Source organism: Callorhinus ursinus, unplaced genomic scaffold (assembly GCF_003265705.2).
Source record: "Callorhinus ursinus isolate GAN/ISIS: 27379988/994484 unplaced genomic scaffold, GSC_fseal_2.0 scaffold54, whole genome shotgun sequence".
Classification (NCBI taxonomy): domain Eukaryota; kingdom Metazoa; phylum Chordata; class Mammalia; order Carnivora; family Otariidae; genus Callorhinus; species Callorhinus ursinus.
This window is the reverse complement of record NW_027397116.1, coordinates 14,548,138-14,620,226: the sequence shown is the minus strand read 5'-3', so window position 1 is coordinate 14,620,226 and position 72,089 is coordinate 14,548,138. Positions and strand designations below refer to the sequence as shown.

At 33.9% G+C, this 72,089-nt stretch overlaps 1 protein-coding gene across 2 annotated transcripts; it reads right to left on the bottom strand.

The window, feature by feature from the left end:
* Nucleotides 1–22,959: 22,959 nt before the first annotated feature.
* RGS18 (regulator of G protein signaling 18) lies at nt 22,960–43,342 on the bottom strand. Of its 2 annotated transcripts, XM_025892231.2 has the most exons (5): nt 42,951–43,337; nt 42,161–42,262; nt 40,835–40,896; nt 26,302–26,468; nt 22,960–24,822 (listed from the first exon to the last, which is right to left on the bottom strand). In XM_025892231.2, exons 1-5 carry the CDS (start codon nt 43,067–43,069, stop codon nt 24,565–24,567), a joined length of 708 nt encoding a protein of 235 aa, XP_025748016.1. In that variant the 5' UTR covers nt 43,070–43,337; the 3' UTR covers nt 22,960–24,564. The 2 variants fall into 2 exon arrangements, with proteins under 2 accessions (XP_025748016.1, XP_073740216.1); XM_073884115.1 differs by lacking the exon at nt 42,161–42,262 and having other exon boundaries at nt 42,951–43,342.
* Nucleotides 43,343–72,089: the final 28,747 nt, after the last annotated feature.

The following is a 72,089-nucleotide window of genomic DNA, read 5'->3' as shown; positions in this document are numbered from 1 at the left end:
CAGCTTCTCCAGCACCCTCTTCTGTGCACACAGAAGCTGTCAGAGCCTAGCTCCCCACACTCCACTGGGTGACTTCACAGTGGAGTGCTGCTGGAGAGCCACCTCTCCATTAGTGACTTACCACCTGTCTGGTGGCTTTGCATGGAGCTCGTAGGTGTGACACCTCTGTCTGAATCCCTCAGCTTTCCTGATGGTAGATTTCTAGCCAGTCCCACCAGCACTACACCTTAACAGCATTACCATTCCATGTGCTAAACCTGCACCCTCTCCAGGGAGGCCTTGATCTCAGTATGGGGAAAGGGGTCTTTTACTATAACAGCTGTTCCTTATATCTGCTCTTTCTGCTTTTTTAGACTTCTCTTTGCTTATTCTCAGCCAATTCTTCATTGCTCCAATCCCCTGTTACAGTTAATTGCTATTTAGACTAAATGTTCTCTATTCAAATGATCATGTAGTTTCTGTATCTTAGAACTGGTTAATACACTGACTTTCTATCTGGGATCTTTTTTTTTTTTAAACAAAGTTTGTTTTTTTTCAGCAGTTTTAGGCTTACAGCAAAATTGAGCAGAAAGTACAGGGAGTTAGCGTATACTGCCCCCTCCTACATACACACCCTCCTCAACTAATGTCCCACACCAGTGTATTTGTTAAAATGGGTGAACCAACATTGACACATCATTATAACTTGAAGTCATTAATTTACATTAGGGTTGGCCCTTGTTGTTGTATGGTCTATGAGTTTTGACAAATATATAATGACTTGTATCCACCTTTACAGTATCATACAGAATAGTTTCACTGCCCTAAAATTTCCCAAACTCCTGGAAACCATTGATCTTTTTACTCTCTCCATAATTTTCAGAATGTCATACAGTTGAAATCATATAGTATACAGCTTTTTCAGATTGGCTTCTCTCATTTAACAATATGCATATGCATTTGAGGTTTCTCCATGCATTTTTGTGGTTTGGAAGTTCATACCTTTTTAGTACTGAATGAAATTCCATTGTTTCCATTGTCTGAAGGTACTACCATTATCCATTTACCTACTGTCTTATAAACATACGTGTTCAGGCTTATGTGTGGACATAAGTTTTCAATTCCTTTTGGTAAATACCAAGGAGTGCGATTGCTAGATAGTAGGTAAGAGTACGTTTAGCTTTGTGAGAAAATGTGAAACTCTGTCTTCCAAAGAGGATGTACCATTTTTCATTCCCACCGACAATGGTGTTTTTGTTTTGTTGTTGATGTTTTTAAGATTTTTTTCTTTGTTTTTGATTTTCAGCAGTTCTACTGTGGCATGATTAGGTCAATTTTGTAATAATCCTGGCTTGAGATACATAGGACTATTTTCATTAGCTTTGGAAAATTCTCAGTTGTTACCTCTTCAAATATTTTGTCTTGCCTATTTCCTCTGTCCTCTTTTCTTAGTAATTTAAAATAAGCATTAGAACATTTTACTCTATTCTTCAATTCCTTAATTGTTTTCTGAAATTTCTCTTTTTTTTGTCTCTTCAACTTTCAATCTGAATATTTTCTTCCGACTCATATTTCAGGTTAATAATTTTGTCTTTATCTGTGTTTAATCTGCTGTTAAATCTACCCATCAATGTTCACTTTTTTTCCATTCATTTTTTTCAGCCCTAGAATTTTGTTTGATATTTTTGTAATTCTCAGTTTTCTGCCCATATATATATATATATATATATATTTTTTTTTTTTTAATCTTTTGGAGCATGTTGAAGATAGTCACTAAATCATTGTATACAGTATCTCAATTTTTGGTGTTGTTGCTTGATCTATTTCTATGGTCTTTTTTCATATTTATTCATCCTTTTATTATCTTAACAATATCCTCTTATTTTGAATTGAGTTATGGAAAGTTTATGTCAAAACTTGTCAATATAATTTGAGAGTTAAGATGATGTTGTCTGCCCCTAGAGAAGATTTATTTTTGCTTCTGATCTGAAGCTAAAGGACTGGTCATCTCAGATGTTCTTAATTCAGTTTTTGGGATTGAGGCTTCTAGAAACTAGTGTTCACTTTATTCCTAGCTCAACCTTCACCCTTACCGTTGGGTGTAGGCCTTCAGGGTGCAAATTCTGTGAAACTGATTTTATCAAGCATACCCTCCTTTAGTGCCCTAGATTTCATTTCTGTCTGTACAGCTCCTTAAAAATGCCTCTTACTATTTGAACATCACACCAGGCTTGAAGTTCATATAGGAAAAGACCCTAAAATGTTGAATTTATCCTCTCTGGGATTTCTTCTTTTCATGGATCTTAGTCACATAATTTTTTACTGCCTTGTGAGGCTTTCCCATGACTTAAGGAAGATGCTTTCCATACTTCTATAATCTCTAAATGTTTTCAAGTTTTCTGAATTGCCTAGCCCACCATTATTGTACAGTAGACTTATTTTGCTTTCTAAGAATAATTTTTAAAAATTCTAGAGGTAAAAAAGCAAAAAGAAAAAATATTCAAAAAAGTAAAAATGAGATTGGCCTCAGAGTTCTCTTTCACAAGATTTAAGTCTAGCAGATTTTAACATCTCCATAGAAATTAAATATAAGATTAAATAAATGTAAATATGCTTATAAAATTTTAAAAGAATAAACTTTTTAAAACCTTAAAATATAATTTTTGAAAGGAGAAAATAAGAAATTAAATGATATCTACTTCTTGAATTATTTTTGCATAGAAAATAGATCACTTTCCGTATTACAGAAGGCTTGTATCATAGATAAGACACAAACAAAAAGTAGAAAGAATTGAAATGGGACTAATCCAAATAGTAATCAGGATAAAAACAAATTATTTTACTTTACACTTTACTATAAAACAAAGATTTTCAAGATTGGTTTGAATAGACCATTTTAGCACTGATGCTTACACGTACACATACATACCCAAACCAAATACCAAGAAATTTTAACAATTAAAAGATGGGCAAACTGTACATTAGGTTTGGTAAATTTGCACATTTGCAATTCAAATGTGAATACTAGGCATCACTTAAGGTATTAAAATTACCATAATTTAAGGCTCTAAAAGACTTTGAATAAAGAAAGTACATGATTTTAAGTTTATAGTAAGTATATTCAACAACAGAGATATAACCATGCTCACAATTTTACATTAAATAAAAAAGAATCCGCACTACTATTTTTTAGAAACATTATCATGCAATGTAAGGAAATGTAGTCTTCTGGAATTTGAGATGAGGGTGAATGAGTAAATATTGCTATTGTGACCCAATTACTTTTCTTAGCTATCTGATTCTTCTGCTGTTCTCTCCCAACTCAGTTTTCTCAGCTGTAAAATGTACATTTCTTTTAGGGTTCCTGGGGGATCAGGAATATATATACATAAATTATGTAGTTTAATTCCTGGTACATAATAGATACTCAAACGATCATGCTACTACTATTATTACTAGGATTGTAGTAGTACTTACTTAGCACTTAATTTTATGTTGCCTTTAAGCAAATCACTCTCATCTAATATTTACAATTATTCTTGTTTTTAAAACATAATTATGTTTATAATTTTATTTGTATGTCAATCATCAAATAGAAGAGACTCATTCTTAAAACTTTATATTTATTTAAACATTCTTTTCTAAGATATCATACTACATAGTGATTATCCTTATTTATCAGGACAGTAGAATCAATATTTTTAATATCAAATACATGGCTCAGAGATTAAGTATAATTTACAGATTTAAATTTAGACTTGGAAAACATTTTCCACAATTATTTTGTTATTTATGAAATTGGCCAAGATCTTAATATGACAGAATTTTATCATTATGCTTCAGTAAAATCCTATATTCGATATTTTACTTGAGTAAGTAAAAATAAACAAGGTGTTTATATTGTTTCAGATTGCTAAAACTTGCTAGATATATGTTAGGTTTATAGAAAAACAAATGGTATTAAAAATGCATACAGATATCAAATGTTGAATATTTAATTTACTGCCTTGTTTGTACATGTTGATGTCAACTTGTGATGTGATTTACAGTTGTAGACCCAACAAAAATAATAAAAAAAAAATTACATTTACAATGTGCTTTCAAAATGGAAGGAAAAGTTTTACAGATTCTATGACTTATTTATAAAGAATAATACAAAATCTTATTGAGAGATATAAAAGAAAATTTTAATACAACTATTCTTGTGAAGAGTAAAATTGTAAAGACATGATTTTTTTGTAAGCATTTATAGGTTTAATGCATCTCTAATCAATAGGCTCTGGAGCCATCTGGCTATTTTCCTATTTCACCTATATGTTTGGTTATTTAATGGGTGTTTGAAAGTATGTGTAATGTTGTAGCCTTCTATTATGCAGCATCACAAGACCTAATCTCTTTAATTTTTAATTTCTGTGATTTATATTAATATCTACCCAAATAGCCAAGCCAGCAACAAAAGTTTAATCTGTAACTGTTTTGTATTCCTCACTGTACCCTCGAAGGAATTACTGAGTCTTGTTGTATCTAATTCTAAATTGCTCTCCAACCCAGCCATTTCCTTATGTCTCTACTGCCAATATATTCGACCACTTCACTATTATTTTTCCTGGATTATTGCTATAGCATTTTAATGATCTCTTTGCCTCTTGTTTTATTTTTTTCTCAGCTATTTTTCTTAATGCCAGCCCTAATGACCTCTCTAAAATTTTTTTGATTATGTCATTCTTCTAGTTCATAAAACTTAATTGTTTTCTTTGAGTGTTAGAATAAAATCCAAACTTCTTAACATGCCTTATAAAGTCCAGAAATATCTGACCCTTGTTCACATATCTAGTATAACTACCTAGCATATACTCTAGTTTTAACTATATTGGATTTTTCTGTTTCTTGAAGGACTTATGTTTTTCCTTCATCCTGAGCTTTGCAATAATTTCAATAGCTGTATTGAGGTAATATTCACATATCATGCAATTCACCCACTTAAAATTTACAATTCAATGGCTTTTAGTGTATTCACAGAATTGTACAATCATCAACACAACCAATTTAAGCACGTTTGCATTACTTTCAAAAGCAACCCCACACCCATTAGCAATCATTCCTTATCTCTCCTGACTCCCCTCCTCTTCATACTCCCCCCTGCAACCCAAGCAACCACTAATTTATTTTCTGTCTATTTAGACTTGGGAATTGTGGACATGTCATATATAGAATCATATAACTATAATTTGTGTCCGTGTTCCTTCACTTAACATAATGGTTTCAAGGTTCATCTATATAGTAGCATGAATAATTTCATTCCTTTTTGTTGTCAAATAACATGCCATTGTATGGATATTACTACACTTTATTTGTTTCTCAGTTGATGGTTTTTGGGGTTGTTTCCACTTTTTTGCTGTTATAAATAGTGCTGCTATGAAAATTTGTGCATATGTTTTTGTGTGGGCATATGTTTTCAGTTTTATTGGGTGTATCATTTTCATAAAACTGTTGAGTCATATGGTAACTTTTATGTTTCACCTTTTAAGAAACTACCAGGCAATTTTCCAAAACTGCTGTGCCATTTTACATTTCCACCAGCAGTGTTTAAGGGTTCCAGTTACTCTACATCCTCACCAATACTCATTATTTTTTGTCTTTGCAATAGTTTTTTTTTTTTTATGCTAGCCTCCTTCCTTTCCCAGAGGACCATGATTCATCCTCCAATTCTTAGTGTAAATGTTATTTCCTCAAGAATTTGTTCCTGACACCCTCAAATGTTGGGTGTCTTCATATTGCTGACTGGCATGGCACATACATTTATCAAAATTTATTTTAATTAATAGCCTAATTGTTGTCATTCTAATCACATTCTAGCCTCTGTGAAACACTATGGCTTTTTTTTTTAATTGCTGGATCTGAACACTTGAAATAATATTTAACACCTAATAGATGCCCAAAAGATTTTCTAAATGAGTGACAATAAGAATCAGAGTCCAAAATCCTTCATCTTTTCTAAAACTCAACAACGACTGAATGCCTTTACCATCTGTCCCTAAATCTCTTTGCAGCTGCGCCATCCACAAAACTCCTCTCCTCCTGCTTCATATACCTTTATGATCCAGTCATAGCCGTTCTTAGAAAATGCTAAGCACTTTCAAATGTCTGGAGTTGGGCTGTCTTTTCCTCACACACCTGAAATGACCCTTTTTCATCTTCTACATCTATACCATTCTGCCCATTATCCAAGATGTATCTAAATACCACCTTGGTTTTGAAACAGTCTTGAAAGTTTCTTATACTTCCAGTATTCACGTAATAATGATGTTGATGTCTGTACTGTAATATCGACAGGCTGTTCAAGATAATGTAAAAACACACTTTTTACAACTATTATAGAGGATTTTTATGTTACTGTGCCAAAAGATTAGTTGTGATTACCATACTAAAGAGAGATTCTGACTGAAGATATTGTGAACTTAAGTAAAGAAGGCAGGCAACTTAACAGTAATCTACATCTGTCCAGTGATAACTTGCACCTTTATTTTTTGTTGTGGTTACAAAGCCTTATATCCATAATAACTAGCTAAAACTGTTTTCATCAGTTTTCCTTGACTCTCTTCTGTTATGCATCCTATTATCTTCTTGGTAGCAATTTATAATAGTTATGCACTTTCACCTTGGTTTTGAATTGTTGAAACTTTTATAGCAGAAATAGGATGTAATTGTTCTGAATGCACATAGTAAGCAGTAAGAACAAAGAATGATACAGTCCATAGATAAAAGAAAGCAGAAGCAAAGCATAAACTGTCACCTCCTAAATTCTGAGAGATGTGGTCCAATCTTTTTTATATGCGTGACCCAATACATTGAGCATGTTTAGCAACTCTTACTAATGACAACTTTGTGAGTGTACAGAGCCTATGTTTTATTCATTCTTTGTCATTCTTATCATATTTTATGGCTCAAATAACTTCCTATTAGATTAAAGATAAATCATTCTTCTTTGACTGAAAAAGCATTAAATCTTTATTTTTTTCAGCAATTTGTGCCTATTAGCAAATTTGAAATGAAAGAAAACTGTGTATCCTTTCCTTTGATATTATAAAAGGTAATTAGATTATTTGCTAGGAAATTACTTTTCAGAATTAACACTCTTTATGGTTATTATTTTTCCCTTTGGCAGGACTTCACCAATTTAATGGGCTTCCAATACTTTTGGCAACCACATAAAAATTCCACGGTGGGATGAATCAACATTGCCCAGGTAGAACTTTGGAAATTATGGGGACGGATATCTGAATTTCTGAAAATTGAAATTCTAAGAAAAACCTTCCTCTTAAATTATCTTCCTTATCCATATAGTGTTACAATTCTTCTGTAGTGTGAAAGGAAGTAGATTTCTATTAGTTTTCTAAACTGCAAGTAAGATGTCATGTGTATGAGGCAGTGACAGAATAATATTGATACGTTTTTAGTAAAGATGTATCAGGGCAGCTACCATGTCCTGGGCCATCTTCCTCTTCCCTGCTGCCACCTGTCCTGGGAAACTGAGCAAACAATATAAAATTTATCCTTATAAAAACCTCAAATGTATATAGATTTGTGTGTATATGTGTGTATCCATTAAAATAAATTGCCACTGTCTCTTCTACAACAAGCCTTCTTGACCTGACCACCTTTTGCCTGTTTCCCAGATATGTGAAGGCTCTTGAAGAAGCTGCAGTGTCAAAACTGTGAAAAAGAAAGGAATCTTTTTATGTTCCTAAAAACATGTACTATTCATGTTGGGATAGAGTAGCTAAGCTGAACCCAGAGCCCACACAACCTGTGCCCACCCCAGCTTTGAGATGTTGGTGGAAATGTCTGGATTGTCCCTGAGAAGCAGATGTTGCCGAAGTGTCCAGGCATTTCCATGAAAATAAATATACACTTGGCTTCAGTAGTACAAGCATTGTAAAGCTGATAGATACAAGGGTCTCCTCAGAGCTGGCATCAGTCCTAAAATTAGGATCCATTAATGTCTTCTGGGGATTAACTACTTGGCTTCCAGGTAGACATGACTATAAAAATATAGGTGGCTTCTTGTACACATTTTTCTCCTGTGCCCATTTCACTCTCTAACTCTTCAGAATAATTCAAGGTAAATTATGCTAACCTGTGAAAGATTTTGTGGGTTTGGATGAGAGTAAGAAGTAAATCTTAGTGTTATTTACCTTCTCACTTTGATACTTTTTTTGACTGCCAAGCAAAGGTGTGGGTGACATTTGAAGTATGGTTAACTGATTTGGAAGCAGTGGTTTTTTTCACATTATTCTAGAGGCTTTTATAAGTATGAGTGGGATTTGCACAGCAGGTGGTGAATGGCAACTGTTTGGGCAGAATACGAACAAGAATATCAGACACCTCCACATTATAAAAGTCTCAAAAACAAAATATGCTGGGTCTGATGTATGACAATGCATATAAAATTACCTATTATTTTTTCCCCTTTATAAAAAAAGTTCTGGTTAAATTTTTTTCTGTAGTTTTAATTTAGTACAATACTAAAAATATTTTATATAAAATTAATTTGATTTTAAAACCCTAAATAAGCCCTTTCATCAATGGTATAATTGTAGCTTTAAATGTTTCCATCTTGATACCTCTCATTTATCGTTTTGGTTAAGAAAGTAATAGGGAGGGACATTGTCATTGGATTTGAGTTGGAATCTGACTTTTTAAAAAGATTTTATTTATTTATTTGAGAGAGAGAGACTGAGAGCATGAGGGGTGGGGAGGGACAGAGGGAGAGGAAGAAGCAGGCTCTTTGCTGAGAAGAGAGCCTGTTGACCACTCAGGGCTCCATCCCAGGACCCTGGGATCATGACCTGAGTCAAAAGCAGATGCTTAACCAACTAAGCCACCCATACACCCCTGGAATCTGACTTCTAATCGCATTTCAAATGCCATCATCTTAAAGTAGTTAAAACAGGGCTGGATATTTAAAAGTTTTTAGTGTAAAGTTTTAGAAAAGTTTGTTTCTGTTTTTTGGCCCATTCATTCATTGATTCAAACTTTTTTCAATTACTACTATATATGAGACCGTGTGATGATACAAAGGTGAATAAACCATACTTAGAATCTTCAATGAGCTTTCCATATAGGAAGCATGAGAGGGATGTAACAGAAATAACCATAAATATGTGTAGAGGATAATTGTATCAGAATGTTGTATAAGGTTAGAAAGAATATGAAGCTTCCACCAGTAGACAGCAAAAAACAAAATCAAGAGACATTGAGTAGACCAGATGATAAAAAAAAAATCATTGATGGTAAACTAAAAAAGCTTTTTTGTACTAAGTGATATGAGCTTTGAACATTGTAGATATTAAACAAATATTAATTGGATAAATTTATTATCTCATTTAGTTCTACAAACAATTAAATGAAGTAGGAATGATTATTTTAATTTTATAGATGAGAAAACTTATCACTAAAAAGCCAGTAGCAACTTGGGCGTATCCATACAATAATTAAATTTCAGAACAGAGATTTAAAGTTGGCTTCATCATATTTCAGTTTCTATACTTCTAACGAGTGTACATTCCTGTGTACCCCAGGAAGGGAATGCAAATACCATAATATTTGTAGGCCCAAAGCTGTACCTGTCACTAAAGAACTAGAATGTAAAGCAGAGAAATCAATTGAGGCCAATGATGTACCAAAGTCATTTTCAGATCTACCACAAGAATGATTTAATGTGGGGTTGATAATTTACTGACCTGTGAGTGTATTCCACCTATTTATAGTTAAGCTCTGTAGTAAGTTGGATAGGCAATTAGAACAAAGTTGTTTTTTTAGATTAAGTTTTTATTTCAAATCCAGTATAGTTAACATACAGTGTTATACTAGTTTCAGGTGTATAAGATAGTGATCCAACAATTCTATATGTTATTCAGTGCTCATCATGATAAGTATACTTTAATCCCCTTCACCGATGTCACCCATCCCCCACCCACCTTCCTTCTGGTAACCACCTATTTGTTCTCTACAGTTAAGAGTCTGTTTCTTGGTTTCTCTCTCTCTCTCTCTCTCTCTCTTTTTTTCCCTTTGTTCGTGTGTTTTGTTTCTTAAATTCTACATGTGAATGAAATCATACGGTGTTTGTCTTTCTCTGACTATTTCACTTAGCGTTATACTCCGGAGCTCCATCCATGTTGTTACAAGTGGCAAGATTTCATTATTTTTTATGGCTCAATAATATTCCATTATACACACACACACACACACACACACACACACACACACACACCATATCTTTATCCATTCATCTATCAATGGACACTCAGGCTGCTTCCATAATTTGGGTATTGTAAATAATGCTAGAATAGCCAAAATTATTATCCCCAAACTCACAGTATCTTCATTAAGTGAGTTAATTGTAGAGAAATAAAAGTTTGAGTCATTCTGTAAAGAGTTCTCCTTACCTGGTCTGTTCAATCCATCCTTTTTTTTTTTTTTAAAGATTTTATTTATTTGACAGAGAGAGACACAGCAAGAGAGGGAACACAAGCAGGGGGAGTGAGAGAGGGAGAAGCAGGCCTCCCATGGAGCAGGGAGCCTGATGCGGGGCTCAATCCCATGACCCTGGGATCATGACCTGAGCTGAAGGCAGACGCTTAACGACTGAGCCACCCAGGTGCCCCTGTTCAATCTATCCTTAACTGATTCATTAGAATCCATCTACTAGGTATAAATCTATTAATTTATCCTGACTCAAAAGATAATATAAGAATAAATTGAGATGAATGGAATCTACATTTTAAGTGAAAACTGAGATACTGCCATTTAAATAGTTAAATACATATAAACACGTATATACCATATATAAAAATATTATACAAATTATATAAGAATTTCCATAAACAAATGTACAAGTATCTCAATATACACATTCCAAGATACCTCCCCCACATCTGGATGTGGTTCATTTTAACTCAGTTACCAATGACTCAGAGCAACATGTACATGATTCTGTAAGCATAGTTCAAGTATATTATAGGTTCAATAGAAGTATGCATATTTTGTGTTAAATAGGCTACTCATTGAACTGTGTGATTGGGAAAATCTATTTTTAGTTCTAAGAACTCAGCTTACTAATGAAATTCTGAAATACAAACCACCATACCCTATCCTGACACCCACACTTTCACCATATGTAAAAAAAAGAAAAAACAACAGTACTTCAGCAAATATTTTTTATTTCTAAATAAGCATATTCTCTGTTTTCATTTATGCAAGCGATATTTATTTTAGTGTCAGTATCAGCATGAGTCAGGTGCTGTGATAAGTTTTTCATATATATCATTTAATTGTCACCCATATTAAAATTATAAGATTGAAATTTCAGTGTCCCTAAGCCACCTGTGTACATGAAACACAATTCTGACCTACAGGGTTAGACAGAGGTCCCTTGAGAGGGTGTCCTTTCAGACAGGAGGGATGGTTGCACCCAGTGGAAGCCCCTTGCGTTCTTCCTTCACCTTTCTCTTCTCTTCTCTCTGTTGGACAAACAGACCTCAGGCCTACATTGCTGCAGCACACTGCAATCGCAAGGACCAAAGGCATTCCAAAAGCACAACAGAGCACTCAGATAAACGGAACCTAGCTCAGAGATGTCAGATTGAGACAACAGACAGACCTGGCCTGCTTATTACATGAGAAAAATGAGGCTGTTATTTTTTTTTAAAGCTGCTCTTAGTTTCTGACTAATAAAATTACACTGGTAGAAAGTGAAAAGCTAGGACAAAACATGGGGCTAGGCTCTCCAACACCAGTATGTTTTTTTATTTTGCCAAACTGTTGATATCCTTAAGGAACTCCTAGATTTCATGGAAAGACAGGCAAAGACAGGCAAATAAACAGTCAGAGTCATGAAGACCAGGATATTATTGTTATAATCATAGTATCACAAACACTTTCCCCCTCAAATATGATTCTTTTTGACAGCATCCTGGATTTTGGGGCACTAACCTTGGAATAATTCAGTTGCTTTCCTACGAGTTGCAAACCCTCCCCTCATCCTCTTGCAATGGATTTCCCAGTGGGTGAGACAAAATTTGGTCACAAGATAAAAAGGGGAAAATGATCAAAAAGCCTAGAAAAACCACAGTCTTTACATGAAAGATATTTACTTCCTAAATTCATGCCTGTTTTTTTGTTTGTTTTCAGAGGTCATAAAATTATTTTAAATGTAATTCTAATGTACATTAAAGCATTGTTCAGAAGTTCAAATATGTAGTACCGTGCAAGCTGCTTATAAAACAGTTTTTACTATGCATAAAGCTCCAAACCACAATTTCAATAGATGTTTCTAGAAAAGTCCACTGCTTTCAGGTTTAGATTCACTCCATAACAACAATAGTATGCTCTAATTGGCATTTTACTATTTTGCTGCAAGCTAAAGACAGATAGTGTGTATATATATGTTATGAAAAGCAAGTATTTTTTACCAATGTTCTTTTTCAAATAAAATCTTAGGTTTCATTGGACTTTTTGAAAAAAAGTGTTTGTCTATTCTTTTGTCATGCCCATTTTTTCCATCTCTAGTTGCAGCCTGACTCAAAGGTTTTGCTTCCTATGGTCATTAAGTATGTCAGCAGGCAACTGGACATTAGAATTCCAAATGTGACAATTTTCTCTTTTGGGGACCTACAGGAACTGGTGGTAAAACAATAATAAAATGATTAGGTTAGATAATATTCCAGTCTGACATTTATCTCAGGAATTCTAAATGTGAATATTAATATGAATATTAATTCTAAATGTGAGTTTTAAATATAAGGTTGTGTTTTAATTTACTATACTACTTGAAATTATAAAACCATAATCACTGAATCTGATGTCTGTTGAAACTAAAATTAAAATTATGCTGATAAAAATGTAATTTATTATTCACTTCTAGCACTAAAAATTACCTAACTTTTTAAAAGATGGAGGAAGATATTTGACCTAATGAAATCACTAAAAATTAAGTCTGTTCTTAAATAAATAGGACACTATGTATCCAAAATATTTGGATAATGGTGACTATAAATAAGATAACTAAAATGCCTTTTGTTATGCATTTACAAAGTGTGCTTCTTTCAAGAGGCTGAAAAGTGCTTCCTAAATATCTTTGTACTGCTTCACAGTAACTCTGTGAAAAATGAAACATCTCTTTAAAAATGTCATTGTAAAAAGAATTTTCTCTATGGGAATAAATGACCTAACATTGAATAAATAGCCCCTGAAAATCTATTGCTCTCTTTGTCTGCCTCAAAGTGTACAGTCAGATCAATGGTCCCGTTGAACTTTGCACTGGTCTGAAATCATTTGATGTATTTGATCAATTTTAGGTGTAACGTTTTAAAAAGGAGTAATTGATCACGTCTAATTTATCAGTTCATGTATCCCAAGCATTTCTTATATGTCTATGATATGTAATAGTTGTTCAATAAATACTTAATATCTGAATTAATATCAGATGATCACTATGTAATTGCCATAAAAGGTGTATACATAAAGGGTTTGGAAGTTTAAAGAAATGTATTCATGTTTTTATTATTTCATAACAAACTACCACAAATGTAACAGTGGGTCAGGATTCTGGTTAGGGCTCAACAAGGTTCTCTTCCCAGGGTCTCACCAGGCTGAAATCAAGGAATTGGCCAGGATTGTAAACTATGGGAGTGACTATCACATCATAGTTTGCAATATAATATAAACTACCAAGGGAGTGAGTGTTTACCACAGGCACAGGTTATACCCACATTCAAGTGTAAATGATTATACGAGGCCTATACGCCAGGGAGCAAGAATCTTGAGACCCTTGGGGGCCATCTTAGAATTCTGTCCACCATAATAAATAAGTATGCACACACACACACACACACACACACCCTGAGGCAAAATCAAAGAGATCCTTCATTTAAATATTGTTACCATTTTTTCACTGTTTTCCCCTTTTAGGAATAGAGAGAAGGAAGAAGGATTGGTGACTCTTTTCTACCTGTAGTTCAGCTATTTGAAATTGACTTGTTTCATGGAATAATAGCTAACATGTATTGAGTGCTTGTTATGTGCCAGACACTCACCTAAATTTTTAGATAGCTCATTTAACCTTCCAGAAACTCTGTAAGAGAGGTAACATTATTACCAATCTTTTTTTTTTTTTTTTGTAATAGAAAGGCACAAAGATATCATCAGTCAAAACACTGGTAAGTGGCAATAATAGGATACTACGATTAACACATATTTTATACTCAATAAATAGCTCTTAATTTCATTATTGTTTAGGAATTTTAGAAAAGAAAACTATAGAAAAACCAAAAGGACACAGATACACACATTCACTTAACTAGCACTGTTGCTGTTTTATATTAGGACTGCTCTAGGTTAGGACCTATCCCAAAGGAGAATAAAATCAAATCAGGGAAACCCCTGGGTGACTCAGTTGGTTAAGTGTCTGCCTTCAGCTCATGTCAAGATCCTGGGGTCCTGAGAGCAAGACATGCTCAGACATGCCCCCCCTGCTCAGTGGGGGGCCTGCTTCTCCCTCTTCCGCTGTTGCTCCCCCTGCTTGTGCTCTCTCTCTCTCTCACTGTCAAACAAACAAACAAAAAAATCTTTAAAAATTTCAAACTGAGAAAGAACTCCTAATTCAGAGTATCTTCTGTTTAGCAGTGATTGTTGCAGTCCTGCCTAACTTCTCAGTATATTGACCAAGGGAACCCAGGAAAAAAAAGACAAAAGCTTAAAATGATCATAAAAATGAAAACAGAAGCAAACCACCACAGGGTAAGATCTCCGTTCGTTTTAAGAAAAAAAAGATAGTGAATGAAAAACATTTAACCTAGGCTTCATTTAGTGTCGTAAACCTAACTCTGGCCCCATGGTAAAGAAGCTAACTAAAATCATGCAAGAAGAGGCTTTGTTTCTCTCCAAGCTTGATTTTGGCTGTTCACCAGAAATCTGGGTAATGTCCTCTCCAGTTCTCAAAGGCTGATTGTAGGTGGCAACAGTACTGCGTTTTCTCTTCATCTCCTATTACCACGTACCCTGCCCCCCAATATCGATTGTGCCTCCAATACACCTTTTTTCCCCCATCTGGGCAGAGACTACAGATTCGAACAAGCCACTAGGAATCAGACTCTATGTCAGGTTGGCTCTAGCAGGTGGAGGTGGCTATGGAAGGAGAGAGGAAGCTATGGGAGGCGAAGAGGCATTTTAAGAAGTTTAATAACCAAGACCTAAATGCTGTAGGAAGAAAGCTGGGGGCAAGACATGTCATGAAATGTGCTTTTTTAGGCATTATGCCAATTCTGAGCAGCAGAGAAATGGAATCATGTTTCTGAATTAATATTTTATAGGACCCTTTATATAATTTCAAGAAACTCTTTCACATGCTCAGTAAGGTTCATGAAAATCAGACTTCCTTATTTGTTATTATTATTCTGACTTAAAGGGAACCGGGTAGGAATCAGTTGAGTGACCCAAAGAGAGGCTGTAATTCTATGATATTTTTATTAAAATAGTTTTATTTCAAGATAAAAAAGAAACAAATCGACAGACATCTACCACACTACTGTGAGTAAGAATGCGATTTTAATCTTGTTCAAATCGATATACATGGAACATAGTCACTGAAGGCATGTGTCTTTGGTTTCCATGGTCAAAAAAATAAGTATGATGAGAGGGAAAGAAACAATCAGCATAAATATAAAATTGACACAGAATTACTTGATTAGTAGAATTGCATAGAGAATTATGTTAGTGATTGACAGACTTAGCATTGATAAACATATATGAGTCAATAAAAACAATTGCTAATGCTCAGACTTTGTCATTATCCTACAGGATTGTCTCTTCATGTCTCTTAGAATGAAAGTATGTTAGTTGACATCATCACAAAAACTTTGTTGTAATTGTGGAGCCATTTCCTATAATAATTGCTTTTTTAGCCCTGAGGTTGGTTTTTAAGCTTGAATTATGAATATTTCATATTATATTATTTTCATACTCCATGCACATACCTCATGGAAATTAACTTTCTCATAGCCTCACACTGACCTTTACCTCATTGAAGGAAATTAAATTGTAAAATGAATCTGCTTAGGAAAATCTTTTTCAAAAAAATGTCTCTTCTACATTGTTGGGGTTCAACAGAAGCCTTTAGCATTCCAATTCATCAATCCTATTATATAATGAAATGAAAATCTGGATAATTGATAGAAAATTAAAACATTTTGTTTTTCTCAGGGTGAAAATGAAATAACAATGTTTAAAATATTGGAATATGGTAGAAAAGAAAAACAGTAACTGTAACAATTAGCTCTTGATATTTTGGGATTTCAAGATGCTTTTCTAACCATATACTGGCCTATTTGACATTTTCCTCAGGCTGCTTGAAACTGGTGAAACACATATTGAAACAAAGATATGTCAATTCTGTAAATATCTGAAAATCCTCAATTTGTACTTCTAATAATATTTCATATATTAAGAAATAAAAAATACCTTAAATACCTAGAAACAAAATTTTGCATGTTACTACAAATAATAAACTATTTTCTATTTTAACTGAGAGTGCTTTCAGAACAGTTTTTTTTAAAGATTTTATTTATTTATTTGAGAGAGAGAGAGGGTGCATGAGTGGGGGGAGGGGCAGAGGGACAGGCAGACTCCCTGCAGTCAAGTGCAGAGCCCAAAGGGAGGTTGAGGGGGGGACCATCTCAGGACCCTGAGATCATGACCTGAGCTGAAACCAAGTCTGACGCTTAACTGACTGAGCCACTCAGGTGCCCCTTCAGAATAGTTTTTAATCTCTGATGATTTCTGAGTAAAAGAAAACTACAGGTTATGTATTTTCTATTCCTAAAATCTCAGCTGCCTCCTAAAATTTACGAATGTAACCTTATGATGCCTGGTGGCACTGATGTCCTGTATACTAAAGAAGGAGAAAAACTTTGGGCTTCCTGTGCACGGTTTATTTTAAATTCACATTGCATCTTATTTTTCAACACTCTGAAATCATATTACATGGACTTTACTTCCTTTATCTAAACATCCTGATTCAATTTTCATATTAAAGTGTTTTTTAATGCAACATCATGCATGGAATAAAAAATAGAAGCATTGGTGTTTATTTTCACACCCAGAAAGTTTTGTTTGTATGCCAGACTTAAAGGGAACATACCTATAAAGACAGAGTTTATAGATTTTAGAATAATCTCAATAAATTATTACTTAGTTTAGGAAGATGAAGTCTGAGAGATAAAATAACCAAGTCTATAAAATCAAGAGACCCAATTTCTTTTTCAGGAATTTTAATTTTAAAGAAGTAGAAGAAAGAGTAACAACATATAAAGTAATGAAATTGTCAAGGTTGTTGACTTCAGGGGGTAGAAAACAAAAAATATATAGATTCTATAATTGTTTAATAAATTCTATGACTCCGTTACATGTAACATATTAATAAATATACAAAATTCTTTCCCATTTGAGGAATTTTTTATAGAGATTAATTTTCTGTTTTTCCAGCCTCCCTTTTCCTACCTCCTGTTTCTGTCACAGCCGACATTTCCTTCTGTATGATCCATTGTTTTACCAGGATGTTAAATGCTCCTTTACTTATGTGGCAAAATTAGAGGTTTTAAAGAGGATCTATTCATCAAAAATTTTCAAATGTATAATTGTGATTTTACATTTGCTATCTGAACCCTTCTTTTTTTTTCTCATTGATGTCAAGTCTGGTCTGAATTATCACTTATCCTTTGAAGAGACTTGAGCAAACAACCCATTTTATATCCTTGCTAAAGACTTAGCCCTATAGCATGGAAGAGAAAAATTAACCTCTGTGGTCAAAACTTACAATTTAAATGGTCACTTTTTATATCATTAATTTTAACCACCATTACTCATTCTAGTATTTAAGTATATGTAGCATATATAAAGTATGAAAGAAGCAATGATGATTCAACCAAACGTTCAAAAGTTAAGGTAGCTTCTATTTAAAAATGAATTTAAGAGATTAACTCATTCAATATATGACACACATCCTTGGTATAAAACCCAAATACCAAACTACCTAAACTTAATATTTTATAATTGAGTAGTTACATAAATTAAATAAGCAATTTTAATATAAGGCATATTATTAAGTACTTCAGTGCTTCCAAGGGTCTGGAAGTTGGGAATTTTGCACATATATATGCATATACATATGATTAAAATTTAATACAGTTATGAATTATGACTGACAAATTCAGATACTATGTCAATAAATGCATAGGCATACCTTGTTTTATTGCATTTCACTTTATTATGCTTTGCCGATATTGTGTTTTTTTAGATATCAAAGGTTTGTGGCAACCTTGTGTTGAACAAGTTATCAGCGCCATTTTTCCAACAGTGTTTGCTCATTTTTTGTCTCTGTATCACATCTTGATAGTTCTTTCAATATTTTAAACTCTTTCATTATATTATTATATACGTTATGGTAATCTGTGATCAGTGATTATGATGATAAAAGCTCACATGATGGCTTATATTTTTTATCTATATTTTTAATTGAGGCATGTACATTGTTTTTTCAAAACATTATTGCACACTTAATAGACTACAATATAGTGTAAACATAATTTTATATGACTAGGACACCAAAAATTCATTTGACTTGCTCTATTGTGGTATTTGTTTTATTGCACTAGTCTGGAACTGAACCGGCAATATCTGAGATATGCCTGTAATTAATTTACTTCATTTCTTCCATAAAATAAAATTCTGTGAATTTTCATTGCTTTAAAGATTACCATTCAATTTAATTGTAATATCTTTAGAATTTTATAAATAAAATATAAAAATTGATTTAATACAGTTTGTATTTCTTTCAACAATTATGTATGTACATGTGTATATTCACTAACATTTATATATACTTACTTATATACTTATATTTATTTATATATTTATATAAATCAGCAAAAATAAATTTGAAGGAAATAATCTAGTTTTATGTTGAGTTTTGATTAAAGTTTAATTTCCCATGGAAAAAAACCAAGATGACTTCTTTGAAAAGATGGTGTTTTTGGTATACTCATCTTATATTGTGTTTTTTTTTTGAAGAAAATCCTGATCCTTAGTCGGCACTAATAAATTATTATTGTTGAGATAAATAAATAAAAATATTGGTTGATATCTGAGTCATGTTTTCACTCAAATTCTTTATTATCATTCTAAATAATTCTAGAGATGACTTCACTGTCCTGACTTATAAAATGTGAAAGTTGATGGACACAATCTCTAAATCTCCTTCCAGCACTAGTGTTAAATGATGGAATAAAATGTAAGACATCTGCGGATTGTTGAATGCAGATTTCCCAGTAATGAAGTGGATTTCCCTTATCAAAACAATGGGATGCTTTGAATAGAAAATTTCAAATCTTGCCAATTTTTTCTTATTCATAAACACCCTACAATACTTTCTTTCTTTTTTTCTTTAAGATTTTATTTTTGAGTAATCTCTACATTCAACATAGAGTTCGAACTCACAACCCTGAGATCAAAAGTTGCATGTTCCACTAACTGAGCCAGCCAGGCAGCCCTACAGTGCTTTATTTCTAAAAAGATGTTGACTTTTAAAAGCCACTATTATATCCCTGGTGTCTGTTTTTCTGATTTTGGACTTCCTTTACGCCTCCTTATCCCTTATCCTCATACCTTTTGTAATCCAATAATTATTTTTTCACATACTCTTTTTAGGATTTACATCAAATATATTATAACCTGCCATTTTTGAGATTTGGTTATATTTTATTCATGGTTTTATTACTCTAGTTCAAATTGATATCATAAATTGTATTTTTAAAATAAAGAGAATTTATTCTTTCAAAACATTAATACAATTTTTAAAATTTATTTTTTTGTAATCAGTAAACAGAATTTTCTGATAACTAGTATTCATACTTATAATCCATTGTTTGAATGATGACAATTTTAAATAGATTTTTATTTTTTTATTTTAAAGATTTTATTTATTTGAGAGAGAGAATGAGATTGAGAGAGAGAGAGAGAGAGAGAGAGAGCATGAAGGGGGGAGGGGCAGAGGGAGAAGCAGACTCCTTGCTAAGCAGGGAGCCCGATTCAGGACTCGATGCGGGACTCGATGCTGGGACTCCAGGATCATGACCTGAGCCGAAGGCAGTTGCTTAACCAACTGAGGCACCCAGGTGCCCCTTAAATAGATTTTTAAAAAGGTTAGAAGGAAATATACACGTGAGCTATCTGGGTGGCTCATTCAGTTAACTGACTCTTGATTTAGGCTCAGGTCATGATCTCAGGGTTGTGAGATCGAGCCCCACATCCAGCTCTGCACTGGGCATGGAGCCTTAAGAGTCTCTCTGCCCATCCCCCCTCTTAAAAAAAAAAGATTAGAAGGAAATATACATGTGTGCTAAAATGCTTTTAGCACACATGTAAATCTACTTCCTTGCTTTAGTAAAGAGAATCTAGTAAGCACAATTTTCATATTTTTTTAGTAGCTTTAAATTTAATGTTTCAATTTTTGTTTTTCCCACAATTATTAATTATTTTCTGTGGATTGCTAATGATATCAGAAATAGGACTGCAAAGAGACTATCTGAAAGTCAATATTGTTGTTCTTACTAAATTCATGGTATTTTCTTTAGTTGTTTCTTCTAAGAGTTTCATTTCCACTCTACAAAATTCAATTTGAAGTCAAGGTTCCACAAAAATATGTGTTTTCTATAAAATGGTTATATCCTTTAAATGTACAGTTCATACTGGCTCTTTATTTTTCATATGCTGTTAATTTTTCTCTATTGTTTATCAAATGATGTGATTTTTTTTAAATGTTGCTTCATTTTTTTTTTTTACTCTGAAGGATTTTTGTACAATTGGTTGATTTATAAAGTAAAAAAAAGCAAAATTAACAAAACCCTCAATCTTAAATACAATGTGTTCATAGATATGTGAATGCTTTTTTAATTTGCTCTGCTTGCATTTATGCAAGATGCATAAAGTTTGTGCAAATTACTGTGTTTCTTTTAAACGAAGGAATTAGCTACTCAACTCCTAACTTCAAAAGATAAATGATACCTGCATTATCAGTCATAGATGAATTTACTTACTTGAGATAAATATGAAGGAACCTCTTGTATAAAGCATAGCTTTCAGCTGAATATTGTATTATGCAAACTTTATCAGGCAACATACTATGAAGAAAGTTTCTTTCTCTTTCCCTTTCACTCTATTTAATTCACCTCTGAATGTTCAGCAGCTAACAGTACCAATCAAACACAAAGTGTTCAATAAATATTTGTTCATTCATTCAACATGTTACAGAAGATGGGTTTGGCTAGGTTATATTACCTTTCATTTTCAATATTGAAAAGACTTCAGGTAATGCAAATGAACAAACTGTAGTTAAATTGGCAAGGATTTTTGTTATTCTTTCCCCTATTATAGACCAATGATAATTAAAAAGCAAGGAAATTAAATACAGTTGGTGTAATACAGTGAAAATAAATTTAATGTGTCTAAATTTTAGTTAATTTTATGGTTTTGGGGAGCATTTTGGGGAGTATATATCTTGAATATGCTTTGTCCTGTTTTTTTGTTTTTTCCTTTGGGCAGCATTGCACATAATTAAAAAGTTACATTTTTTTTCAGCTTTGTCTTTAGAAGAATATTTAAGTTTATAATTTTCCAATATTTTTTTATGTGGCTAAAATGTCATTATTTACTTTTCTAATCAGTGTAAAATCATAAAAGACTGGTGAGAGCAGGAGCTGTCCCCACAGTTTATTCAAGAAAAATCTCATTATTCTCAAGGGACATTTATTTGATTTTAACATAAACATTAGGAAAATTTATAATTAAAATATGATACTTAAATACCAAGAATAATTCTCATCATTTCTGTTCACACACTAAAGGTCAATTAACCTATACTTGATACTTGACAAATATTTTTAAATTTAATCATCTTAAGATCACTGTAAATGTTTTATTTCAATATTAAAAATGAGAAGCTGAAGTTCAAAATACTTAGGTAACTTTCCCAACATACTATGCTTGATAAGTGGCAGAGCCAGGATTCAAATAAATATATGCCACATTCAAATAAAAGTAGTCCTTTACTCTTTGCTGAAATGTGAACTTTCCTCATAATGCTTCCTTTTCTTCCACTTGATTCCATAGTCATTTATTGAGCTTCTATCATGTACAAAATACAACAGCATAGGTACTGACTTTTGTCTATGGGCTTCAAGATACTCCAAATTATCTTCTTCAATCCATTTAAAGATTCTGTATTATATATATGACATATAGGACCAGTAAAAAATAAAAAATGTAAGCTACATTTCCCGTGATTTCTCTCCTTTCACGTATTTCTAAGTTTTCTACAAAAGTACACTTTACTATTAAATCAATATCTCATATTAATTTTTAGTCTGAAATTTTCCTTCATTAACCATACTTATTTGCCTCTGTTCCTTGCTCAGGCACCAATCAAGAGGTTCTTTGGAGAATAGTAGGTTGCCTACTTAGAGTCAGTAAATGTAGGGACCATAGAGGATCGAGGATTAGAATTAGAAACCCTGAGCCCTTATATTAAAAAAAAATGTGTAAGGTAAAGGTGCTTAGAAGTTAAATGAATTTCTGAGGCTTCTGTTTAGGGAGTCCAGGCACTGAGGTTCTCAAGTTCTCGGGCTTTCATTATACTTCTGCAATGCCTCCAGCCAGTGCTCAGTACTGTCTGCACATTTTTACTTGGCTTTTTCACTTCTCTAATTGTTTATTTTATTTCCTGTTTGTGACCATGTTGTCCTTCCCATGGACACAAGTTCTTTGAAGTCAGGCATTAACTTAATCAGAAAGTCCTGGTATGTTTTTGAAGTGTCCCATTGAATTCTTTAAACAAGATATTGGACATGTATGAAAAGTATTACAAATGAAAAAGCTACATAATATGTATTTGTGGTCCTAGAACAATGCTGTTAAAATCAGCCCATGATTTTTCTAATGAGATCAGAAACCTTGTATATCAAGTCTTAACTGTGCATGAAGCAATCAGACCCTTTGAAAAGACACTTCCACAGAAAAAGAAAATACAAATCAGCCAAAGAAAAATTAAAAATCACGTTCTTAGTTGATTTTTGAAATGCATGGATTTGTTTTCATATTTATAACAGTATAAAGAATTGAATTAGCATTAAGATCAGTGACAAAACACTTTAATTAATATTTTCTATCTCAATATCATTCTAAAATAAGAAAATATGTCTGGTAGTTTGATGACAAGATAATCAACAATCAGCAAGAGCACTTAGTGGTCAAATAAACATTAACTGTATGAATGAAGAAATTAAAAATATTTATTACTATAGGTTTTCTGCAGTTTTTATATTTTACATTTCAACTAAAATAACATTTGCCAAAGCCTAATGTATGGCATATTTAAATACAGACATTTACATGCAACACACATTTAAAATTAAATATTTCCCTAAAGTAGAGACATATATACTTATTAGCATAGTCTTATTTGAATAATATAGTATTAAATGACTCAATGAGACTTGGAACAAGAACACAGCCAATGGGGGAATACTTTATTTATAAGAACCAATGTAGCAGATGCATGAGTCTCCAGGGCCTTGAACTCTTTGCTTCTTTACCTCCTCTCATTTCTAATTTTTATCCCAGTTCTAAAAGTCCAAAAACGAAACCTAACGACTTTTGGGATAAATATCCTCTGGGCCTCATTCAAACCACTGACTGCCTACTACTTTAGTAGCAATTTCTGTTAACAGATGAGAAGATGCACCTAGTCCCAACCTGGAGCTATGTATAATCTGGTCATGTTTTTATGACCATTAGAAATGTGCTCCACTTACTGGGTAAGTCCATGTTCACTTAAGAATGAGACCAAACGTGGTTCCCATTCTCAGTTATCAATGTGGGTTATGTTTAACCTGGAAGTTCTATGTGTCTTCCCCAACGTTCCTGTTTCTAGCTCGTAACTAGAAGTGATACATTGCTTATTCTTGAACCAGGGTTAATAATCCAAGAACAAATGATTGTCCTCTCTTATTGTAAGAAACGGACCTCTTCTACTCTCTCTATGCCTGAGAGAGAAAGAGTCTTCATCATTATGGAAAATGTGTTCTGAATATATGGATATCTGAGCATCAACTTTTTTACATGTAGAAAAAAATACCCAAACTAGATATTTGGTCTAACTATTGACAATTTTGCAAAACCTTAACTTGAACTCAACTATGGTCTTATAAAACATTGTTATTACTTCTTTACTTTCTTTCCATTAAGTAATAAGTTTTTCTGACTATGAATGGAATGAAGTCAAATGGAAGGCTTTACAGAATATATTGGCAGATATAGTATGTGTTGTTATAAGGTAAGTTTTGATTTACATTTTTAAAAATCCTTTGACATGATGCATTTTATTTTAAAAGATGTACTCATTTGCTAGAAGTAAACATGCTGTATATTAAAAGCAGATTACAAGTTTGCCATCAAAATGAACAAAATTAATTTTCTTTATAACCAAATGGCAACATCTGACTTTACATCCTGGAACTCTGTACAGGTGAATGAGCGTGATCGTCTTCTAAGATTTGTTGGTCTCTGAGGTCTTCCTTCTCTCAAGTCTAAATAGATGTCAGATTTCAGAAAACGTGTGTAACTGTCTTGTTCCATAAGCTGATACACTCTGCTTTGTGCAGCATCAAAACTATGTAGGGTAGGTTGGGTGATGCTCTTAGTAATGATTTCTTTGGTGTGAAAATCAAGGTTAACCTGGATGATAATAATAACAGAAAAGTATGATTATAGTCAATCTACTTAAGTAAACACTTTTGAAAAACAAACAGTGCAAGACTGATCCAATGTTGGAATGGGCATAAGTCACTTGGATGCTTTTGTGATTTTTTTTTTGTTTTAAGTCTAGGGATCCAGTGATTTACTCTGGGCTGGCATTTCATCCAGCTCTTCTCTTCCTATGCTCCCAGTCCTTCTCACTCTGCTAATTTAGAATAATGAAACATTGTAAATATCATATAGACCATTAGGTTAACCCATTTTCAAAGTGGAAATAAAACTTCATAGAGATTAAATTATTTTGAGTGAGGGCAAAGGGTGAGTTTGGGGCATATTTAGGATTTCAGTGTGGGGCTTTTGTTTTATCCCTGTGCTTTTTAAATTTTATTTTATGCTTTATTACAAGCCAGTGTGTGCTGAAAATGGATAACTTTTAAAGATATAAAATCCTTTCACGGTTTTTACCAAAGCACTACTGCTGTATCTGATTCTGATAGATGTAAGTTTTCACGTAGGGTTCCTTCCTTTTTTCTCATGGGTAACACCATACCACTAGCTGCTTTTTAAAAATCTGTTTATAAAATTGGCCATGGGAAAAACAGAATAATGCACTGAAACACAGAATAGATTGAAACATATTGAAACAAGAAAAACAATCATCATTCCATGTGAAATGATATCCACATAGATAATGCTACCTCATGGACAATACTAATTTATAGTGAAACAGAACTCTAAACATTGATAGCCTACCAGTTCTACCACTTCAGCAATGAAACACTATTTATTGAACACATAATAAAAATACAGAAACTCTATTTAAATTATTTTTGAGGGCAGTCAGGTAATGTTTGCTAGTTTTATAGTTTTATTTCTATAGTTTTAGCAGTTGTATCACACAATTATCTCACCCTGAGCTTGCAGTCAAAGAAAATCACATTTGTTTTTTCACTCGAGCTGTTGTCAAATTAGGTTTCCCTCATCTAACAATTATGAAATTTTCTTTTAGTCTATCTTAAAGTGAAGAATAATTATTTTGGGACAATCAAACTTTACATAGGTAGATTGAGCTCACACTAAATGGTACAATATACAATCTTTTTAATTTGTCTTGTCTTCCTCACTTATAGAAATTATTAGTTTTGATGAGACATTGCTTACGCTTATGTGATTAATATAGATAAGTGAATGAACCTAAACATTGCAAGTAATTGTATTTACTTTTAGTCTAGAATAAAAAATAACCCAAAGGAATGACTTCAATTATACTTTTACTTTCATGGCAAAGTCTTACAATGTATTCTGTTTGTATGTAGGAATTTATAGAAATATCCATTTTTGCTTCAGTAAAATCTTGATCTTTCTGGTAGAATATATGAGGATACAGATTTGATAAAGGCAGATTTTCTCAAAAATTTTTCAAGCAGTTTTAAATTTTCACAATCATCTTTACTGTACCTCTTGTGGAGCATCATTCCGTATAAATTTCTCATATATTGCTTTTGCTTTAAGGATAATTTGTTGAGGGTCTTTACTTTTCTTGAAATCTTCACAGGCTATCCAAAATTCAATGTTTTCCTCACTGAATTCTGTTTTAAGGAATCTGGTAAAAGTCTCCAGTCCATCTACCAGGAAAAGAAGTGATATATTTTAAATATACAATATTAATGTTGAAGAATTTTACTACTTGATATTTTTTCCCTCCAAATATTTATTTAAATTTCAGTTAGTTAACATGCAGTATGATACTGGTTTCTTGTATGGAATTTAGTGATTCATCACTTATATACAACACCCAGTGTTCATCACAAGTGCCCGCCTTAATACCCATCACCTATTGAACCCATCCTCCAGCCCACCTCCCCTCCTGTATTGTACTACTTGATATTATAGCTATATCTTCCCTCTAATGCAGTGAAGAAACACACATATGCACAATACACATGGGAGACCTCATATAAATTAGCTGTAATCTTCACAATTATGAAAAGTAAGTATCAGCCCTGTTGAAATGAGGCTGGTATCATACACAGACCTGAGGAAGAGGGACAAACCCCTACTCCAGATCTTGCTTTGGGTTTCTTTCAGGTCCCTCAGTGCCTTTCTCAGGGGTGTGGGGGTTAGTCTACAGAACCAAGAAATTATTCCACCTGGAGCCCATTCTCTCCATGCCCCCTGACTTCCAGACTATGCTTCTATAGTCAGGACCCTGGAATTCCCTGTCTAAAAGCTTTATGCTGCCAGGGTTTGCACAGTCCTCTTCCTCAAGTTCATCCACTAAAGGCACACTGACTCAATGGTATGCGTACCCTTAGAATAGGACTTGAATTTGAAGGCTGTGGTGTCCACCTAAACGTGCAAAGAGGACTTTCACAGTATGGAACCAAACCATGGATAGAAAGAGAAGGAAGGTAGGCATCTGGATAGAATACAACTCTAAAGAGTCTGAGAATTTTAAAATTCAAGCCTAATGGTTACACAGTATATTTGTATAAATAAAAGGATAAAATATATATTTTTAACAGTTTGTTAGCTTGATTTATAGCTCTTAAGCATTTAGATATTTAGTATGGGGTCTCCATTTTTACATTTGTCCTGAGCTCCATCAGTATAAAGTTTTGTGGAAGATGGCCAGGGTTCAAATTCATGTTTAGCTAGTTACTATGTAGTCCTGAGTGAAATACTTTTCTTTCTGTGCCTGTTTTTCAATATTTAAAATTAAGATAATGATGATACCTACCTGATAGGGCTGTTTAGAGAATTAAAAGCATTGATCCAGGAAAGATGGAGTAGGAGGACCTTCAGCTTGTCCCACAGATACAACTAGATAACATCCATATAAGTGTAAATAACCCAGAGAATGACCTGAGGCCTGGCAGAACAGACTCTCCACAGCTAAATGTAGAGAAGAGGCCATGTTGAAGAGGATAGGAAGGGTGGAGACAGAGTTGGGAGCCAAAGAGACCCATGAGACTGTCTGCAGGAGGGAGAGACACAGCAGGCACAGAGAGGGGAGAGAAACAGACCCTTGTCTCCAGGCACCCCAGGCTCAGCCACAATAGAAGAAAACATAACACACATGGGAGACAGATTCTGGTGAATAGGGAACATTGCACTGCAGGGCACCGCAGGACTTCTTCATAAGGCCACTACTTTCAAGAGATGTAGTTGACTTTCCTAACATATAAAAACAGACACAGAGAGACAAAATGAAGAGACAGGGGATATGTCTCAAATGAAAGAGCAGGACAAAACAGAAAAATAGACTTAGGGTATTCAGCAATACTATCAAGTGTAATAACTTTACCATTATGTGGATCCTAGAATAAAAAGAGAGAGAAAGGGGGGGCAGAAAATTTATTTGGAGAAATGATAGCCAAAAAATTCCCAAATCCAAGGAAGGAAACAGAAATCCAGACCCAGGAGGTACAGAGAGCCCCCAATAAAATCAACCCAAGGAGGTCCACACCAAGACACACAGTCATTAAAATGGCGAAAAGTAAAGATAAAGATAGAATTTTAAAAGCAGCAAGAGAACTACTGGCTATTTACCCCAAAGATACAAATGTAGGGATCTGAAGGGGTACATGCACCCTGATGTTTATAGCAGCAATGTCCACAATAGCCAAACTGTGGAAAGAGCCAAGATGTCCATCAACAGATGAATGGATAAAGAAGATGTATATATATATAATGGAATATTATGCAGCCATCAAAAATGAAATCTTGCCATTTGCAACGACATGGATGGAACTGGAGGGTGTTATGCTGAGTGAAATAAGTCAATCAGAGAAAGACATGTATCATATGACCTCACTGATATGAAGAATTCTTAATCTCAAGAAACAAACTGAGGGTTGCTGGAGTGGTGGGGGGTGGGAGGGATGGGGTGGTTGGATGATAGACATTGGGGAGGGTATGTGCTATGGTGAGCGCTGTGAATTGTGTAAGACTGTTGAATCACAGACCTGTACCTCTGAAACAATACATTATATGTTAAAAAAAAAAAAAAGGAAGAAGATAGCAGGAGGGGAAGAATGACGGGGGGAAATCGGAGGGGGAGACGAACCATGAGAGACGATGGACTCTGAAAAACAAACTGAGGGTTATAGAGGGGAGGGGGTGGGAGGATGGGTTAGCCTAGTGATGGGTATTAAAGAGGGCACGTTCTGCATGGAGCACTGGGTGTTATAGGCAAACAATGAATCATGAAACACTACATCAAAAACTAATGATGTAATGTGTGGTGATTAACATAACATAATAAAAAAAATAAAAAATAAATAAAAGCAGCAAAGAAAGAAAAGAGTTACATACAAGGGAAACCCCATAAGTCTATCAGTTGATTTTTCAGCAGAAACTTTTTAAGCAAGAATAAAATGGCATGATGTATTCAAAGTGCTGAAAGAAAAAACAAAACAAAATAAAAAAAACCTGCAACCAAGAATCCTCTATGCAGCAAGGTTATCATCCTGAATAGGAGAGATAAAGAGATTCCCAGACAAACAAAAATTAAAAGAATTCATGACCACTAAACCATTCCTACAAGAAATGTTAAAAGGAGCTCTTTGAATGGAAAGGAAAGACCATAAGTAGGAATAAGAAAAGTAGAAAGCACAAAAACAGTAAAATTAAGCATATCTATAAAAATTGGTCAAGGGGTTCACAAACCAAAAGGATGTAAAGTATGATACCAAATACCTAAAACATGGAGGGTTGGGGAGAAGAGTAAAGAATGGGTTCAAATGTAAGCAACCATCAACTTAATATAGACTGTTATATGCATAAGATGTTAGATGAAAACCTAGTGGTAACCACAAATCAAAAACCAAAAATAAATATGTAAAAAATAAAGACAAAGGAATCCAAGTATATCACTAAAGAAAGCCATCAAACCATGAGAGAAGAAAGCAAGAGAGGAGAGAATTAAAATTTTAAAGCATGCAAAGTGCTTAAAATGGTGACTGGCACATAGTATTATACTTTGTGGGTTTTGATGGTCTTAGTGACTATCATTTACTCCAGGCTCAGTCAGGTAAAATTTACATAATTAGAATGTGGCAGAATTTGAATTCATCCCTGAGACAAACTGACTTTAAAACTAGTGCTCATTCAACTTTTTATGATATTTTAATTTTTTTGGCTTATACACATTTTTTTAAATTAAACTTCTTTATTTTGAGAAAATTATAAATTCACATGTTGCTGTAGGAGAGAATAGAGATCCCATGTACTCTTTATCCAGTTTCCACCAATGAACATCTTGCACAACTCCACAGTTGTTGAACAGTGAAGAGTTAGCAGTTATACAGTGAAGAGTTATAACTTTTGACTCCTCAAAAACTTAACTGCTAATAGTTTACTGTTGACCATAAGCCTCACAGATAACCAGTCAATTAACATATATTTTGTATATTATGTGTATTGTATAAAGTATTCTTACAATAAAGTAAGCCAGGTAAAAGAAACTATTATTAAGAAAATCATAAGGAAGAGAAAATGTTAGAATGGTAACCACATTTATAGTACTGTACTGTGTTTACTGACAGAATCCAAGAGTAAGTAGACCTATAGAGTTCAAACCCAAGTTGTTCAAGGGTCAACTCTAATAAAATATCACAAGTAAGATAATGATATACCAGTATTTAACTATTTACCCACTGAAAAACAAAGAAGTGGGTTTTTAAAATTTATTTCATTTTGAGCAGAATTATTTTTCAAATAGATTATTATAACAACCTTCTAATTAGTGACCCTTAGTCTTGGATTCCATACTTGTTCCCACACCCTCTTAGTTTATTATCCACATTCTAGTCAGTAATATCTTTCTATATACAGACTTCATCATGTTTCTTTACTTTTAAAAATTTCCAGTAGTGCCTTTCATCTCTTTCCACTATCTTTTTCACACTCTAACCTCCAGGTATTTAAAAACATTGTGCTACAGTTGCTTGCTCACTTGTGTTTCTCATGTTACTTTTTAAGATTCATGAGATGAAGACTCTTGTCTAATTTGCCACCAAACTTTGGAACTGTGGCTCAACAAAGTCTATGTTTTTGTTACAAACATTACACTTAAGAGCAAGGGCCTTATACTAATATTGAGGCAAATCAGAAAGAGATTGGTTTCAAAGGATCAAACTGGCTGGAAAAAATAAAGAGGATCCATGGGTCCATGGGGGATATAATGGATTGCCAGAAAAATAATCCAAAACTCTTTAAAGGAAGACAACATAGTCTACACTCCTCTATCTTCCTTTATGCTCACATACAATAAAAATTTATTAGGCATGCAAAGAAATGTCTAATGTGACCCATTATCGATAACAAAGGCAGTCAATAGAAACTGACCACGAGGTATCCAAAATATTTGAAATAGCATATAAGGAAGTAAAAAAGCTATTATTTAATTTGTTGAAGAATATAAATGTTAAAAAAGACATAATGAGTGAATAGATGCAAAACTCAGCAGAGAAACTGAAACTATAGAAACGATCAGATGGAGAGTCTAGAACTAGAATAGAAAATACCTGGGGTAAAAAATTCATTGAATGGACATGACAACAAATTAAAGACTACATAAGAAAGGATGAGTCAACTAGAAGAGAGTTGAATAGAAATTATTTAATCTGAGGAAAAGGAAAGGAGGTAAAGAATAACAACAACAAAATTATGGGACAACCAAAAAATAAGATGTTAGCTACATTTAATTTATATCAATGATGACATTACATCTAAATGGACTAAATACTCCAATTTAAGGTCAGAGATATCAGACTGCACTCAAAATTAAAACTAGACTATATATTGGCTACAAGAGACACATGTTAAAAATAAAATATTAAGAAGGTGAAATAAAAAAATGAAAATGATACACAACATAGGTATTTAGCATCTGTATAAAAACAATTTGATGTGGCCTGACAAAGTGACTTCAAAATAGAGTATTTCCATTTCATAATTATAAATGGCCAACTATTACTAGTAAATAATAATTCTAAATATACATGGACTTAGTTGCAGAGCTCTAAAATATGAGAAGCAAACTGGCAGAACTAAAAGAAGTAGAAAAATTTACAATTACAGTTGCAGATTTTAATTCTGTTCACTTATAAACTTATAGAACATGTAGACAGAATATTAATAAGGTTATATAAAACTTAAAATTATTAACCAAGTTGACCTAATTCATAATTATAAAACACTCTACCCAACACCTTTTCAAGAGCACAAGGAAGATTATCCAAAATAGACTCATGGTAGGTAGGTTGTAAAATAAATCTAAACTTCAAAAGAATGATATCTTATAGAGTATGTCCTCTGCCCACAAGGGTTTTAATAAAAAATTAATACTAGTAACATAGCTATAAAGGCCTCCAACTATTTGGAAATAAAATAACACACATACATTCATAGGTCAAATAAGGAATTACATGAGAAATTATGATATATTTACAACTGGATTATAAGGAAAATACAGCACATCAAAATTAGAGGGGTACAGTTTAAACAGTATTTAGAGGGAAATTCATTGCATGTAAAGCTATACTAGTAAAAAAAGAAGGGCATAAAATCAAGATATAAGTTTCTACCTTAAGAAGCTTGAAAATAAGTGCAAATTAAAACCACAATAAGTAGAGGGGAAAAAATAATAAAAAGAGAGAAGAAATCTATATGAAAGAAAACAAAGCATAGAGAAAATTAGCAAAAACAAAAAGTTGGTCCATTGAAAACATTAATAAAATAGAACCTCTAGCAAGGTTGAGCAAGGATGTTTCATAGTATAAAGCAAATCAGGAATATTACCACATATCTAACAGATATCACAAAGATAATAAATATTATGAACAACTTTACACCAATAAATGTAACTTAAATAAAATAGGAAAACTGTTAAAAAAAAAAACCTACCCAAAATGACACTGAAGTGAAAAATCTGATAGCCATAATCCAATTAATAAACAGACTTTATAATAAAAATATTCTCCCCTCCCCCTAAAAATTTTGGGTCCAGATTTGGTGAATTTTATCAAACACTTAAGAAAAAGTATTCTAATCTTATACAACTCCTTCCAGAAAACAGTAGAGGGATGAATACTTTCCACATAATTTTAATACCAAAACCTGACACTCCTTCCTCTCCAGAAATAAATAAAATAAATATTAAGAAAGGCAGAAAAAGAAAACTACAGACCAATATCCATCATGATCAGAGATGCAAAGATTCTGAACAAAAAGACTTAAAGACTTAAATTTAGCAATGTATGAAAGGAGAAGCAAACATTCTAATATTATGGTTAGAAGAACTGTGAAATAAAATGATAGCTTTCTTTCCTCAACTCATTTTCACTTATATTCATTTCTTATATTCACTACTCTCTTGTTTTGCTTTGTTGTTTTTTAAGATTTTATTTATTTATTTGTCAGAGAGAGAGAGCACGAGCAGGGGGAGAAGCAGGCTCCCCACTGAGCAAGGAGCCCAATGCAGGACTTGATCCCAGGACCCTGAGATCATGACCTGAGTTGAAGGCAGCCCCTTACCCCATTGAGCCACCCAGGTGTCCCATATTCATTACTCTCTAGAATGATTCTTATGGTCAGTGATGGCTTCTAATATAAAAAATTCCATACAGAATGAAGCAAGAAGAATGAATCTCTATTGGTGGAATTATGAAAATTGAGAGATTTTGCATTTATAACATGTTTAGATGTTCTGAGGGTTAAGTGCTGCTTGTATGCACTACCACATTCAATCTTTACAACAGATGCTAGGAATATGTCCTATATTCATTTTCATAGATGAGGAAACTGAGTTTCAGATAAGTTCAATTTTCCCAGATCTCACTTTTCAAACAAACAAAACAAGTTGTAGAAGTGTATCTTTCTTAGGAAGGCAACATTTTCTGTGTTAGGCATAGTAACAAGCCCTCCAAAGATGTCCATGCCCTAATTCCCAAAACCTATGAATATGTTACCTTACATGGAAAAAAGGAGCTTTGCCGATGTGGGTATGGTTAAGGACCATAAAATGGGGAAAGTATCCTGGATCATCTAGGTGAATAATCTAATCCAGTCTAAGCACATGAGTCCTTAAAAGTGGAAGAGGAAGGCAAAAGATTGGGTCAGAGAGATACAACATGAGAATGACTGTTACTGACCTTGAAGATGAAAGAAGATGGTTCATGAGCCAAAAAATGTGGTGGCTTCTAGAAGGTGTAAATAGTCATGAGTTTAGAGCCAGCAAGACAATGGAGACCTTGGTCCAAAATTGCAAAGAACTGAATTCTGCTAAAAACCTGAATGGGTAGGAAAGGGATTCTCCCCTAGACCCTCCAGAAGGGACAACAGCCTAACCATACCTTGATTATTTTTCCCCGATAAGACCCATACTGTACTTCTGATCTACAGAACTGTAAGATAGTAGATTTGTGTTGTTTTAAGTCACTAAAGTTATGGTAATTTGTTACAGCAGCAAGGGGAAACTATTACAATCCTCAAACTATGTTTTACATTTCACCATTTATTTCTCCTATATATAGAACTTGTCCTCTTTGTCATGAAGCACCATTTTTTTATGTTGTAAGAAATTTTTAAAAATATATTAGAGATACAGGAACAGGAAATAACATGACAGCCTATAGACATATCCAAAATATTGAATATGGGATGACTTTAGCCACTACCATGACAAAAGAATCATGAAGCTCTATCCCACTGCTATAGGCAGGGGATATAGAATTGGTGTTTTCACTGGAATAGGGGAGACTTTTTTTTCTCCATAAATTAACCCTGAGCACCAGGTGTTAGTGGTTAAAGGTTCGTGAAGAAACTAGGAAGACAAGCAAAGGTCAGGCTTACAAGAATTTGAGAAGCTATCATTTAAGACTGACAAGTAAGTCAGAATTTGTCTACAGTCATTAGATGCTAATAAGATAATCCCTGGTTAATACAACCTTTTTAAAGAGGTCTTAGTGCTAAGCAGTTCCTGAATGAGTCTACAAACTCTGAGAATAAGGAAGAATGATCAATGTAGGATATTTAACAACTTTTATTTTTTAGCTCATTTAGTGTTTGATTTTTCAAGATTTATTTCTTAACACTGCATGGTGTGCTTTTCTCCAAATGCAGACGGGAAAGATAAATGGGTAATGATTTTTTGAAGCATTTTGATGCACAGAAGATTTTCCTCAAATACATAAAAATATTTCAGAGTCAAAATAAAATGCCTGCAATCTTGCAATGAGACAATAGTCTGTTCCAGGTTAAACCTAGTTTGGAAAGGGGAAATTAAGTATAAGCATTATTGAGTCTGTGAATAAAGTTACATTGACCCCATGGTCAATGTAGGAAAAACTTTCTGGTTTTAACTTATTCTACCCCTATGTCATGTGTAAGTATGATTGATCAGTTTTTAAATGCCAAATTATTCCTAAAGTGAGTTAGTAAACGTCACAATTTTGGGAGAATATGACCATTACTTTTCCTATTAATAGATATCCATTATAAAAAAGTGTTTTGCACTAAACATCTAAAATGAATCATCCATATGCCAGGCAACTGAAAATGTTACATATTAAAAATAACTTTCTTCACCTATCTTTTATTTATAAAACACCTAATATGAACATGAGGACTGTATTACATACTGAAAATGTAGTAATATTACTTATAATAGAAGGTTTAGGTGTTTGCTAAGGTCTTGGCACATTGCTATATGACTTTTATTGGCACAGCTCCATTTAATTTTCATGTCAACCCTATTGGAGTAATCCATTTTTACAGATGAAGAAGTTGAGGTTCAAAGGGTTAAGTTGCCTTAAATTTACAGCTGGTAAAATACAGTGCAGAAGTTTGAACCCAGATGTATTTTGTTCAAAGTTATAAGCTGCCATAAAACAACAAAGTCCCTACTGCTGAGGAATATGAAGGTCAATGGGTGGGCAAGACAGGCATTTATATACCAAGGACTAACAAAGGACACTTGTGGGAATTATTTATTCTGTTTGGAGCAGCAGAGGAAAATCAATTTGCATGGAATTCAAATAGAAATCTTTCAAAAAAATAACATAAATGTTTCTTAATATATAGCCCTCTACTAATTCACAAAATATGAGTGTCAACTCTGTGCCAGCCATTGTGCTCTGGAATATCATGCAAAAGGCCTTTGTTACCATGATTAGTCTTGAGTTTGATATAGACATTCAGAATGAAGTCACAGTACTAATATTAGGAAAAGTGCTATGTGCTAAAAGTGCTGATAATGGGTTAATGAAAGTGAATGGATTCCGTTGGCATAATATGAATATAATAAGGAAGAATAAATACTGAATCAAGAAATGGATTAATAATGAATGAGAAAGTAGTTCATTTACTTAAAAGTTTAAGTAAATTACTTTTTAAAAAGTAATATGCAATGTTGTGCAAGATTATCCCAGCACATTAGTTACTTCCTGTTTCTCTTACTCACTTTGGCAGTTACATTAAATCAGGTCACAATGGAACCGTTCTGCACACAGGAGTAACTTACCAAAAAGTCCTTTAGAAGGCAGCAGTGGTGAATGCAGCTGCCAAAAGTGCTTGATGGGACCTGCGATTAGAATCCACACTGGAAGAAACTGGCTCAATGTGTCATACAAATATGAAACGCCTGTGATTGCATGTTTCTAAATTGAAATTCTGGCATCTGTTGGAGAATTTTTCTGATGCCAAGAAACCAAATGAAACAAAAAGTCAAGAAACTCTCAGGTCGGAAACTCAAGTACAGTATTACTAGGTTGCATGTTTTCCCCTTAAATATTTGGCTATGTCATAGCTCTTGACCTGACACAGAATGTTGTGGTTACTTTCGCAATAATGATGTATTTATGTGATCCATTTATAATTTAAACTGGATTTTACTTACTTTTATCCTGAGAGAGATTAAAAAATTGAGTGTTTGTTATGGGTCAGACTGATTCGGAAATTTAACTTTGCAGAACACTGGAATCCCTTATCTTGCAGAAAATCAGTAACTGAAAATTGGGAAGGGCAAGTTGAAAAGCCACAAGATAAAAAGTGTAAGGAGAAGCACTCATTTCCTTCCGCAAAAGTGAAGCATCATTTCCTTGCAGCCTTTATTCAAAGTCAGTAGTAAGTATTTTCCACAGTATAATCAGTTTATCTTTTTAAAGCAAGGGGTGTCATGACTTACATGTTCTACTTCTCTCATCTATTATGAATTATTCTCAGAATTAAGTTTAGTAGAACCACAATACAGGGTGCAAAAAAAGTCCAAGCAAATATTCATTAATGAAAGGGTAAAAAATATTGGAATTATTTGCCATTACTGGAAAATGCAGAGTTATGTAGTAGTTGGAAGATTTTCTTATCGATAGAGACTCCCTGCAGGAAATAACATTCTCTTTCACATCTTTTACTGTTTGAAGATGTGATGGTTAGAAAAATCTCTATTTATAATCAATCACTGTTCCATATTCTACGTGTGTGCTTATAAAACCCTGCAAAACTTCTGATAAAGTTTACCAGCAACTAAATAAGTTCAAACTCTGACCTGTTATTTTCTCACAAATCTTGTTCTCTCACCTCTTTTTCTCATCTGTAAAAGGCACTGTCATCTTCCTATTAATATGGAATAAAATCTAGAGATCTTTGGCTCATCCTTTTTCTTCATCTCCTATCTCTTCATCATCTCACTTTACAATACACACACACATCCGATCAGTCACCAAATTCATCGGTTTTCTTTCCAAAAGAGCCCTTACTTTCAGGTTAGCTTTTATATTTGCAACAATCTTGTAGGTAGTCCATATTACATGTATAGAACTCTACTTTTCTGTCCATCAGTTTTCTAACAAACTCTTCCAAAGTTTGTCCCCAACTTGACTTTCCAATGTGTTTGTTCACTACTCTGCCCCAGTGAGAGGGAACTGGTTGCTTCTCCAAGTTATACTGAAATCTCTTATTTCTCTAGCCATTTTCCTGCCTTTTTCTCAGCTCAGGAATTATTTTTCTTCTGCCTTTTGAAATCTTGCACACATCTATATAATTTTTGAAAGGTTACACAATACATTGCAAGTTATATGGCATTTTTAAAACTAGTTAATTTTCAAACATATATTATTGAGCAGCATTATTTTACTTTCAAAGATATCTTATGTGAAACCATATACATATATGTATACAAACACACATATATATGTGTAAGTGCAATATACATATATATATAATATTATTAGAATTGATTTGCTAACTTTGTATTGATAGCATTTACTTTTATAAAGTCAATCAATGAGAAGACTGATAACTAAATTTGAAATTGATGATTATGAATCACATATAATCTGATATTGGTTTTTTATTCATAACTTTTGTTTCTATTAAATAGCATTTAGAAATTATTGCTTTTTATATGTGTAGTTAAATTATAAATTTTTATGGTTCATTTCAAAATTTCAGACAAATTTGTCAATAAACAGGGATGGTGGAAAAAATGTATCCTAATATCTGTATAGAAATAAGAGGAACATTTTATTTTAGAATAGATTCAGATTTATGGAAAAGTTATGGAGATAGTGCCCTTTCCTTATATCCCACAACCAAGTTTCCTCCAAGTACATATGTTATAATTGATAAACAAATACTGATACACTTTTATTAACTAAAGTCCATACTTTGTTTAGATTTTCTTGGATTTTATCTTCTGTGCATTTTTTTAATTTTTAAAAGAGTTAAAATACATTTGAAAAATGAAATTTAGATAAAATAGCAGGATTATCAAAACACTCCATGGATTCTGTTGCTTCTGTGAAATACAGCAAAAACCATGCTCTTTCTGTTTTAATCTCATTTGTCCACTGTCTGTCACCCTAAGCCACCCTTCCTTTTTCAAACTGTTTCTCAACAGAGAATTACTTTATTTTTAGTTCCCTAAATAAATTGCATTGGTTAATGCCCCATACCTATGTTGGCTCTCCACTTGGATGGTCTCTCTCCTTGTCCAGCTAGTGAATTTTGATTAAAACACTAAAATCTAGAGTAAGAACCATCTATTCTGTGGCTCCAATTCTAAAGATACTAATAATCAGCACAGACTGCTTTTAATATCAGCCATTTTTGTCAAACTAAATACATTTCTATTGTATTTGATTTGTATTTTTTTGATTTCCCATTTGACTAAATTTAACACAATTTCCTTTTCCTTTATATAGACATGACATACAGAATTTGAGAAACTTACTCATTTAACCAAAGGGGAATTCTGTAAAATTTGATAGAGTAAGGTCTTTCTTGAAGTGCATGCACGTGTATGTGTGTGTGTGTGTGTGTGTGTGTGTGTGTGTGTGTGTGTACTAATGAATATATTTTCTTTTCTTTTTTTTTTTTTTTTTTTGGTTTGCCTGGAGTCAAGACAGTAGAAATGAGCTGAATTTAACCATTGCAACCAAAAGACGTTTTTAGCTGATTATTTTAAGCTTTATAATTTAATATTATAATAAGCTTTGCAACTAAAAATAATTAGATTTTGGGGGATTGATTAAAAGAATACTAGTAACATAATTTTTTGTGAATTCAATATAATTCAATATAATTTAATTAGCACTTTGATCAAGAGCAATGATAATAATGTCCAAGTGGATTAGTGCTGACTTTCGTTATCATGTTGAACCCTCTTGATTCAAATTACTGCTATTTTACACCTCTTTAATATTTCCACCAGCAGAGAAAAGAGAGAGAGCAGCAGATTTAATTTTTTCCATTCAGTTTTGACTATTTGTAAAACAGAATGATTACAGAATGCCAGGGGAAAATTTTCTGTAGGACTAATTACCCTTGCTGAATCTTTCTTCTCTCTGTATGGGTTGTGAGAGTATGATGAAATTATTATGTACCAATTTATTAAGTTCAATAAATAAATACAGCCTATAGCTTTCTTTTAATTGAAATTTCACCCTATAAGTGAAATTTCCAGTTTATTGGAACTGGAAAAGAGAAAAAGATTATGAAATTTATGGTTGATAATTATTATTTTTCATAATAGAAGTAACAATTTACATTTGTGTAGTGTCAGTTATTGGTTTCTTATTCATCATCTCATTTAATACTGAGAGAAATCCATTCCTGTTGGAGCTAAAGACATTGTTATCTCCATTTACAGTTGAAGAAGCTGAAAGTCAGAGAAATTAGGAAGTTTAACTAAGATTATACAGCCTTTGAGATATCAAATCTCAAAGGAACAGTGGGCTAACCTTTTCCTAGAAACAAATTTGGTTATATTATTTGAGCACTTAATATTTATCAGGTGATGTGCTGGGTTTGAGCATCCACAGATGAAAAGACATTTGCTTCCTTATAATAAACCGTCAAATTAAAAAAAAAAAAAAGAGTAACAATCTAGGCAGTTTGTCCTCTGACTCATGCTTCATCAGTGTTGAATAGTCAAACAAGGACTCAATATTTGTCTGCACCTTCCACCTCACCTACAAAGCTCCATCTTAAATACCCATCTGATTCTCAACTCTTCTACAAAATTCTGCTTTAAAAATAGAGGATTGAGATGAAGAGTGAAATATTTACAGAATTTGAAAAAAAAGTATTTTCATGAGGGTTACCTGAATTTCCAATAAAAGAACTACTTTAAATTTTAGATCACTTAACAATAAAAATAAGATGGGTAATCAGGTATTTAAAAACCAAGGATCTCATTAAAAGAAATCAATAAATTAAAAAATTTGAAACTATTAATCACAGCACAAAGAGGTAATATTTCAGCCACAGCAAGTATTTTTTAGTAAAATCAGAATATTTAAAAAACATTTTCCATTTGTTGACTATTCTAAACTATTATTTAGTTATTTCCCTTGATCAGAAACTCAGATTGCTGTAAATTATCAATCAGACTACATTTTTATGACAGCCTGTTTTATATAGTTACATGCATCCTTTGTGTAATTTTCCATTAAGACGTAAAGCATTTGGGAAAAACACCACTAACCTTTATGGGAAAGCAGTTTGTCAAATGATTCACCCCATATCACTGCTTCTTCAGGGGAGACTCTGTTCAAGAGACAGAATGTTTGTAATGGAGTATGCAGAAAGACTCTTAATCTGGATGTGCTCTAACATACTCTTTAATACTGCTCTTTTCAGTCATAGGGTTTCTTCTTTTATTTTTATGTAATGAAAGTTGTATTTACATTGGAAACTTCAAAAACATTGGTCAAATTTTTTATTGATTTTGCCTACCAAGTAATATGTTAAAATAACATTAAATATTTTCTCATGAGTGTATAGATTATTTTATTTAAAATTAATCATGTGTTAAGAACAAAGAAAAAGAAATCAGGTCAATTATCTTTATTTTTTCTTGAGAAAACAATTTATTCATCTCTGTATATCCAGTTTAATTCAGCAAATAGAAGAACCTAAACTGACAGTAACTTTTAGCCAAACTTTTTAAAAAAATTTTTATTGTTATGTTAATCACCATACATTACATCATTAGTTCTTGATGTAGTGTTCCATGATTCATTGTTTGTGCATAACACCCAGTGCTCCACGCAGAACGTGCCCTCCTTAATACCCATCACCAGGCTAACCCATACCCCCACCCCCCTCCCCTCTAGCCAAACTTTTTTTTAACTGCAATTTCCTTGAAGCTCTTACCACAATACACAGCAATTTTTTTTAAAACAGATACAGGAAGTTTGGCTAATGAGGTTCTAAAGGGATAAGAAATATATTTAAAAAGTTGCAATACAACAAATATTTTACAGTTATAATTTACAAGGTTGAATATATTTGCCTTGGACCTTTTATTGGTCATATTTCATTTTTGGACAAATCTGTATTATACTAGTATATAAGGCCACTTCATTTTCTCTTTGAATTAAAGAAATGGCTAAAAATGACAAAACATCCCTTTTCATGCTTTTTTGCTTTTATACCTACAGGCATGTTTTTCAAACTACTAAGGGAAGAGATGAATAGCTCTCCTCTGTGACAATATTACATTGTGAAACTCTTAAATTAATGAATTTATAAGGAGCATCAGTTTATAAGGAGCAAAATACATCATTTAAAATTGACAGGTATATAATTTTTAAAAGATCACCTTTAAATTTTTATAAGGTTATTTAATTCAAGCTATTAAAGTGGTTTAATTTTATGGAATATTCCTAGTTTTTTGAAATGAGATCTCTAACCTTCCTTATATTACTGTGTAATTTCCAATAAAATGGAAATTCCTAATTTCCTCTTTTTTAAACCTTTAATGATAGAATCAGAAAAATCTTCCCTCAAATAATTAAAAGTTATTCACCTTGTTTCTTTGGCCAAGTGCCCAGATCTATTGGAGTGGGTTTCTTCATGAAACTCGGGTTTCTGCACGAGAAGACTTAACCTATTTCTTTTTTCCTTAGCTCTGAAAATGAAAAGGCATTAGCTTAAGGACAATTTGGATGACAATTAAAATCTTTCCTTCTGACTGTCAAACAAATTTGGGATTGGTCATCACCTGAACATCCCTTCTCACTCCACACTCACAATGGTTTTCCTAGTGAATTTCATTCAACTTGGGGAGGAATTAAGATAGCATATGTGAAAGATATTTTGTTTTTTCCCTCAGTGATTTTAATGTATTTGAGATTATATTTCAATTAAGATTGTCACTAGTTGTTCTGTGTGGTTAAAATTGTTGCACTTTTTCAAAAATAAAAACACTGTAGCAGCGCCTGGGTGGCTCAGTTGGTTAAGCATCTGCCTTGGGCTCAGGTCATGATCTCAAGTGTCGTAGGATCAAGCCCTGCATCAGGCTTTCTAATCAGGGCGGGGGGGGGGTCTACTTCTCCCTCTGCCCCTCCTTCTGCCCCTCTTCCTGCTTGAGCTCTCTCTCCCTCAAATAAATAAATAAAATCTTAAAAAAATAAATAAAAACACTTGAGATTTAACAGGTATTTACTCCTAATAAACAAAGAGACATTTTTCCCGAATTGTAACACTACATTCAATATAGTTTCAACCAGGTATTTAAAAAAAAAAGTGCTAACAAATATTCAACATCAATCATGTTTTTAAAAGTATAAAACCAATTTTAAAAGTCATGATTTTACCTGATCTTGGCTTCTTTGCTTGTTTCTTCTTTTCCTGAACCATGTATTAACTTGAAAAAAGTTTTTTCTTTTGATTCGCACATATTTAATTTAGGAAAGAAAATCAATGATGTTTCCATCTTCTCTCTCTCTAAAATGAAGAGATGTCTAATTTGTTACATCTTTCACCTGTTAATGCTATTTCATAGTTATACATGGTACAATAAAAAGTTATCTTAACTCTGTCGGCAGTGCTTAAAAAATAAAGTAAAAATAGAGTCAAGAGCTGTGTTTCTGTCTCCACAAAAAAGTAGAACTGAGGAACCGAAGTACAGTTTGGTCCTGAGTTGTTTAGGGAAATGATACTACAAATTTGCAAAATGACTCTTGGTCTCTAAGATAAGATGAGTATTACCACAGTGCAACTTCTCTTTCTAGTTTGTGCAACCAGAATGATGCTTTAATAGACCCAAATGACACTGTCATTTCCCACAGGAACTTTTTAAAAAGTTTTCTTTTTCTTAAAGATTTTATTTATTTATTTGATAGAGAGACACAGAGAGAGCAAGTATGAGCAGGGGGAGGGGCAAAGGGAGAGGGAGAAGCAGACTCCCCACTGAGCAGGGAGCTGGACACAGGGTTTTATCCCAGGACCCTGGGATCATGACCTGAGGCAAAGACAGATGCTTTACTGACCTAGCCACACAGGTGCCCCAAAAAAGTTTTTAAATGTGTATAGTATGTATTAAAATATGTTATGGTGAAGTACTACATGGATGCTAGGAGATATTTTCCATTGTTCTTAATTTTTTTTTTACTTATTTTAATTACATTGAATTAAGTAAGTTACATTTAATTGACATAATGCTATGTAATGTAAATTATATTTGCTTAACATATTGTATCAAAGTAAGAATATAGAGGGAGTTTTACAGTTGAAAGAGACAATAGAAAGCATTTCATTCAGTACTTTTTAAGCACAGATTCATAGAATGATTTTAGACATTTAAGGAATTTTTATCAGTCCATGGTGAAAATGGGGAAAAAAGAATATGTAAATTTTTTCTTTTTTTTTTTTAAGATCTATTTATTTGAGAGAGAGAGTGCATGTGAGCCGGGAGAAGGAGAGGGACAGAGAGAATCCTGACTCCTTCAGACCTGTCCTGGGGCTCCATCCCAGGACCCTGAGATTATGACCTGAGCTGAAATCAAGAGTCAGACACAACCGACTGAGCCACCCAGGTGCCCTGTAAATTTTTTTCTTAAACTACATATACATTAATATGAAGGAAGTCCTTATTTTGAACTTGCCTTTCTATTTTTTTTATTGTTAAAATGTTCTTTTTGAGGAAAGATTTTAACTAGAGACAGCAGTTTGTATGTTTGTTATTTTATATTCTTATTAAAAAAGAAATGGCAATTCGAATTTGGTTCAACCTCTGCTTCTTTTACTGTTTCTTGACAACTCTAATATCTAAGAAATATTGATGTAGTCCATAACTCACATTTTGTAGAAAAGGAAACCAAGAATGATAGATATTAAGTGGTTTATTCTTGCAAATTCTGGAAGGCCAGTGGAATAGAAGATCTGGAATTATCAGAGCCTTCGATAACCAGGAGATGTCATTTAGTCTTTCTAAAAGAGCCTTTGATCTGTAGGAGTGAATATTTTAATTCCTCTAAAATTGTTTATAATGAAAAACAAGTTAACAAATGTAAAGGAAACCTGTTTTATTTTTAGCGTGCTCCAGTTATTGATTTCAAGAAAATAGTTGTCAGGGATACCACCTAGGAGCTCAAAACATTTGCAGAATTGAAATCAAAGAACATTTATTTATTTATATATATATATATATTTTAAAGATTTTATTCATTGACTTGACAGAGAGAGACATAGTGAGAGAGGGAACACAAGCAGGAAGAGTTGGGGAGGTAGAAGCAGGTTTCCTGCTGAGCAGGGAGCCCAATGTGGGGCTGGATCCTAGGACCCTGGGACCATGACCTGAGCTGAAGGCAGATGCTCAATGAATGAGCCACCCAGGCACCCCTAAAGAATATTTAGTATATAGTTATACACACTCCATCCTGATTCTATAACTTTGACTCTGAACATATTTTTAAATTCACCTTGGCTGAAAATTGACTGTAAAAAGACTATATTTGAAGTACCATATCCAGAGGAGAGACAGAAACTTACTGATGCTTTTCATTAGATTGGTTGAAATTGTGTGCGAGATGTGCTATCTGCAAGCTGATAGAACTATGGAGAGATATATTGTGAAAATATGGACACAAGGAAACTGCAATAAAGGCCTATATAAAGGTGTGAAAATGAAATGGGAGGGAGCAAGATGGCGGAGCAATAGGAGACCTAATTTTGGTCTGGTCCCAAGAATTCAGCTAGATAGCTGCTATCAGACCATTCTGAACACCTACAAACTCAACAGGAGATCGAAGAAAAGAACAGCAGCAACTCTCTAAACAGAAAAGTGGCCACTTTCTGGAAGGTAGGACATGTGGAGAAGTGAATCTGAGGTGATATTTGGGAAGATAGACCACGGGGGGAGGGAACCTCCTCAGCCAGCTACCAGCAAGTGATAGAGCCATGGAGCACAAAATTGGAACTTTTAGAAGTTGGCTCCACTGAGGGATGTAGCTCCAGTGGCTAAGCGGGGGGTGAAACCCTCACTGGGACAGTGTGATCTCAGGACCCTTGTGGTCACAGAAAGACGGGGGGGTGCCTGAGTGTGGCAGAGCTCCCAGATATCGGAGCAGGGAAGTCGGCTGCAGAAATGGAGCCGAGGCACAGGCTCTCAGCTTGGGTTTGTTATAAACCGTGATCTGCGGCACAGTTGGGCCACTGCTCCTCCAGCAGGGACCCAACAAGCGGCAGATCCGGGGAGACTCCCCTTCCTTCCCCGGGAGGAATGGTGCAGAAGTGCACCACAGGGATCTGCTGGGTTTGGAGACTCCAAACGGGGTCGTGTGCCAGAGATAGAAATGCTCAGTCACAGGCCAGGTGAGCATGGAGTGTGGCTGGAGACTGGGGAGACAGGAGTTATTGACTGCTTTTCTCTGGGGGTGCACTGAGGAGTGGGGCCAGAGATCTTGGATCCCCCAGGGCAGAGATTGGGAGGCCGCCATTTTCACTTTCCTCCTCCAAAGCTATAGGGAAAGCTTGCAGGGAACAAAAGCTACGGAGAGCAAACCCGAGCAGATTACTTAGCCCGGCCCCTGACAAGGGTGGGGCAATTCCACCTCTGGCAAAGACATTTGAGAACAACTGCAAGAGGCCCTTCCCCCAGAAGATCAGCAAGAACAGCCAAGACCAAGTTTACCGATCAATGAGAATTGCAAAACTCCAGTGTAAGGGGAATACAGCACATAGAATTCATGGCTTTTTTCCCATGATTAACTTTCAAAGTTAATTTTTTTAATTTTCTTTATTTTTTTCTATTTTTTAAAAATTTTTCTTCTTTCCTTTTTCAACCAACATATTATTTTATCAATTGTTTTTTTAAAATCTTTTTTAATTTTCACTTTTACAGTCATATTCTATCCCTTCATTGTATTTAACCTTATTTTCTGTATATATAGAAGTTTTTCTTTCTTTAAAATTTTGGGATACAGTTTCTTCTAACAGACCAAAATATACGCTAAATCTAGTGTATGGCTTTGTTCTAGTATCCCACCTGATCACATTCTTTTTTTTTTTTTAAATTTTTCTTCTTTCTTTTTTCAACCAACTTATCAATTCTTTTTTAAAAATCTTTTTTAATTTTCATCTTTATAGTCATATTCCATCTCTTCATTATATTTACCCTTATTTTTTTGTATTATATATATGTGTATATAAATACATACACACACATATATATATATATATATATATATATGTTTTTCTTTCTTTAAAATTTGGCAGGCAGTTTCTTATAACAGACCAAATACACCTAAAATCTAGTGTGTGGCCCTGTTCTATTTACCAGCCTGATCAGATTCTTTTTTTCTTTTTCCCCTTTCTTATCCCCCCAGTTCTGGGTCTCTTCTGATTTCTTTAGTGTGTATTTTTCTGGGGTCATTGTTACCCTTTTAGCATTTTGTTCTCTCATTCCTCTATTCTTCTCGGGACAAAAGGACAAAATGGAAAAACTCACCTCAAAAAAAAGAAAAAGAGGCAGTACCGACTGCCAGGGACCTAATCAATATGGACATTAGCAAGATGACAGAACCCAAGTTCAGAATGACAATTTTAAAGATACTAGCTGGGCTTGAAAAAAGCATAGAAGATACTAGAGAATCCCTTTCTGGAAAAATAAAGAACTAAAATCTAACCAAGTCAAAATAAAAAAGGCTATTGATGAGGTGCAATAAAAAATGTCCACTATCACCACTGCTATTCAACATAGTACTAGAAGTCCTAGCCTCAGCAATCAGACAACAAAAAGAAATAAAAGGCATCCAAATCAGCAAACAAGAAGTCAAACTCACTCTTTGCAGATGATATGATACTTTATGTGGAAAACCCAAAAGACTCCAGCCCAAAACTGCTAGAACTCATACAGAAATTCAGTAAAGTGGCAGGATATAAAATCAATGCACAGAAATCAGTTGCATTTCTATACTCCAACAACAAGACAGAAGAAAGAGAAATTAAGGAGTTGATCCCATTCACAATTGCACCCAAAACCATAACATACCTAGGAATAAATCTAACCAAAGAGGCAAAGAATCTGTACTCAGAAAACTATGAAATACTCATGAAAGAAATTGAGGAAGACACAAAGAAATGGAAAAACGTTCCATTGTCATGGATTGGAAGGACAAATATTGTGAAGATGTTAATGCTATCTAGAGCAATCTACACATTCAAAGCAATCCCCATCAAAATACCATCCACTTTTTTCAAAGAAATGGAACAATTAACCCTAAAATTTGTATGGAAACAGAAAAGACCGTGAATAGCCAGAGGAATGTTGAAAAAGAAAAGCAAAGCTGGCGGCATCACAATTCCGGGCTTCCAGCTCTACTACAAAGCTGTCATCATCAAGACAGTATGGTACTGGCACAAAAACAGACACATAGATCAGTGGAACAGAATAGAGAGCCCAGAAATGGACCCTCAACTCTATGGTCAAATAATCTTTGACGAAGCAAGAAAGAATGTCCAATGGAAAAAAGACAGTCTCTTCAACAAATGGTGTTGGGAAAATTGGACAGCCACATGCAGAAGAATGAAACTGGACCATTTCCTTACACCACACACAAAAATAGACAAAAATGGATGAAAGACCTAAATGTGAGACAGGAGTCCATCAACATCCTAAAGGAGAACACAGGCAGCAACCTCTTCGACCTCAGCCACAGCAACTTCTTCCAAGAAACATCACCAAAGGCAAGGGAAGCAAGGGCAAAAATGAACTATTGGGACCTCATCAAGATAAAAAGCTTTTGCACAGCAAAAGAAACAGTCAACAAAACCAAAAGACAACTGACAGAATGGGAGAAGATATTTGCAAATGACATATCAGATAAAGGGCTAGTATCCAAAATCTATAAAGAACTTATCAAACTCAACACCCAAAGAACAAATAATCCAATCAAGAAATGGGCAGAAGACATGAACAGACATTTCTGTGAAGAAGACTCCAAATGGCCAACAGACACATGAAAAAGTGCTCAGCATCACTTGGTATCAGGGAAATCCAAATCAAAACCTCAATGAGATACCACTTCACACCAGTCAGAATGGCTAAAATTAACAAGTCAGGAAATGACAGATGTTGGCGAGGATGCAGAGAAGGAGGAACCCTCCTACACTGTTGGTGGGAATGCAAGGTGGTGCAGCCACTCTCAAAAACAGTATGGAGGTTCCTCAAAATTTGAAAATAGAGCTACCATATGATCCAGCTGGGTATTTACTCCAAAGATACAGGTATTTACTCCAAATATACAGATGTAGTGATCCGAAGGGGCACGTGCACCCCAATGTTTATAGCAGCAATGTCCACAATAGCCAAAGTATTGAAAGAGCCAAGATCTCCATTAACGGATGAATGGATAAGGAAGATGTGGTGTGTATACACACACACACACACACACACACACACACACACACACACACAGGAATATTATGCAGCCATCAAAAAAAAAAGAAATCTTACCATTTGCAATGACGTGGATAGAACTAGAAGGTGTTATGCTAAGTGAAATAAGTCAATCAGAGAAAGACAAGTATCATATAATCTCACTGATATGAACAATTTGAGAAACAAGACAGAGGATCATAGGGGAAGGGAGGGAAAAATGAAAGATGAAACCAGAGAGGGAGACAAACCATAAGAAACTCTTAATCTCAGGAAACAAACTGAGGGTTGCTGGAGTGGAGGGGAGTGGAAGGGATGGGGTGTCTGGGTGATGGACACTGGGGAGGGTATGTGCTATGGTGAGCGCTGTGAATTGTGTAAGACTGATGAATCACAGACTTGTACCCCTGAAATAAATAATACATTTTACGTTAATAAAAAAAGAAAAGAAAAGAAAAAGAGAAGAAATAGAAGATGTATGTATTTACTCTTGTGTATGCAAAGAAGCGGAAGCAGGAGAGGAAGAAAACCGGTGGATGCTGCAGGGTGATCAGATAATAATCACTCTTGGGCACAATTATCTCTTAAATATATATTTTAAATGAGAACAAATTGTCTTTTAAATTTATGTACATATTTACCATTTCCAGCTCTATTCACTTTGTACAGAAGTGCACAAGTCCATCTGGTACATTGTCTTTAGCTTGATGACCTTCAACTTTTTCTGAAGTGAAGGTCTGCCCAAAACAGATTGGATGAGCTCTTGATATTCTGAAAATATCTCTTTTAATTTTTTCCTCTTCAGTTTGAAGGATATTTTCACAGGCTAGAATTCTAGGTTGACAGTTGCTTTTTTTTCCTTCAGCAATTTTAAAGACATTGTATTGTTGTCTTCTGGCCGCCATTATTCCTGTTGAGAGGTCACTGGTAATTTGTTTAATAGTCTTACATTTTAATGTAAGAGTGTGACCACTTTTCAGATTTTTTCTTTATTTCTGATTTTTAAAGATTTGGTTAAGATATGAGAGGTGCTAATTCTACTTGGCATTTATTGAGATTTTGGATTTGTGGGTTTATAGTTTCTGTCAAAGTTGGAAACTTTTAGGTATCAGCTCTCCATTTTTTGTTGCCATTTCTCTCATTTTCAGAGACTCAAATTACAGGTATGTTTGACCCCTTGTTGCTGCCCCACTGGTCACTTAGGAAATATTCAATTTTTTGCCTCTTTTCTCTCTATTTCTCAGACATTTTTCATTGCAATGTCTTCACAGGAATAATCACTGATCTTTTTTTGCCACAGTGCCTTATTTGTTGTTAGGCTTATCCAGTAATGTTTTTATTTCAGCTGCAGAGATTTGATTTTTTTATAATTTGAATTTTTTTATCTTCTTTTTTTATGTATTACTTGAACATATTGAAAATACCCATTAAAGTTCTTTTTCTGAAAATTTCATCTCTGTGATCTGGGTCTGCTTTCACATTGATTTTCTTCCTGATGATAGCACATTTTCCCAATCCATCAGATGTCCAATAATTATTCATTGGATGCTGGACATTTGAATTTAATGATACCAAATATCAGAATTTTGTTAGTCTTCATTTAATGATGATGGCGTTGACATTGACCAGCAGTTATTTAAGTATCAGCTTTGTCTTTAAAGACTTTTATTTAAACTTTGATATGGTAGACATAGATTAGCCTTAATAAAGTATGATGACTCCTAAATTTAGAATTAATTCCCAGGGTGTTCATTAAAACTTTCCTATTTTGAATATTAAGATAGAATGTACCTCAGCCCTGTGTGAGCTCTGAAAATTATTAACTTATATCTTATGGTAAGTATTCTTTGCCGATACTCCTGGAGTTCTATCCTGCATGTGAGCTGCTTGGTATTAAGCCAGACTCAAAGGTAACCTTGCACAAATTTCTTGAACTCTTTCTAATACTTTGTCTTGCAAATTTCAGTCCTCTTGCTGTCACTATTTCCTCAAGTTAAAATAGTATTTTTTTTTCTCTATTTAAGGAGTACCTTGTAAACTTCTCAGTCTCTAAGTGAGACTGATACTTCTTCCCCACACTGAAGTCTTTTATAAAAGTGGTTGAAGTTGTATGGCTCACTTCATCTGTCTCTCATCTGTTAATGGATTGCAGATTTTTCAGTGTCTAAAAGCAGTTGTATTACATTTTTTTTCAGGTTTCTAATTGTTTTTGGCAGAAAGTAATGTGTTTAATAGCTAATCCATCATAATCATGGCCATCTTTTACCTGAGATATATATGTCCAGTTACCTTACTGAATTCTATTATTGCTATTATTGTTCATAGAATTACAGATTTTTTAAATTAGTTTTCTTAATTTATCAATAAATAGATTCTTTATAAATATTATTAGTTTCAACCACCCTTTTTAAATTGTTATGCTCTAATTTATTTTCCGGTCTAATATTATTGGTTTATAACTTCAGTATATTAAGTTGACAGTTGGAATTCTTGTCTTCTTTTCCTTTGCATTAGGAAAAATCAAGGCCCATTAAAATGAGGCTGGGTTTCAGGGGTGCCTGGGTGGCTCAGTAGGTTAAGCGTCTGACTCTTGGTTTCAGCTCAGGTCATGATCTCAGTTAGGGTTGTGAAATTGAGTTCCTCATCCTCTGGTTCCGTGCTCAGCAGGGGGTCTGCTTGAGATTCTCTCCCTCTGACCATCCCCTGACTTGAGGTTTGTCTCTCTCTCCGTCTCTCTCAAATGAATAAATAAATCTTTTAAAAATAAATAAAATGAGGTTGGGTTTCATACTTATCTTTTGTGAACTTACACAATTTATACAACTATGTTCCTTATTCTCATTATAACTCTATATGGAATTTGAACTTGATACATTTCTTGTTGTTTATTTTCTCTTGATACACTTCTGTTGTGAAATTAGTTTTCTTGTATTTTTAGAATGAATTTGGATTCAAGGAATCTTTTCTAGCTTTATTTAATTCGGTAATCACAGTGGAGGTAGTATTAGTATTATTTTGAGAATAATTTTAAAAATGAATAATTAGTGGATGTTCTAATTTATCATGCCCTGTGCCATTGAGAAACAATTCTTAGGGTGAAATAGTGGCACACAGTTGCATTAGGAAAAAGTTTAATTAAAATCTCTTTAGTTTTGAAATTTGATTGCAAATATCAGTATAAATTTAGCAAGTTGATACTGGGTTGGTCACAGTTTCTAGTCTTTTATGTTGGATAAAGATAGGATATATAATTTTCCTACCTGTTAATATTTCCTACTTCTTTCTACTATAAAGACCTCAATACAATTACTAACCCATTAGCAATAGGAGCCAGATTGTGGTCTTGAAATATCACTTTTCTCTACTAGCAACCTAGGTTTAGTGGAGACATTGCTGAGGTCTGAGGCAGGAGATGTATAATCCTAGCCTGGTCTATCTTGTCATATTAGTTAGCAAGAAAGCTATCAAAGACTAATACAGTCAATTTAAAAGATATTCAAGGGCTGACATTGCAAGTCTTCCACTAAGCAAAATGAGACCATTCAAATTTTAATAACTTTAAGAATTAAAATGGATTGAACAGATCAAACTTATTAATATCTATGAGGTACATAGTGTAACTTAAAAAAATTGTCTACCTTCAGAATATTTTAGAAATCAACCCATTATCATGAAAACTGGCTAATAAAGGGAAGAATTAAGCAATTATCCTGTCCTTATTAAATCAACCATAAGTAACCAAACAGTAGATAAAAGGAAGTATTTCTTTTAAAAGTATTCTAGCCAACAAAGAAAAGTGAAAGAATAGCATTAAAATTTCAATGTTTTAAACCAACAAATGATTAGAGATAGGCATTAAGCCTCAATTGTTGCTAAGATGACCAAAAGAGACAAACATTATGGACTTCCTATAGCCTTGCCGTACTCTACTTCTAGTTTTCCAAAGAGATCAAATCAGAGTTTTATCCAATCTCTGGACCCAGCTGCCAATTAGCAGGAATGAGAGAACATGGTGAACTACACCACGAATGTGCAATCAGTGAGGTCCAGACTGGAAGAAACTACAGCCCAGTCCTTCAACATGTAAATTGTAAGGAAAAGCAGGAGATAGAAGTAAGTGGGAAATAGAATCGTCTCTGTGGATTGACTGAAAAATGTCAATCCATAAGCCAAATATGTCTTCTCAAATAAAGAACTAATTGTTTAATTAGGTCTACCTGAAAGTCTAAGTGTTTGATTTTTATCTAGAAAACACACATGTTCTACTACTAATCAAACAGTCAAAATTGACATACTATTTTACTAGCCATTTTAAGAGTAAACTGTATAAATATCGCCAAGCAAAGGAATGCTACAAGAACTTACATACCAGAAAACTAATCAAGTCTCACTTTCCATAATTACATCCAACTATTATAATCATAGTAATTTTGTGATTTTTCAACATAGCAGCCCAGTGTGAATACTGGATCACATTAGTTCTTCCAATATTCTGTCTGATTTTACTGATTTGAAAATCAAAAGATTTCTACTACTAGAAATAATAATAAAAAACATCAAACAGAAAACATATTCGTTGACTACCTCTAATGCAAAGGTGAAAAAGATACAAACATTCCTAACATCCTCAGTGGAAATGTTATATATGTTTTATTGAGGAAACTCATAGGTAGAGAAGCAGCAAAGCACACAAGTTCTTCCATACTTGCATTATTCCACCTAAAAGCAAGCTTGCCATGGACCTAGGAGCACTTGACAACTTCATGGAAGAGCTCCAAGATGGAGACTTTACCTCAGTCACTCAAAATATTGATAAGGAAAGGAAGACAGATAGCATCTGTGTATCAGTGGGAGTGCACTGGTTGAGGAAATCCCCTTATTAGAAGGGGAGAATCTCCATAGTTTACTTTTAGCCCCAGTTAACACAGCACTATTGACATTCTTACAGTAGATCATGCTGTTGTGGTACCTTGTCTTTATATTGTCAGGAAAAATAGTCAGACTTTAAAATAAGGAAAAGATTGCTGGGTGGCCTCTCTAGTTCACCCTCCGGAGTTATCTTCCCTTTTCATTGTCTTTGAAGTATATTATAATTCTATAAATTGTTGAACACTGATAGTAATGCCTATGATTCCTGTTCACATAAATGCAAATTAGACCTATGGAGATGCATTTGATTATAGCCCTACGGATATTGATGAATTTTGTATCTATGTATAAATTCATTTTAGCATTCCTGATAACCAGTATATGTGTGTATGTTTTTAATTTTCTTTTGAACCCCCATACCATCTTACTGATTCTCTTATTAACTAGTGAGTTAAATAAAATCTTACATATATTTTTATTTTACATTTGTATAAGAATAATGATTTTACCTTTTTGAAAATATCTTTTTTTTTTAAGGATTTTATTTATTTATTTGACAGAGAGAGACACAGCGAGAGAGGGAACACAAGCAGGGGGAGTGGAAGAGGGAGAAGCAGGCTTCCCGCCGAGCAGGGAGCCCCATGCAGGGCTCGATCCCAGGACCCTGAGATCATGACCCAAACCAAAGGCAGACACAATGACTGAGCCACCCAGGCGCCCCTTGAAAATATCTTTTAACAGAATACTCAGCCCCTTCTTTCTAGATGGTTCTAGCCTCTTGTTCATTAGTCAAGTGATTAATCTTTAAATATTAAGTTTAAGCATTGCATTATTTCTTCTTCAAAGCATTCATAACTGAGCTAGGCAAAACTGAATACCCCATTCATTAGGCTCCACTGTGACCAATGCATAATTTTATAAGAATTGCAACATTCTTTTGCTCATTCTGTCACTTGTATTTTTTTAAACAATTTTATTTATTTATTTGAGAGAGAGAGAGAGAGAGACAGAGGGCATGAGCAGAGGCAGGGAGGGACAGAAAGAGAGGGAGAAGCAGGCTAGATCCAGGACCCTGGGACTTTGACCCAAGCCGAAGGCAGATGGTTAAATGACTGAGCCACCCAGGCACCCTGTATTTTTTTTTTCTTACTTGATTCTAGCACCTGACAATAGGAAAAGTTTCTTACTTATTTTTGTAAACATAGCACAGAGCACCCTGCTAGTGACACGTGAACATTTTATTACACATTGTAATACACACAAAAATATGCTGAAAACCACACGAAACAAATGCATGCCATAAAAATTATCAAAATGTTAACACCCTTGTAATCTTTATTCAGGTTAAAAAAAAAATAGTACTTCACCAGCCACCCAGAAGCCCCATCCGTGTGTCCCACAACAATTACTAATCCTCCATCTTCTCATGGGTAACTATTATCCTGAATTTAAGAAAGATCACTTCATTTTTAACTTTATAACCCAGATATGTATCCTTTGATATTATGTTTATCCTCTCTCTTTTTCAACTTACTATGACTTTTAAGTCTCTTTTACTAGGTCCCTCATCAATTCCCTTCTTTTCCTTACAATTTATCTGTTGAAAAACTGAGCTATAATTTCCCTCACCATCTGAATTTTGCTGATTGCACATTCATGGTGCAGTTCAACATATTCTTCTGCTTATGAATGATACTTCCAGGTATTATTATGGCAAACACGATGAATACTTCAGGAATTAAAGGCATAACTATCTATGGTCAAACCTGCCTACGCTGTAATTGGATGACAAATTAGCTTGGAGCATGTCCAAGGACTTGCCAAAATGAGAATTTAAACCTTTATGTACTGACCAAAACTATTTTTTTTCCTTTTTAGACTGCAATATATTTTAATTTTTATGTCATTGTCAAATATAAAACTTAATTTAACATATCCAAAGGGATAGAAAAACTTGTCTTTGTAAATTCATAGAATCAAAGCTATAGATGGATTTCAACCCATAGTCAAGAGAACCAAGAATGAGAAAAATTTAATGACTGGTTCACTGTCAGCATATTAGAGTTGAAACTGGAATATGATTTTTATAACTCCCAGAACTTCTCTAAGCTTATCTGCAAGTGACTAAAAGCTTTTGGCTTGGAACATGCTCTACTCTTGTCCCATTGTCCAGCATTCCCCTTTGCTTGTGACTTTACTAGCCTCCTACAAGTTTCCTTTTTTTCTTCCACTGGGGCTTTAACCTGCAACTGGATTTAAAAAAAGCTAGAGACAAAAGGCTACCATTACTCTGCTTCTCATCTAGTCCCTAGTCAGTCCCCTGACAATTATTCCACTTTGTATGCTCTATTATTACATAGTTTGATGGTGTTTTTCCCTATCTGCAGACCCATAAAGGGCTTATTTCTGATCCTTAACTGTTAATTTTACTAAGACTAAAATAATATATAGTAAATTTTTAAATTTGATTAAAATTTTAATTTATTTTTAATAAACATTTTATTTTGAAAGAATTATAGATTTATAGAAATGTTGCAAAGATAGTATAGGAGTTCCCCATATATTCTTTCCCCAGTTTCCACTATTGTTAACATCTTACATAACCATGGTATATTTGTCAAAACTAAGAAATCACTATTGGTGCCTATACAATGAACTAAACCAGACTTTATTTGGATTTCACTTTTTTCCCACTAATGTCATTTTTTTCTGTTCCAAGATCCAGTTGAGAATTCCACATTGCACTTATTTTTTCCACATTGCATTTACTAGTCATGTCTGATTAGTTACCTCTATCCGTGAGTACCTCAGTCTTTCTTTGTTTTTCATGATCTTGGAAGTTTCGAGGAACACTGGTAAGGTATTTTGTAGAATATCTCTCATTTTTGGTTTGTCTGATGTTTTTTATCATGACTAGACTGGATGAGTTTAGGAAAAGAATACCAAAGAAGTGGAATGTCTAGCCATCACAACATACCAACGGGTACATACTATCAATATAACTTGCATCGGTACGCTGACCTTGATCACGTGGCTGAGTTAGTGTTTGCCAGGTTTTTCCACTGAAAACTTTTTTTTCCAACCTTTATAAGCTCTATTTTTAGGAAGCAAGTCACTAAGTTCAGCCCATGCTCAAGTGGGAGGGCACAGAATTCAGTTCTACTTCCTGGAGGAGGGAGTAACTACAGAAATTATTTCTAATTCTTTTGTAAGGAAGATTTATCTCTTCTCTTCCATTTACTTATTCAGTAATTTATTCTATCAGTATAAATTCATATATATTTATATATCAGTATAAACTCATATATATTTATATTTTTAGTTACAATGTAGTAACCACAGTATATATTTTTTGATGTGCAATAGGTCTAGCTTTTGTCATTGGTACTTATTTGAATTAGTTGATAGCTCAAATTGTTAGATATCAACAAACCCTGGAAAGAAACTTTTAAATTACTGAAATTTTTTTGCTGATTAAAAAAAAAATCTTTGGAAAGAAACATACAACGTTCACTGTCATTTGAAAGTAAACAGAATATCATAATTTCCCACACACTTTAATCCTCAGTTTTAAAATTAGCAATGTTTGCCATACTTTATTATCCTTTGTCCTTATTTTTTAAATAATTCAACTCATTTTTGATGTATAGTATTTATATACAATTTACTACTGTGATACCATTTCTAACATTCCCATTTATAGATGATTTGCAAGAAAAATATCCTAGACCTTATTTCCCCCTTTTGAAATGTAACGTAAAATAATAAAAAAATATGTTAAATGCATCTGGGGCAAAACTTTAAAACACTCACGAAATACAAATAGACTTTACTTTTAGTTTAAAAATTAGACACAGTCTTAATAAAAGCTCAGTAAGATACAAACAGTGCTCCTGCCCACCAGTCTAGTGCTAGACAGAATAATTTAAACAATGACACAGACAAAAAGAATAAATATTAATGACTCAGAAAGTCATGTAACAAAGGGAAGAAGACTATAGTTAACAAATTATAAAGTTTTCACAGTTTAAAAAATGGAATTGCTGCATTTTTTGATGACCTATAGGAAAAAAAATACAAGGTTTAGAAGTAGACTTAAATAGTAGACAAAATTAATATCTAATAAAAGTAGCCTAATATTTAAAGAGCTCCAAAAAATCAAAAAGTAAAAGACCAAAACTTGAGGGAAAAATGGCAGAAGCTATAAATGCAACCGGGACTTAAATGTATGAAACTATGCTCAGTCTAAGTCATTGGATAAGGGAAAATTAAATAAGCTTATAGGGGTATTTATGGAAATATTGGGGAAATCTGAATGAAGTCTATAATTTAGTTAATTGTATTGTACCTCCAAAAGGTATAAATTTTCAGTTATATAAGATGGAATGGGTTCTGGGGATCTAAAGAACAGCATGGTGATGATAGTTAACAATACTGCGTTATATGCTTTAAATATGCGAAGAGGATCGATCTTAAATCTGTACACACACACACACACACACACACACACACACAAACACATAATGGTAACTATTTAGAGGGGTGGATCGTGTTTTAGCTTGATTTGGTGATTTTTTTCACATTTACTATAGATGAATGTCTCAATCAGAGGAGGCCAGTAATGGCTAAATGTATATTGTAGTTTAGGCATCTCTGTTGGACAGTTCCACATAATTTTGTTATTTTTAATTTCATGAACATTTCACACAGAGTCCTGTAGTGTTTTTATAATGAAATTCCCTCCCAACTCCACATGCATATATTCACTCACACCACTCTTTTTTTTAAGGGTAAAGATGGCCGCTGTTTTGGTGATGTTTCTACATTTCCTTTGTGGTCTTGAATGGACGTGCTGACATTTATCAGTGATTACCTGTGACTCCAAGTTTCCTTCTGTGATGAGTATGTCATCATTCTTAGGAAGTGTGTGAAAGAAATGACCTCTGAGAAACAGTTTTAATGAAAACCTTCTTTCGTTTTAGGAACCTGGCAGCTTTTGTATTCATATTCCCTAAGCATTAGCCAAAAAAGTTTTGTTTATTTGCTTTATTTTTTTAATACTAGAATATAGATGGCTAAAATAGGTATGTCTAGGATATAGAGCTGATGTCAAAATTGAGGATACTGAGCTGATGTCAAAATTGAGGATACTGATAATAATCAAAGTACCCATGTATCTAGGGAGAAACAGTGAGAGAAAGAGAGAGAGTGAAAGAAAGAGAGAAACAGACAGACAATCTTTAGAAATCCAATTATATTGCTTATAATTGCATTCCTAATGAAGGCAAGAGTCGCTCAAATTCCAGGTGACCAGGTTTTATCTTTAGGATAGAAATAAAACTAAAAATAATACATAACAAATAAATTGCGTTTTTGTATTTTAAGCCATTTTTCAAAACTTTGTGTTTAAATATGATTCATATAAGTTCATAAAAGTGATTTTGTTGCCAGTTGTACTGGGGAGACCTTGGGCCCTGAGGCCTCATCACAGCGCATCTGAAAGATGTTGCTGAAGTCTCTTGGTCTTGTCATGAGAAAGAATTCAAGGACAAACACAGCAGATGAACAATACAAGAGCAAAGTTTATTAAAGTGAAATTATACTCTTGAGCTATGAGAGCAGGGAGCTCAGAGGGGAGCTGGGTGCTGGGGTTTGGGTTTCTGTCTTTTAATGATAGTTGTTACAAGGGGGTGGAATATTCATTACTTGAGGTGGGGATTTCTTGAAAGCAGGGTGGTCTCTTCCAGGAATGTGGGTTATGTGCCTTTCCTTCCTTATTTGGTCGGGGGCTTCTAGCCTGCTTTGCCAGCCATCTTGGTTCTGTCTGGTTTGATCTGGTTTGTGGTTTTGTTTTGGAGTGCTACCAGAACAGGCCTCTGACACTCATTTAGCGATGACTTCCTCCTTGCTGCCCTGTAGGCATCCTGTTAGAACCTAACTAACTGCTTACTCTAACAATTTAAATCCTAAAATTTGACACTTTCTTTCCAAGTTAGTGTAAGTCCAAGAAATAGAGAGAAATATTATAGTATTTCAAGTGACATTAGTGTCCAGCTCACTAGAAAGTTAGGTTTGTGAGCAAGAATGGTTCATCAAGATTTTTCATGACTGGATAAAATATTCTTTCAGGATTTCTACTTCTTGTGCTCTTATTCTCTGTCCATCAGGGAAAGGCAGGCTTTCAAGTACCTCAGTTGCCTTGGCGCTGAGAAGGAAGTGCTCTTGACAGAGGACACAGGGAAGAAGTGCTCTGGTTTTGAACACAAATTACGTCCCTGGTTTATTATCATTCTCTTTTAAGTTTGATTGTAGGAGTCCCTCTTTTGGGGCCTCACCAACTTGGACTGTACTGTCACAATTGTGCTCCTGACAAAATGAGTACCAGTCCTGGGACTTGAACTTACCCTATCACCTTGAGAGGCTCTGTCAGAGTTATCAGCTAACCTCCCTCTAACCTGTCTCTTTACAGAACAAAGGTTTCTTTTGTGTTTTTTTTTCTCCTTAATTAATACATTAAGAAAGACAAATTCAAATGTAAGTCAAATGACTAGCCCTATCTACCCTTGGAGTGTGTGGATCTTTTAAATAACAAAATTATAGTTACTTAGAGCTTCTACTGTCTTTTCCAGAACAAATTCATCATTTCCTTTCTAACTTTACCTACTCCCACCCAGGGATTTCTTCTCCCACAGAATGTCCTAAAATCTCCCAAGTACTCATGCTTGCCTATGAATCATGTAGTTTCATTAAGTTGTTCTGCCCATCTTTGTGCAGAATCAGCGCTGTGATGATCAAGTCAAAGACCAGGTGGTCCTGAAATGGCCTGAATTGAACAGTACTGGCCCAGTGCTTTGCTCACCCCCATCAACCTGATGCACCTATTCAGATTTCTGCTTCATCCTACTGGCTCAAATGTTCTTTTCTGAGGGGAAGCAGGGCATCTCTTCACCTTATATCAAAAAAATCATGATGCTTAAGCAATTATGTTAGGAGAGGGATAACCTAATTCATTGTTATTTCCTTTAATTCTTTCTATGTTCATGAAAATTTACATATTTATCAAATGCATACACCTTAGCATACTCTATCAGTTTCCTATTGCTGCTGTATCAAATTACTATAAACTTAGTGGCTTAAAGCAACACAGATTTATTTTCTGTTTTGGAGGTTGAAAGACCAAAATGTGTCTGACTGGGTTAAAATCAAAGTGTCAGCAGGGCTGTGTTCCTTTCTGGAGGGTCTAGGAATAACTCCCATTTTCTTGCCTTTTCCAGCTTCTAGAAATTGCTCAGGGTCCTGCTCCAAAGCCTGCAATGTCCAGTTGAGTCTTTTTTTCATGGCATCATTTTGACACAGTTAAGTACCCTTGTGATTACACTGGTAGCATCGGTTAATCCATGCTAATCTCCATATTTTAAGGTCAGCTGATTAGCAATCTGAATTCCATCTATTGTCTTAATTCCCCTTGGCCATGTAACATATCCACAAGTTCTTGAGGATGGGGCCTCGACATCTTTATATGGCCCTTAGTCTCCCTCCCATACATAATTCATAACAAGAAAAACCCAGAAAACAGGATGAGGGTAAAATTAAATTATCCTGATAGTTGAGAGTTTGGTTTAATGACAATATATAATTTTGAAAGAAGAGTGATTTTGTGTCCTCATATATTTCATTGCTCAAATAGTTTTCTTCTATGGTCTCTTTGATGCCTAAATATTACAGTTCGGATCACTAGTAAAAATGTAAATGTGGAATGAAAAGGATTTCTTTTTGTCTCTATAATACATTCACGTCCTTCACCTCCTCACTCCTAATAGAAAGTGGTTCTTTTACTACAGTGACATATTAAAGTTATTCTCTACATCATAGTCAAAATGATCAGTAAGTACTCTGAAATTGAACACATAAATAATTATCCCCTTGGTGGCAAGGCTTCCAGTGTTTCCAAAGTATTTTGAACATGAAATTTTGTATAATACCAATGCAATTTTATACCAAGCTAGTTGTGATACTTTCAGCTATTGATACTTTAATCTATTGAATAAAAAATATATCATAACAAAAAGTACTATGATTTACTTAATTGTTTTAAGTAAGTATATACATTATTTATCATGACACATGCGTATGTTTTGGGCAATGGAACATGAAGTGATGATGTTATCTACCTATTCATTTTATGCAGCTTTGTACATACAGATATTCAAGTTCATAGGTCCTTTGTAGTTAACTGCAAGCTGCTTCCTACAAGTCAAAAACCTCTCAAATCTATCTTTCCATTCTCCATCAACAACACAGTTTTTATTTAAATATTTCAGAGCACTGCAAAATACTATTGCCTCAATTTTGACACTTAAAAAGAGGTAAGAACTTAGAAATTTACAAAGAAAAAGTGTTGAAAATTCTGAAATAGAAATGTGCAAATAAATTGATTTTCCATTCCCAACTCTGGTAGTTGTCTACTATAAAATAAAGAAATAATTTAATATTAATTTATTTTACAAAATTAAGGTATGCTCATTAAATGCTACTTGATAATTGCCCCACAACTTCTCAGATCAAATTCTTAAAACTATTAAGCCTAATGTGTCTTCAAATTTTATTCCTGATGTAAGCTTTCAAGAAATAGTATGCCCACTTATGATAAACCCCAGTTCCATACAAGTGAAGACTATTTTGTAGGTATTTATAATAATACTAAAATTTCTACCTGAAACCTAAAGTACATTGTTTCACTTAGTAGTTCTCTATGCTGGAGAGATTACTGTGTTTTATGGGAAACATAACTGGAAAATAACTTTTAGAAAAATAAAAATAATGCATTTGTTGAGATATACAAACTCAACTCTCAATGGGCAAATATCATACTCTATGTATGGTCGTAACCTTTCATTTAATTTCCCTTCTGTACTTATTGGTAAAGCTACTAGAATATTTATTAGAAAAAAATAAGAGAGGTTGAAATTTTAAATAGTAATCACATTTAAAAAGTCTTGTTTGCTTATTGAGATTTACTTAGAACAGAAGAATGTTGCAAATAAATCATGTACCTAGAATAATGGCTTAAATGAGATTACAGAAAATTTAGGTTAGTAAAAATGTAAAGGTCACTGTTAAATTATATGGTTTGGCTAACAAAATAAATCTCTTCACCTTGTCTTATGCATTTAGATAATGCTTTTAGACATTTCATCTTTCAGTTGAGATTTGGCCAAGGACTCCTAAATTTTTAAATAGTTCCTCAAGTTTACTTAGATGATGCATTTATAGTTGTTTTTAATGGAATATATTTTAGATATGTACTGTAGGCTTTTCTGATCAGACGACTGTGGTATAATTTTACTTTAACTTTTTTTATCTTTTTTCTTTGTTAAAGCTTTATTGAGATATAATTCACATATAAAATTTAGCCTTTTCAGTATACAATTCAGTAGGTTTTAGTATATTCATAGAATTGTGTAAATATCACCAATATCCAATTCTGGGACATTTTCATCACCCTAAAAAGAAACCTCTTATCAATTAGCAGTCACACCCCATTTCCCTCTCCCACCATTAAGGGCTGATGGGGGGGGGATAAGAGGCGTGACTGGACAGTTCATATAAATGGGATCATACAGTATGTTGCCTTTCATGACAGGCTTCTTTCACTTAGCATTATGTTTTCAAGGCTCATTCACGTTGCAGCATGTGTCAATACTTTATTCCTTTCTACTGCTGAATAATATTTCATTTCGTGGATTTACAACATTTTGTTTATCCATTCTTTAGCTGGTACACATTTGGTTTGTTTCTATTTTTGAGCTATTATGAATAATGCTGCCATGAATATTTGTGTACAAGTTTTTATGCAGACTTAGTTTTCAATTCTCTTAGATATATACCTAGGAGTACAATGGCTGTGTCTTACGGTAAATCTATGTTAACATTTTGAGGAAGTGCTTAAATGTTTTCTAAAGTGGTTACACTGTTTTAGAAACCTACCAGCAATTTAATTATTGTTGCAATTTCTCCATATCCTCCCCAACAACTGTTATTATCTTTGGATTATACCCACCCTAGTTGGTGTGAAATAGTATCTCACTGTGTTTTGATTTGCACTTCTCTAATGACAAAGGATGTTGAGGACAATTTCATGTTTATTGGCTGTTTGTATATCTTCTTTGAAGAAATGTTTATTCTTTTCTTGTGCCCATTTTTTGATGGGGTTGTTTCTGTTTTAATTGTTGAGCTGTAAGTGTTCTTCATATATTCTGGATATAAGTCCTTTATCAGATATGTGATTTATAAACATTTTCTCCCCTTCTGTGATTTGTCTTTTCACTTTTTTGATGGTGTCCTTTGAAGCACAAAGGATTTAATTTTAATGAAGTCAAATATTTTTTCTTGTCATTTGTAATTTTGGTGTCATATCTAAAAAACCATTGCCTAAATCTAAGATCACAAGGGTTTATGTCTATGTTTTCTTTTAATAGTTTTATAGTTTGAGCTCTTCCATTTATGTCTTTGACCCACTTTGAACCAATTTTTGTAAACGTGAGGTAAGGGTTCAACTTCATTCTCTTGTATATGGATATCCTCCTGTCCCAATACCATTTGTTGAAAAGACTGTTCTTTCCCCATTGAATTGTCTTTCCCCATTGAATTGTCTTTCCCCATTGAATTGTCTTTCCCCATTGAATCCCCATTGAATTGTCCCCCTCATCAAAAATCAATTCCATAAATGTAAGTTTTTTTCTAGACTCTCAATTCTATTTCATTGATCTATATGTTTATCCTTATGCCAATACCATGCTGTCTTGATTACTACAGCTTTGCAGCAAATTTCAAAACTGAGAAGTGTGAGTCCTCAACTTTATTAGTTGCTTTTAAAATTGTTTTGGCTACTCTGGGTCCCTTGCAATTCCATATAAATTTTAGAATCAGCTTGTCAATTTCTACCAAAAAGTCTTAGTTTAATCTTAATTTACACCAACACGCAGCAGTTTCTGATCCAGTGGACAGGATGTAAGTGATGATATCATCATCGAAGTCGGTTGCAGCCTCATGTTCTAGGTGGTCAGTTCTGGGTAGAGCGGGACCTCAGCCCAGCATTTACAAGAACAAAAGCAGGCTTCAGTACCCTGATATCCTTATCTTGTGTCAGTTTTGTATCCACTGCCATCAAGTGCCATGACCAAACTGCTGGGTTTGGAGCAACAGGACCCAAGTCATTTGATGAGTGTTGCACTGACCATCATGTTCAGAGATCTGCTACAGTTCCCTCAATTTGCTGGCACTTGAATGTCTGCATTATATCCACGCTGTTCTTTCAGCCCAGAATGCCCTTTCTGTCTCAGCTAGATGTATCTTTCTAAAAAGGAATCATGTTCTGTAAAGACATATTTAGCTTTAAAGTCAGAGTGAGTCAGCCAAAGAGAGGTCATTCTCAGCTTTTCCTGAAGCTCTGTTTTCTCAAGCATACTCCCAAATATTGGATCCTTGTCATCCCAGGTGTTTGGACTCCCTCCTGGTCACAAGGTGGATGCAACTGTTTCAGGTGCCACATTCTCCCACCCTCCTGTCCTGTGGCGCGCGGAGGCCCCGGGCTGGCGGGGCGAGGGGCGCCGGGGCAGCCTCGGCCGAAAGAGAAAAAGGGAAAGGGGAGAGGGGAAAGGAGGAGCGGGCGGCGGCGGCGGTGCGGGTGGAGGAACTTTTACTTTAACTCTTTATCTGGATTTAAGGTAGTAGGAACCGACTAATGCAGAAATGACATTAACAATTTATAATTCCATGACAGATAAAATTGCCTCAAATCTGATAGAGACAGGGTATTATATGAGAAAAAGAGACTGGCATATTTCCATTGCTAAGGGCTGAGGACATAGAACATTTGCAGATTAAATAGTGTGTAAATTTTAGTTTATGTGCCCATTATAGCCACTGTCGACAGGAAACAGGATGCACACAGTGTGAAACAGGACTTGCAGTGTCACTTGAGGCTTGTTCTCTGAAATTTACCAAGACTACTGCCATTAAAAGCATCTGTAGTAGGAGCCTAACATTTTGGTTTTATTTACATAGCTAAACAATGCATTGAGAGTTGATTATTTATCATTCACTTTTCAGAAATAATCATTGAATCTTTCCTCAAAAGAATACAGACCTCTAAAAATCAGTAACATCCACACAGAGCATCTTATTTTTCATAAGATGTTAAATAAATTTTTAAAGTAAATTTCTGGTACACAAGGAAATCTACATTGATTACTTACAAATCATATGATGTTTAGGAATGTTGCATTTCAAATATTTTCTTACTAGTACTTTTGTAAATAACACTGTTTATTGAGAGGGAATTTTAGCTGTTTCTTTTGAAAACTAGTTAGAGACAGAATAGGGGTTAACTCAGATTAGATATAGAGATCTTTAACAAAATTATAAGAAATCATGTTTTATATTGGTTTGATGTTACGCTTTGATATTTAAATCGAGAGAAGCATTGACAGGGAGCTGTGGATAACATAGATTCTAGTTTCAGCTTGTCCTGGGCTCATAAATTGCTAGCTGTATGACCTGCAAGTCACTTAGCCTCACTCTGTTTCAATTTCATCATTTTTAAAATAGTAATAATAATAGTACATAATTCAAGAGGTCGTCATCAGGATTAAATGAGTTAATATAGGAGAGCACTTAAAGCATTGCCTGACATCTACATGATTTTTTGAAAAAAAAGTATTCACTTACTTATTATTATAGATGCCGAGTTCATACTAGGCACTGTGCTATCCTGGAGTCTCAAAGGGTAATAAGATGTGGCTCCTCTTCTCAAAGAACTTACCAGTCAATAAGTTTCCATGGGGTTAGAGTTAGCGCTCATGTAGTGAAGGAGAAAGATGCAGTGTGTAGAGTGAAATGCTATCGACATGCCAAAAACTGTTTTCTACAGCTGCAGTTGAATTCAGAGGTGGACTTAGGAGTTAGGGAGGAGGGACCAACTGTGGGCACACATTTAGGAAAGTTGCCAAGCCTCTGAAGATGTTGTCTCCGTGGACCCTGATATGAAGCATGAGGGAGGGGCTAAGTGGAGACTTGAGATAAGGGTGGCGAAGTAGGGAGAGGAGAAATCATTGAACATCTCACATACCATGTTAATGCTTGCAATTTATCTTGTATTATTCTAAAGAAAGTCCTTTAAAATGGTTTAATATAAGAGCATGTAAAATTTTCAATTTCCATTTTGGGTAATTGTCTTAGATTGTAAACATCATTCTTAACTGGCAAATAACATAAATTTAGCTATTTTTTTGAATATGATTTAAAAATGGGTCTTGGCTCACATGGAGATCTAGGATTTAGCAAAAGAAAAAAGAATTAGATTCTGTACTATAGTTTAATTCAAACAAAACTTACTTTTGAACATATTTTAAATTTCTGAAAGACTAAGTAATTTTTATAGCATAGAGTAAAATTTGCATAATTTTACATTTTATGGAATTTTATCACTCTATCATGATGTCACATACTGAATAACAATGCAAAGATGCACCACCTACATTAATGAATGAGTGCCTTTAAGGCCACATGTTATGCATAATAACTGATGAATGCAAGCAAACTATCTTTTAAATTTTTATTAGTCATATGCTATTTTATTTTTCCGGTTTTACTGAGATATAATTAACATATTACACTGTGTAAGTGTAAGGTAAACATGTTAATTTGATACACTTACATATTGTAAAATGATTACCACCATAGCATTAACTAAAACCTCTATCACCTCATAAAATTACCATTTCTTTTTTGTGGTGAGAACATTTAAAATCTCTTCTAGCAACTTTTAAGAACAGAGTATAGTATTATTAACTATAATCACCACGTTGTACATTAGATCCCCACAACTTACTCATCTTATAACTGAAAGTTTGTACCCTTTAACTAACATTTCCTCCAATACCCAGCCCGTGGGAACCACCATGCTACTGTTTCTATGAGTTGGACTTTTTTAGATTCCACATATAACTGATATCTTACAGTGTCTGTCTTTCTCTATGTGACTTATCTCACTTAGCATGATGCCCTCAGGATCCATCTATGTTGTAGCAAATGACAGGATTTCCTTTTTTCTCTTGGTTGAACAATATTTCCTTTTATATATACACATCTTAATCCATTCATTCATTCATAGACACTTAGGTTTTGTCCATATCTTGGCTATAGTAAATAATGCTGCAATGAACATGGAAGTGCAGATATCTCTTTGGGATACTGATTTCATTTTCTTTGGATATATACTTAGAAGTGGGATTGCTGGATCGTAACCATATGCTGTTTTAGATACAAGCATTAGGATCAGACAGTTACATAATAAAATTCTAGGTGAACATATTCCTATTTGTCCCCAGTCAGTGGAGACACTACATAGAAATGAATGAGAAAAAAAACATAAATTACTTATTACTAGATAGTATAGCATAGGTTACAGGATTTAATATTGATTTATGCCAACAATTTTGTAAAATTAATGAATAATTGCCTTAAAGATATTTTTAATCAGAGGAATAATTTGTAAAGAGTATAACCAAGTTAGTTTAATTTAGTATTTTCAAGTTCAGTTGACAATTCCTTTACTAGCACTATGTTCTGACTATTTTGAAAAAGTTCTGTTTATTGCCTTCTAATCTTAAATGCAAATCCTTTGACAGAGGAAGAGATTACTTTCCCTGTATTTCCCATCACATTTTTTACCATGCTTATTAACCACACTGAATAATTTCTTAGGGTAGAAATAACTTACATGAGGAATTTATACATATATCAATTAGAATAAGGCTCAACATGTGTACTAAAACATATTTAGCTATACCAGACCACTTGTATATTTGATTATATTGTGTTTAATATCTAAAATAGTTGCTGTTGATTTCCTAGAAAAAATGTTATTTCACTTATATGTGTGAGTGTGTGTGTGTGTATGTATGTGTCTTGGAATATTTGTTAATATGTATATTATGTGTATCTATGGAGGTATACATACTATTATTACATTGGAAGATATTTCACTTTTTGGATATTTCTCATAGTTTTAAAGAATTCTATGTTGATATTATTTTCATTGATTAATTGTTGAGAACCAATTAAATACTAGATATTGATCAGGAAAGACCACCAATTTCTTAAATTCCCATAATGTGGAGGAAGAAGCTACTATTTGAATCTGCCAACTCAGAGGCACTACATGTTGCTAAGATAGAATGGAGAGTTTTCCAAATGTTGGGACCTAAGGAGAGCTTCCCTAATGTTCCATTCGTGGTAAGGAAAGGGATCTTCCTTATAAAGATTCTTCCTTCAGGAATATCAGGGCAATTAACCACACAAAGGTCATAGTTTCTCTATATAAAGTAATGTAAAGGCCTCTGTTATACAAACAACACACAAACACAAGTGCAGTTTGCAATGTCAATGCATTGTGTGATATAAAAAAAAAATCTCACTAAACCTTAGCATTTCTCAGGCATGTAATTTATGATCCAAACTGTGCTGTCCTAATGACAAACAAAAGCATACTGAAATATTCCTCCCTTAAATTGTTCAAGTGATTTTTTAAAACAGTGTAACTGCTTGTCTTTTCTTTGTCATTTTTGGACAAATGAAAATTTTGTATGGAGCAGTTTTCCCTAATATATTCCTTAGCGTTTACATGCTTAGATTTAAAGAGGAAACCTACCATACAATCAATTATTATTTTACATTGCTATTTTCTTTGATTAATTCAGACTTTCTTAATCATTTTTGTAAGAAGCCTTACTGCTTTTAGTCTGATATTCTAATATAAAGAATTTTGTACTTTTAGTGGGAAGTTTGACCCTGTGAAGATTTAAATAGTGTGGAGTCTGTATCTGCTTCCACTGAGATCAATATTTATAGAGCTCACTTTGCTTTTTTTCATCTTCCGGCAGTAAAACTATTCAACCCCCCCACCGCCCAGAATAGTGCATTTATCCATTAAATGTTCAGAATGTATCTCACTTACCAACTAATTGAATATATAAAATATACTCTATATTTATATATACACCTTTCTCTCTATGCTTATGTTCTAGAATTCCTGACTCCCAGGATTACCCCTTAGAGCAGGGTACCATCACACTATCTTCTAGCCATGGCCTAATCAATCAGGGAGAACAGAGGGAGCCCCTAGAATGGTTAGAAAAGAAAAACAGGGACTCTTTTTAGCATATTAACATATCAGAGTTAACTTTAAGTGGTAGACCATCTTAGGTGTGGTAAGATATATTTGCCTACTAGCTGTTTCATTTTAAAGTTGGATTGGGAAAAATTTATCTTTTTTCCTTCCCCTCCCACCTGGAATTGCTAAAGCCCTTCATATCCTTCCAGTACCTGGCAGGACTAAATAATGTAGGCCAGAGACTGAGAAAAAGAACAAGTCAGATCCTGGGGAAAGGCTGGAGGAGTTAAGAGGGGATTTGAGAAAAGAGAGAGATATACCCTGGGGTCTCTTTCATGCCAATTGAGTAGATAGATAATAAACTGATAGGCAAATGTTTATACATGTGGCATACGAATATATTATTTTACTAAATAAAAATAGAGATCAAGAAGTTGCATCTTTTGTGCATCAATATGCCAGTCATTTTGCATATATTTTCACATTTAATCTCCAAATAACATTAAAAGAAAGCATTACAATTAGATGAACAATGTGCTTCTGAGAGAGGTTATGTCACATACCCTAAGTCAGCTCTTAAGTAAAGGAGTAAGGATTTTCACAATAGTCTCTCCAACTCAGCTAATTGCTTGGATTCAGATTTTTTTGGTAGATAAAGTTATTAAAATTTTCTTATGTTATAAAAGTGTTATTTCCTAAAGGTAATAATTTTAATTTTCTTTCTTTTCCCAAATCCCACTCCATTCAGATCTATTTCATTTGTACCAATGAAATACCAATATGATTTTGCTAGGCTAGCATGTTTAAATGCAAGTTAAATGACTTGGAATTAAAAGATATTCATGAACATTTCCTGAGGTATTTTAAAATTGCATAAACTTTCGGTTCTTTATGGGTTTATGAAAAGGTGTCATATTCACCAAGCTGTGCTCTGTTTTTATTAGAGAAACAAAATCTCTTCTCCTCACCTTCTTCTCACATTAAAAAAAAAAAAAAAAAAGCTCTCCTTAAAGACTACCATTGTGAGTTTATGTCCTGCCTTTCCAAAGACTTTGTAAAAAAATGCTAAAGAAGCAGGAACAATACTTGGGTAAGTGTTGTATGCAATGAATAAATGTAAAATTGTTCAATTGCTTCTTACCACTCAAAGATCCAGGGACTGCCAATAATTGCTAGATTCTGATGGTCACAAGTCCTGACATAGACAAAGTCATGCTCAAATAATCCAACCAATTCTAGAAATTCTACTTTATTTCCTGATTCTGTTACCTTAAATTCTTCACAAAAGAATTCTTTCAAGGGTGCCTGAGTGGCTCAATCGGTTAAGCTCTGCCTTCGGCTCAGGTCATGGTCCCAGGGTCCTGGGATTGAGCCCTGCATTAGGCTCCCTGCTCAGTGGGAAGCCTGCTTCTCCCTTTGCCTGTAGCTCCCCCTGCTTGTGCTCAATCTCTGACAAATAAATAAATAGGATCTTTAAAAAAAAATAATTCTTTTATATTAGGAAATAACTGAAGCAATTACAAAAGAAAATTTGGTCAATACCCAAAAAGTCATTTGACTATTTTTAATACCTGTATATTTGATGTCCAATGAATTAATCTTTTGTTTGATTGTGAACTTCTCTCATCTCATCCCAGAACAATGTAGATCACAAGTTATACTATAAGCAGGACCAGCTATTTAATTTGTGGAGCCCAGGGGAAAAAAAATTAAGTGTTCTTTCTCAAAAATTATTAAGAATTTCAAGATGGCAACATCAAAGCATTAAACCAAGTGTGGGGACCCACTGGGCCCTGTGTCACTGCATAGGTCACACTCCCAAGGAACCAGCCCTGGCTGTAAAATTTCAACTCCTTGACTTGTCACCACACTTTTTTCTGGTAATAGCTTATGTTCCAGGCATCCTATAAATAGTCATATTGAAAAAAAAAGGTAGAATACTAATTATGTCTACAAATAAAAATTAAATTAATAAAAACATAATTCTAATATTTTTTTTTTAGGTTTTGAAGGCATCCCTGAAACATACCTCAG

Excerpts from the sequence above, each read along its gene's own strand:
- RGS18 (XM_025892231.2), bottom strand. The coding sequence starts at position 43,069 with ATGGAAACATCATTGATTTTCTTTCCTAAATTAAATATGTGCGAATCA. Across the intron at positions 42,263-42,950 it reads AGCAAAGAAGCCAAGATCAG|AGCTAAGGAAAAAAGAAATA; the intron begins GTAAAATCATGA and ends TTTCATTTTCAG. Across the intron at positions 40,897-42,160 it reads CACTTGGCCAAAGAAACAAG|AGTCTCCCCTGAAGAAGCAG; the intron begins GTGAATAACTTT and ends TCTCTTGAACAG.